At 42.7% G+C, this 57,156-nt stretch overlaps 2 protein-coding genes across 2 annotated transcripts; both read right to left on the bottom strand.

Annotated features, from left to right (window-relative positions):
• Window positions 1-13,443: 13,443 nt before the first annotated feature.
• LOC129832459 (protein FAM124B) lies at window positions 13,444-27,319 on the bottom strand. Its single transcript, XM_055896537.1, is given in 6 exon segments — window positions 13,444-16,459; window positions 18,808-19,601; window positions 19,793-19,824; window positions 26,226-26,307; window positions 26,310-26,329; window positions 26,569-27,319. Coding segments are annotated over 6 exon segments (1,770 nt in total). The 5' UTR covers window positions 26,577-27,319; the 3' UTR covers window positions 13,444-15,625.
• An 89-nt stretch (window positions 27,320-27,408) lies between these two features.
• Window positions 27,409-56,824, bottom strand: LOC129832458 (cullin-3-like). The gene is made up of 16 exons (XM_055896536.1): window positions 56,564-56,824; window positions 51,847-52,044; window positions 39,408-39,521; window positions 38,585-38,745; window positions 37,587-37,701; window positions 37,179-37,407; window positions 36,581-36,726; window positions 36,093-36,269; window positions 35,032-35,202; window positions 32,500-32,607; window positions 31,988-32,112; window positions 31,730-31,826; window positions 29,736-29,870; window positions 29,247-29,433; window positions 28,523-28,668; window positions 27,409-28,389 (listed from the first exon to the last, which is right to left on the bottom strand). The coding sequence occupies exons 1-16, from the start codon at window positions 56,624-56,626 to the stop codon at window positions 28,258-28,260; spliced, it is 2,304 nt and encodes a 767-aa protein (XP_055752511.1). The 5' UTR covers window positions 56,627-56,824; the 3' UTR covers window positions 27,409-28,257.
• Between the last annotated feature and the right edge of the window lie 332 nt (window positions 56,825-57,156).

Below are 57,156 nucleotides of genomic sequence, written 5' to 3' on the forward strand. Positions count from 1 at the left end.
CTGGTTATCAAGGGGCAAAGTATTGACACGTTTTTTGCATTGGGAGACAAGCTTAAAGGTTTTCTTTACTGACCATAATTTTCACTTGTCTGACCGCTTGCATGATGACGAGTTTCTCACACGACTGGCCTATCTGGGTGATGTTTTTTTCTTGCCTGAATGATCTGAATCTTGGATTACAGGGACTCTTAGCAACTATATTCAATGTGCGGGACAAAATTGAGGCCACGATTAAGAAGTTGGAGCTCTTCTCTGTCTGCATTAACAAGGACAACACACAGGTCTTTCCATCACTGTATGATTTTTAGTGTGCAAATTAACTCAAGCTTACGGACCATGTCTAGTGTGATATAGTGAAGCACCTGAGTGCACAATTACGCAAGTACCTTCCTGAAACAGAAGACACAAACAACTGGATTCGTTATCCCTTTCATGCCCTGCCTCCAGTCCACTTACCGATATCTGAACAAGAGAGCCTCATCGAAATTGCAGCAAGCGGTTCTGTGAAAATGTAATTTAAATCAGAAGCCACTGCCAGATTTCTGGATAGGACTGCGCTCAGAGTTGCCTGCCTTGGCAAATCGCGCTGCTAAGACACTGATGCCCTTTGCAACCACGTACCTATGTGAAAATTGATTCTCCGCCCTCACTAGCATGAAAACGAAATACAGACAGACTGTGTGTGGAAAATGATTTAAGACTGAGACTCTCTCCAATACAACCCAACATTGCAGAGTTATGTGAATCCTTTCAAGCACACCCTTCTCATTAACCTGTGGTGAATTATTCACAATTATTGATGAACAAATAAGGTTTTATATGTAAGATGGCTAAATAAAAAGCAAAATGATTGATTATTATTATTTGTGCCCTGGTCCTATAAGAGCTCTTAGTCACTTCCCACGAGCCGGGTTGTGACAAAAACTCAAAACAAATTCTTATGTTTAATAAATGTATCGTATCTGTGTGTGTGGCAGGCTTACAATGATGGCAAAAAACAACATTTGAGAGTGCGCTGATCCTGGTGCTGGAGGTTGAATGTTTGAATGGGTACGGGACTATAACAAGTTTGGGAACCACTGATCTACATGAATACAGCTGTCACTTCATTAAAGCCGTTAGATGCAGTTTACCATAGTGCGCTTTGTTCTATCAGGGGTGGGAGGTTTTGCACCCATCACTGCTTGCTCTATCAGAAAGTAGGATGGCCCTCATGCATGTCAAAACACTGCATTTTATTCATTTTTAAAGCCCTTTTGCAAAAACTCCCACATTACCTGACCCATCACATGGATAGATAACTGGAAATTCCCTGTTGCTACAGAATTAGGAAAAACAGCTTTTAGTTTCTTCAGAGTTCCCTACAAATGGATGTATGGGTGCCTTTTGGGCAGTTCAGAGTGCTGATTGAGGACCTTTTTGCTAAAGAATGTGATTGTTTTTCATGTGTGTTTTCTTTTCTTTTTTTGTAATCTCTTTGTATTTTTTCTTTTCTGGTGTATTTTCTATGTGTAATTTGTTGTTTAATTGTAAGATGCAGGGCTCGCTTGCAGAAGACACCTTGGTCTCAATGGGAAAATTAAACAGCTGAAGAAAGTTCAACTGTATGTCTCCCATGTGAGGATATATGACATCACAAAGGTAGGTTACATTATATTTACCTCATAATAATAATGTCTGACTGTAGTTAAAATCTCATGTAAGATGATCAAAAGTTGCCGAACTAAGCTTGCCGTCTTTATATTTGGATAGAACTCTGGAGTGGTATAGCCTGCATTTGACTAATGATATATTGAGAGGGTGGTGGTACATGGCTGCTCCATGAAGGCCAAGTGATGTCCAAAACAGACATTCAAGGGCAGAGACCAGTGGAGGCTTGACTTCAGTGCAGGACAGGATTTGACTGTGGACAAAAAACAATAACACACTACACAGTTAGACAAAAGAGCTAAAAATGAGTTAGTCCAAGCAAGGAGTAAAATTATTGATGTGTAATAATGTGATTGTGTTTGTGATTGACTCTACATTCAGTAATGAGAGAAAATTGATAGGGGTACTCACAGTGCTTGGAGAGGAAACATTAAATGTAACAGTGGATGAGCGGGAACATGAGACATGGCTTCAGTTCATGTCAGGAGAGAGTTGACAATCATAGTGGAGTGGTCACTTCTTAAATCAGGGAACAGGAGGGGACTTAGATGGAAATACAAATAGCAGATACATTCCATTACAGCTGCGCCATTGTAGGTTTGAACAACAAGTTTGTCCATGAAGTTAAACAAAGACTGCACATCTCGCCCACTTGACACATCAAAGTAGCCCAAGAAATGTTCCTGAATAAAGCCCTGATCATCCATATACCTGACGATAACTGACAACAGCAAGCAGACTGGTGGCAACCAGGGTTGGGGGGCAATTTTTACCCACTGGGGCCTGGAGTTTTTCCTTATCTTAACCAGCAAAACTCTGACCCCTATATGGTCCCTAATCAGGTCACATAGTTTTAAAATTATGAGGGGGAAAACTCCTGGGGGGGGGGGCAGCAATCTTATACTTGTTCATAGTAATTATATTTATTTAGACTAGATTAGGTGGGGGTTTTCCTCTACCCAGACAGAGAGACAACAACTGATAGAGACAATAGAACTCACAGGGCTGCTTGCTTTACTCATCATGCAGGCCTATGCAACTGCAGGCCTTATAAAAATGTACTTACATCTGTCATCACTATTATGATGATTGATTCATTCCAGTTAATAATTTTGGATTGAAAACGTATAGGCAGCCTAGCCAACCCAATTTTGAATATAAACCAAATTTAAATCACATTCACATTTTCTCCTGACAACCAAATGGACTATAAATACATAAAACTTTACCAATTAGTTAGCCTGACCAAATGGACAGCGCACATAGTAGGCTGTATGCATCTGCTCTTATTAGTAGCCTACAGTTGATCAGACTGAAAAATGGTCTCGTTTTCATCCCATACAGCAAGTCAAATGACGAATGTTAATGTGTGGCCTAGGCTGCTGCAACATTTAATTAATTCGAAAAAATGCGCTGCGTCAACCTCTCTTTAATCTAACTTTTATTGGATGATGCGATGGAAGCTATCAAACCATTCTGAATGATCACAGAAAAGACTGAAAGTTCCATATGTTCAGCAAGTAAAGCATCGAAACGTGCAATTACTGCTACAAGCTCCTTGTGGTTGCACTTGTTAGTTAGCGGAACATTCTCTCTCGTTGTGCCCTCCAATTTTTGCATGCCCAAAAACGCAGTGATGTTGATAAACCGCTTGAGAATATCCCTGTTTCTTCTTACTTTCTCGTTGTGTTACGCATTTTGAATACGCAGACCTTCGTCATGATCGATGCGGTTTTTTCCCAGAAGCTTGAATCTTATAACGTTACGCTCCCTGCTTTTGTTTTGCCGTTTAGCTGAACGATCAATGGTCTTCAGGTCACTGTGCCCCTCTTCGACCAAGGCTCAGACTTTTTAAAAAAAACAGGCAATGTCAGCAATACAGGCTCCCTGTTTTAACCAGCTATACTTTTGATACCAATTGGTTTTGAACGCCCTCACCTTTTCATCGTTCTTCATGAAACTGATCTCAGGCAGTCGACCCTCTGTTCTAATTCGCACCTTGTCCGTGTACCCCAGAGAATGAAAGGGGATCAACAAAAAGTAAACATTTGCGGCGAATAAATTGCAGTATCTGGACACAAGCATAAAGTTATAAAAATCAAGAAACAATGTATAACCAACCTCCTCCGTCTTCAGTATTTTGAATAATTAAAGTGATAGTTGACGGATGTGCCTCCACTGAATCCTCAATGATCCCCTAAAGTAGCTCTCGATAACTCTTCTCTCCATAGGGTTTCCAGCGGTTAGCTTCGCCCACGGCTGGCTCCATGTGAACTACAATTCCGACTCTGTGTTTTAAAGTTTAGAACCGTAAATAATCATTGCTTGCGAAAAGGTTTTCGAAACATATAGCCCTTTCATATCAGTGAGAAATTATCTTTTAACATTTTTTATTTATTTAATTTAGCCCTTTTTCTTCACAATTTCGTGGTATCCAATTGGTAGTTGGTCTTGTCCATGCTGCAACACCCGTACGGACTCGGAGAAGGTAGAGAGCCGTGCGTCCTCCGAAACACAACCTAGCCAAGCCGCACTGCTTCTTAACACAATGCCCACTTAACCCGGAAGCCAGCCGCACCAATGTGTCGGAGCAAACACCGCACACCTGGAGACCGTGTCAGCTTGCATTGCGCCCGGCCCGCCCCAGGAGTAGCTAGTGCGCGATGGGACAAGAACACCCCTGCCGGCCAAACCCTCCCCACAAAAATATTAGTTATAAAACCAATAAAACAATGTATAATCAACGTCATCCGTCTCCTGTAATTTGAAGAAACTAATTTGAATAATTGAATAATATCAAAAACTATAAAAATATCAAAAACATGCTAAACTATCACTTTTCAATCTCTATCCAATGAAGCTTCTCAACACATAGAACCCCTCATAATGCTCTGCAGCATTATCATAATGCACTCTGGGGCAAATTCCATCTCAATTCCTGTCTGATTCCATATCTGAACAAGTGACTTATATTGAAATGGAATTGGACCTGACACAATGATTTATTTGAAACATGTATTAACAAAACACACATGACAGATGCTGTGGCTTTATTGCAGACTTTGTGTGTTTGTTAGGGTTTATTTATTTGTGTGTTTAGAGCACATTTCTTTTGAATATATAGTTTAGCTTTAGTGGTGGGCCGTACTATTATTTTTCCATTGAGATTCAAAGACATACAGTTTATTATATTACATTTTTAGTTCAAAACATTTAGCATATTTCATATATTGATACAGATCGTCTCCCCATTATATCAAGTCTCTAAGCATTATCACTGCTAATTGGGGTATTGGGTTCCTCATACAGAACAATGGGATGAAAACATTAGACACTATATATTAGGGTATGCAGTGGCCTGCGGACAGAATACGTGTGTGCTGTTGGGAACCAGATGTCTGTGACCTGAATACCTTCACAGCACCACTATACTGTCTCTGACCTCCTACATATTTCTACCCATTCTGGTCTGGGTGTACGGCCGAGGAAACTGCTTTAGAAACCTTCTTTTTTCTTAGGTTGCATCACAAATGGTACCATATTCCCTATGTGGTGCATTAATTTTGACCAGGGCCCATAGAGACTCGCATAAGGCTCTGGTCAAAAGTAGTGCACTATTCAGGGAGCCATTTGGGACGGAACCTTGATCTTAGTGATAATGTCATGTCACAGTGTGTGAGATTTTCCAGTAGACTTGGCTACACGAGTCTGTAACCTAGCAATTGTTATATGTTTTAAATGATTTGTGTAGAGACTGACCCAAGTAAACAGAATGTTTAGATTAGACACGGTAGGATCGATCTCAGCAAAGAATCTCGGTTATATTCTTCCTGCCAGGTGTCATTTTTTGTCAGCTTTTCCTCTTCTCCTTGGTGATGCTGATACCAAGAACTGCGAAGACAAATGATTGCTCAGCCTGTTGCAAACAGAATGGGTGTGTGATGTCCAGAGCCTTATCATAGGATGCTGCTTTGTGTTTCGTTTTACATCCTTTTGCAGTAGCCACACATGCGTCTTTCTTCATTCCTTTCAAAGAAAATGACATTGTCAACGTTTACCAGTAAAACAACCAGAATTTTGGTATCTTTCAAAGATTTTATGTAATCGATCATAAGGCCACTAGTGGCCCTTTAGGTGTCTAATTATCTCGGGCCCTCTCTGGTCTTATCACATGTAAAATATATGAAACAATTCATTAAGATTATTAAAAAATAAAAAATAGAATGCAAACCTGTTAAACATTATCCTAAATATCAACCATCAACTTAGTGAATACCATTGGTGTTTAATATGAAGGTTTCAGCATGAAATGCTGTATCATTTGAAAAATGTTTTGCACACTTATTTATTTTACTATGTTAATATGTATTTGTTGTCAATGTTTTGGTGTCAAACTAGTGGCAGCTGTGAAAAAAGTCAATAATTGGACAAGTTGCAGAGGTAATTGAAAATAAAACCACTGTTGATTAGATGCTTTTTTTCATTTTCTCTTGAACTATATCGTCTATCTACTAGATACTCATAGACACATAACAAATTAATACTATATATGAATACATTTTTGTTTCGTTATTAATGTATACAGTGCCTTCAGAAAGTATTCAGACCCCTTGACTTTTTCTACATTTTGTTATGTTACAGCCTTACTCTACAATTTATTAAATCGTTTCCCCCCCACATCAATCTACACACAATACCCCATAATGACAAAGCAAAAACATGTTTAGAAATTTTTGCTAATTTATGTTTAAAAAAACTGAAATATCACATTTACATAAATATTCAGACCCTTTATTCAGTACTTTGTTGAAGCCCCTGTGGCAGTGACTACAGCCTCGAGTCTTCTGGGTATGACGCTACAAGCTTGACACACCTGCATTTGGGGAGTTTCTCAGATTCCTCTCTGCAGATCTTATAAAACTCTGTCAGGTTGGATGGGGAGCATTGCAGCACAGCAATTTTCACGTCTCTCCAGAGATGTTAGATCGGGTTCAAGTCCAGGCTCTGGCTGGACCACTCAAGGACATTCAGAGACTTGTGCCGAAGCCACTCCTGCGCTGTCTTGGTTGTGTGCTTAGGGTTGTTGTCCTGTTGGAAGGTGAACATTCGCCCCAGTCTGAGGTACTGAGCGCTCTGGAGCAGATTTTCATCAAGGATCTCTCTGTACAGGGCCTCCTGAGTGGTGCAGTGGTCTAAGGCACTAAATCGCAGTGCTAACTGTGCCACTAGAGATCCTGGTTTGAGTCCAGGCTCTGTTGCAGCCGGCCGCGACCGGGAGACCCATGGGGCAGTGCGCAATTTGCCCAGCGTCGTCCGGATTAGGGAAGGGTTTGGCCGGCAGGGATGTTCTTGTCCCATTGCGCTCTAGCGACTCCTGTGGCGGGCCGGGCGCAATGCACGCTGACACGGTCGCCAGGTGTAAGGTGTTTCCTCCGACACATTGGTGCGGCTGGCTTCCGAGTTAAGTGGGCTGTGTTATGTTTCGGAGGATGCACGGCCCTCGACCTTCACCTCTCAAGTTCGTACGGGAGTTGCAGCGATGAGACAAGACTGTAACTACCAACTGGATACCACAAAAAGGTTATATATATATTTTTTAAAGGATCTCTGTGCTGTGCTCTGTTCATGTTTGCCTCGATCCTGACTAGTCTCCCAGTCCCTGCTGCTAAAGGACATACCCACGGCATGATGCGGCCTCCACCATGCTTCACCGTAGGGATGGTGCCATGTTTCCTCCAGACGTGACGCTTGGCATTCAAGCCAAAGAGTTCAATCTTGGTTTTATCAGACCAGAGAATCTTGTTTCTCATGGTCTGAGAGTCTTTAGGTACCTTTTGGCAAACTCCAAGCGGGCTGTCATGAGACTCTTACTGAGGAGTGGCTTCCGTCTGGCCACTCTACCATAAAGGCCTGATTGGAGGAGTGCTGCAGAGATGGCTGTCCTTCTGGAAGGTTCTCCCATCTCCACAGAGGAACTCTAAAGCTCTGTCAGAGTGACCATCGGGTTCTTAGTCACCTCCCTGACCAAGGCCCTTCTCCCCCAATTGCTCAGTTTGGCCGGGCAGCCAGCTCTAGGAAGAGTCTTGGTGGTTCTGTCTTCTTGGGGACCTTCAATGCTGCAGACATTTTTTGGTACCCTTCCCCAGATCTGTGCTTTGACACAATTCTGCCATGGAGCTCCACGGACAACTCCTTTCAACCTCATGGCTTAGTTTTTGTTCTGACATGCACTGTGGGACCTTTTATAGATAGTTGTGTGCCTTTCCAAGTAATTTCCAATCAATTTAGTTGACCACAGGTGGACACCAATGAAGTTGTAGAAACATCTCAAGGATGATCAATGGAAACAGGATGCAACAGAGCTCAATTTCGAGTCTCGTAGCAAAGTGTCTGAATACTTATGTAAATAAGGTATCTGTTTTTTATTTTTAATACATTTGCAAAAATTTCGAAAAACCTGTTTTCACTTTGTGATTATGGGGTATTGTGTGTAGATTGCTGAGGAAATGTTTTATCTAATCCATTTTAGAGTAAGGCTGTAACGTAACAACATTTGGAAAAAGTCAAGGGGCTTTTCCGAGGGCACTGTACATTACCAAAGTTATGATAGATTTTCTATTAATTAATCAAATTCCTGAAGATTCCAGTAACTTTGCAACCCTTTGTCCAGTACACAGCAACTGGTTTGGATTTCTCATATGTTTTAAGGGAAAACATTACATTGGAGACTTCATCTATCAAGTATCAACCAACATTTGTCCCATAGAAGTAAATTAATCTGTAAGCCAATATTTGGCCTAACATTAATTTATATTCACACGGTAGTTCATTATAATCAGTGGACATTTACCTGATATGAACTCAGCAAAAAAAGAAACGTCCTCTCACGGTCAACTGCGTTTATTTTCAGCAAAATTAACATATGTTCATACAAATATTTACACAACAAGATTCAACAACTAAGACATAAATGGAACAAGTTCCACAGACATGTGACTAACAGAAATTGAATAATGTGTCCCTGAACAAACAAAAGGGGGGGGTCAAAATCAAAAGTAACAGTCAGTATCTGGTGTGGCCACCAGCTGCATATAAGTACTGCAGTGCATCTCCTCGTCATGGACTGCACCAGATTTGCCAGGTCTTGCTGTGAGATGTTACCCCACTCTTCCACCAACACACCTGCAAGTTCCTGGACATTTCTGGGGGGGAATGGCCCTAGCCCTCACCCTCCGATCAAACAGGTCCCAGATGTGCTCAATGGGATTGAGATCCAGGCTCTTCGCTGGCCATGGCAGAACACTGACATTCCTGTCTTGCAGGAAATCACGCACACAACGAGCAGTATGGCTGGTGGCAATGTCATGCTGGAGGGTCATGTCAGGATGAGCCTGCAGGAAGGGTACCACATGAGGGAGGAGGATGTCTTCCCTGTAACGCACAGTGTTGAGATTGCCTGCAATGACAATAAGCTCAGTCCGATGATGCTGTGACACACCGCCCCAGACCATGACGGACCCTCCACCTCCAAATCGATCCCGCTCCAGAGTACAAGCCTCGGTGTAATGCTCATTCCTTCGACGATAAACGCAAATCCGACCATAACCCCTGGTGAGACAAAACCTCGACTCGTCAGTGAAGAACACTTTTTGCCAGTCCTGTCTGGTCCAGCGACGGTGGGTTTGTGCCCATAGGCGACTTTGTTGCCTGTGATGTCTGGTGAGGATCTGCCTTACAACAGGCCTACAAGCCCTCAGTCCAGCCTCTCTTAGCCTATTGCAGACAGTCTGAGCACTGATGGAGGGATTGTGCATTCCTGGTGTACCTCGGGCAGTTGTTGTTGCCATCCTGTACCTGTCCCGCAGGTGTGATGTTCGGATGTACCGATCCTGTGCAGGTGTTGTTACACGTGGTCTGCCACTGCAAGGACGATCAGCTGTCCGCCCAGTCTCCCTGTAGCGCCGTCTTAGGCGTCTCACAGTACGAACATTGCAATTTATTGCCCTGGCCACATCTGCAGTCCTCATTCCTCCTTGCAGCATGCCGAAGGCACGTTCACGCAGATGAGCAGGGACCCTGGGCATCTTTCTTTTGGTGTTTTTCAGTCAGTAGAAAGGCCTCTTTAGTGTCCTAAGTTTTCATAACTGTGACCTTAATTGCCTACCGCCTGTAAACTGTTAGTGTCTTAACGACCGTTCCACAGGTGCATGTTCATTAATTGTTTATGGTTCATTGAACAATCATGGAAAACAGTGTTTAAACCCTTTACAATGAAGATCTGTAAAGTTACTTGGATTTTTACGAATTATCTTTGAAAGACAGGGTCCTGAAAAAGGGACGTTTCTTTTTTTGCTGAGTTTAGATTGTGGAAGTAACACTTGTAATAGTTTAGATGACCAACAAAACATTCTCTTGGAGGATGCAATGGAACGCTCATACATCAACATCATAGTCCCTATCGCTTATTACCTACCATTACCTAAAATGCTCTAACTTGTGTCAGTTTCCGATCTTCTTTCCTATTCCATATGGTCTCATTCTCTTATCCTGACTGATCCCGGATCTGTGTGTGCTTCAGCAAACACTTTTTTTTTTTGGTTGGGGGATAACAGGTACAATATTTAAAGTAATTTCATATCACATTTTCCAGTCATTATGTCACACATATATTATTTTTGTACCCGTGGGCTGCCACTCAGAAGAACAAAATAAAACTTTAAAAAAGGTACATAACTACAAATTATTGGTCATATTACAGAGTTGAAGTAATAAATTCAGTATGTACAGGAAAAAACTAAAAAAGAAGTGGGCCTCAACCACCCATTACCCCAACCAACCAAAATGTCTCCACCCAGCCCCTCCTGTGGTCATTCCAACCCCTCCGTTGGTCAGATTAGTTGTCTACTGACCAGGCTACTGGTGGTCTCCCTCTTTCTGTTCTCCCCAGGAAAGCCTCTGGGGGGGTCTAACTGTGAGGTTACCAGGCCAGGCATTCAGCTCAGCTCTGCAGGAGCTGGCTGAGGTGCCCGAGGGACATCCTGAATTGGCCCAGACCCTCTACTGCCAGGGGGTCTTTGATGCCATCAGTATGGGTAGGGCACAATTGTACTCACAATCATTTGAAATCCCCCCCAAACATGAATAATAAGTTATTCATTTGGATATTATAATCTGGGTGGTTCGAGCCCTGAATTCTGATTAGCTGACACCCGTGGTATATCAGACCGTACCCCATGCATATGACAAAATATTTATTTTTACTGCTCCAATTACATTGGTAACCAGTTAATAATAGCAATAAGGCACCTCAGGGGTTTGTGGTAAATGGCCAATATACCACTGCTAAGGGCTGTGGTATACTGGCCATATACCACACCCCCCTGTGACTTATTGCTTAAATGTAACATTGTCATGTACTCTTACCTAGTCTTTCTTCGTGTGTTCAGACCAGAACCACACAGTGTTGGTGTTCCGGGGCAGTGCGTACTGGATGGTGTCGGCTCAGGCAGCGCTGGCCCCACCTCCCACTGGCGATCGAGGCAGAGGCCTTCTCCCCGCTGGACAGCAAGTGATACTTCTTCAAAGGTAAAGTAATCTCCAACTCACTTTAGTCAGTGAAAGATCTGGGACCAGGCCACTTCACATGATCAATGTGCTTTAGCCAACTCTCCTGACTATGGCTGCATGACAATGAATTAAACACAGCAGAGGACTTTGCTAAAGCACAAACAGGCGAAAGTACCTCAGTGAGTAGGTAGTGTTGTTGATTGTGTGGAATTGTCTCGCTCCCTACACCCCCCCCCTTCGAGGTAAGCTTACGGTGTTACTGGACCCTGGCCCTGGCTTCCCAAAGGGGGAGCAGCCAGGCCGGCTTCCCCCACCACCCAGACTGTGCCTTCTACTATGTCCCCCTGGGACAAATGGTCCTCTTTAAGGGCTCCCGCTACAGCCCTCACATCAAAGTTGATGAGCCAAAAGGCTGAAACATTAGCTTGGGTACAAATCTGTTTCTGCTAATATTCCGGTCCTTGTACTCCATATCATATGCCAAACCGTTTTGAATGACAAGGAGTGGAACGATGGTGGAACAGACTGGTACTCAGGCTACCAAAACATATAAAAAGGCCATAATATCTGTGCAATCTAAATATGGAAGACGTGGCTGGAGCCACCCGGGGTCGTTGGCCAAGAACTCAACGGCATCAGTGCCATTGAACTGGACCATCTGTGGTAAGACTCATGACACAATAAAACCGACACTAGTCGTGAACATTGTTGAGCTCGTTACACCTGGACCGGGCCGGGCACTTTGAAAAGCACTGTCGACAATTCGCATTTTAAAGGCAATGTTCCAACATTCGTGAAGATCGCATTCATGGTAAATGCTGCAGATATTGGCTCAATAGGAAATGATCTTTACGGACAAGCGCTCTACAACGTGCCTCTGATTGAATCTCGGCCCTAGTGACAAATACCTGCAGTGGTAAAACAACAACTCCATGGAAAATGCTTTTGAATATCATATACGGTGCATTCGGAAAGTATTCAGACCCCTTGACTTTTTTTTCACATTTTGCTACGTTTTAGCCTCATCTTAAAATTGATTAAATAGTTCCCTCATCAATCTACACACAATACCCCATAATGACTAAGCAAAAACAGGTAAAGAAATATTAGCAAATTTATAACAACTGAAAATATCACATTTACATAAGTATTCAGACCTTTTATTCATTACTTTCCTGAAGCACCTTTGGCAGCCTCAAATCTTCTTGGTTATGAGGCTACACGCTTGGCACACCTGTATTTGGGGAGTTCCCCCCATTCTTCGACTGCAAATCCTCTAAAGCGCAGTCAGGTTGGATGGACAGCGTCGCTGCACAGCTATTTTCAGGTCTCTCCAGAGATGTTAGATCAGGTTCAAGTTTACATTTACATTTAAGTCATTTAGCAGACGCTCTTATCCAGAGCGACTTACAAATTGGAAAGTTCATACATATTCATCCTGGTCCCCCCGTGGGAATTGAACCCACAACCCTGGCGTTGCAAGCGCCATGCTCTACCAACTGAGCCACACGGGACCGTTCGGGCTATGGCTGGGCCACTCAAGGACATTCAAAGACTTGTCCTGAAGCCACTCCTGCGTTGTCTTGGCTGTGTGCTTAAGGTCATTGTTCTGTTGGAAGGTGAACCCCATGTTTGAGGTCCTGAGCAGATTTTCATCATCAAGGATCCCTCTGTAACTTGCTCCGTTCATCTTTCCCTTGTATCTGACTAGTCTCCCAGTCACTGCCGCTGAAAAACATCCCCATGCTTCACCGTAGGGATGGTGCCCAGTTTTCTCCAGACGTGACGCTTGGCATTCAGGCCAGAGCTCAATCTTGGTTTCATCAGTCCTTTAGGTGCCTTTTGGCAAACTCATGTGCCTTTTACTGAGGAGTGGCTTCCGTCTGCCCTCTCTACCATAAAGGCCTGATTGGTAGAGTGCTGCAGAGATGGTTGTCCTTCTGGAAGGCTTCGTCATTATCGGGGTATTGTGTGTAGATTGAAGAGGGAAAACAATTTAATCCATTGTAGAATAATAACGAAACAAAATGTGGAAAAAGTCCAGGGGTCTGAACACTTTCCAAATTGTTTAAGCTTTGTCTTCTTAAAAGATTTCTTAAGAATGTTTATGCTTTGGTATTGCACATTTAAGATATTCAACAGAACCAACTGAATGTGTAATTCACTTTTATGAGATAAAAAGTAAAAACGTGTGTGATAGCTTCTTTGGAACACTGCCGCCTCCCAGTGGTTAAATTATTTTATTGCAGACTTATAAAATGTAGAGTACTGTACAAGACATTTTGTCTACTGACACTGACCTAATCCAAATATATACTTATCCGTTAGCATTGCTGATACTAAACCAAGAATATTCCTAGTTTAAGTGTCCAATAAATATACCTTTTTTTGAGAAAGGGCATCGGCAAGATTAGAACCTGTGACCTTCTGTGCCAGAGGGCATCATAACACTTAAAAAAAACAAAGTCAGTGAGTTATTTCCTATATCAGTAGATTATAAAGTTGCATTGGGATTTATCAAGAGCGAACAACACTTTCGCAAGTAAAAACTCCTAAGGGGTGGATAAAATCTGTATCGCGGAAGATCAGCGTTAAAATGTAAAGGCAAGTTCCGATTGAGCCGAAAACATGCTGCATTTAACGTGAAAGCAGTCTCCGCGAACGCAGGAATATCGCCTTTAAATTGAGCTATAACCTGGATATTCCGCAATACTTCTGCGATACAGATTGAATCCAGCCCTAAGTCATTACTCCACGTGCTTGACATAGGCCTACATCACTTTGTTCTGAGCCAACTTCCAACATCGGCTTTGAATGGGGCACCTGGCCCATCATCACTGGTCGGACAGCCCGGTTTCAAAACAGATGCAATCACTTTTCACCCACTGCAAACACCGCCCACCCCGACCAGCACTAACATCCTCATTACCAAACTCTGCCCACTGTGCTTTTATCCAACCAATCAATTTGTCCCCGACTACCTCCGAAGGTGGTCAGGAAGATCTGATCACAATCAGTTATTTTAATAGTCTACACCTGTCTAAAAATGTGGGCACAATCAGAATGTGGACAAGATCCGTCCCGATGCTAGCACCAGGTATAAACAGGGCTCAATAGATGACACCCAATGCAAAGGTATTGGAGTTACACTCATCATCATAATGTCTTAAAAACAATCTGAAACAAATGACAGTATATTCCCAAATTAGTCAGAATAGTCAATAATAATTTAGTGATGCATAATGCTGGTTCATAATTGTTTTTAGGAACACGATTAAACAACAACCATTCCTATTTCACAACTCACGTCTTAAAATTCATTAAATTATTAAGGGATTGTTTCCCAGACACAGATTACGCATAGTTCTGACCTAAAAAGCACTCTCATTGGAGATTCTCCATTGAAAGCGCTTTTGAGTCCAAGTTTAGGCTAATCGGTCGAAGAAATCGGCCTCGAGACGATCAGTTTGGTAAACATTATCTAGCCCTAGCTTATAGACAGCCTTGCAAGACCCCGTGGTAATGTCAGCCAACACTTTACACATTATTAACAGAGTATCATCTCAGACAAGCCGTATCTCTTAGCTCTCTAGTCTTTCGTTGTATCCTCGTCTTCAATCCATCTTTGAAAACACAGATGACAAAAATATGTAGCCCAATCCACAGTCCTTGAAACAAACAGCTTTTCGAAAAAGTTTCCCCAGAAAATAAATGAATTATCAGCATTTAATGTCTTATCAAAATGTGTCCTTTCAACACGGTGGTTTGGCAAGGTCTACTCAATACAACCAATGGTTTAGTATAGTTTTAGAAGATACAACAGTCATTGTTGAAATACAATGTGTTAATTCTAGAAAAATAGGATAATGATACTGTACAATACTAACCTCTGACCCAGGAGTCAGACCTAATAGACAGTGCATTCTTGGGGTAAGGTCTACCACACAGATCAGCTTTCACAGACAGCCACATGAACTAACCAACCACACAAATGTATCTACCCACTCGCGGCACATTTTTGTATCCATTTCCATTGGTAATAAAATGCATAGTAGCCGAGTTAGTTATACAATAATTGTGTATCTGAAATCCTTGGGCGTAACATCGTTTCATTTACTATAGGCTTTACCCGTCCTAGCCTAGCTAGTTTGCATCCAAAAGGGCACCCTATTCCCTATTGCGCACTACTTCTGACTAGAGCCCACCAGCACTACATAGGGGATAGGGTGACATTTTGGACACAAACCTAGACTGGCATGACGGTCTGAGCACCAGGAAGTTAGGTCCTTTGTGTCTCCATGGTTTCAATGAGCTTCCCAGTCTCCCTCTGGAGGGAACATCAAGTTACATTATGTTAGATAGTGACAAATGTCCTACAACTGCCTGCCTGCTACACTGCAGAAAGGAGTCAGATGAAGAACTCATCTATTGGGTCTGTGCTGTGTGTGGGTGACAGAGCCTTTGCTGCTGGCTTAGCAGGAGTCTGTGGCCCCACAGGCCCCCTGGAGTGGCTCTGACCCGGCGATGCCCAGTTGATAACACTGCTATCCCAGGCTGGTGACCCTTCCCTGCACCCGGGACTGGCAGCTTTGGCAGAGCTGCTCACAACCCAAGTCCTGTGGTGGGGTGGAGGTGTGTGAGCTTCCGGTAGACAGGCACTCAGCTCCCTTGCCAGGCTCTCCAGGGCAGAGGCTCCCACAGCGGCTGGTCTCTCGGAACGCGGCGTCACCGAGGCGCCTGTGTCCCTCGAGCTGGTTGCCATGGTGAAGTCTGTGTCCGAGCGCGGGGTCGTTGTCACGGGAACGCCCGTGTCCACGTTGGTCTCCGGCTCTTCCTCCTCCTCCAGCAGTAGATGGGAGATGGACAGGGAGGGCCGCGCCGGGGAGGCGGAGCATGAGAGAGGGGTGGATTCGTGGGGGTGGTTAACGGATAGCGTGGCGGGACTGCTGCGCTGAGATGAGTAGCAGGAGCTGCCTGGAGGGGTGCTGTAGCAGCTGTCTGAGCCCATGCTTTCCCCCCCACACCGCAGACCCCCGGGTAAAACAGGCCTATCCAGGCCTGGGTCGGTACGCGGCCTGTTCCCTGGACGGGTCACTGGGGTCATCTGGCCGCAGGGCTGCAGGGCGTGGGCTGCTGGTGGGGGACACACGACGCTCCTCAATAGCCCTCTGGGCGAGACGCTGGGGCAGGTCAGAGGGAAGGCACAGGTCAGGGGTCGCTGAGGCTGCTCTGGGGCTTTTACCTGGGGGACAGAGATTGACAATCTTAACTTTCTCTGGAAGACTTGAGGTGAAAGGAATGGACGGTTCAACAATTATGGAGCCCAAAGAGACAGGAAAAACAAACCTAAGTTCCAATTAAAGATGCACTATGCAGAAATCGCCCCGCCATTTCCTGGTTGATAAAATTCTAATAGTTTGCCTAATTTCAGTTTCTGTGACAAAACAAGCAAGTAGGGTGTAGAGAATCATTGTACTATCTATACCGCTGTGAAATATATTTTCCATAACCAAAAATATTGTATTTTTAGCTGGTGTACAAAACCGAAAGTAAAAAGGCAAAAACGAAACTTAAGCATGGGAAGAATAGAAATAGTGCATATAGAACAGATCTACCGCTTCTTAGATTTGCTTTCAATGGGAATGACAGATTTTTAACTCCCATTTTGGTAGGGTCGGCCAAAAAAGTAAATATTGCAGCTTTAAGATTGACAACCAAAATCTTAGCTTGTATGCAGCCCATTCGGACGATTCATGCCTCTCAAAGTTAATATGCATTTATGCAGTGGTTGCAATGGGGAAAGTATGTTTCAATGTTAACCATTTTATGCTTTGCCTTCCTGAACCCAGCCTTGGCTTGGAGTGTTTCCATTTATTGGCCAACATGTCGTGAAGGAAAGGCAAATGAGAGTGTTTGATACTGTATAAAACCCGAGGACGCCTGGAGGCCATCATTCTGTGTGGGAGTGGGTGCATTTATAGAGTAGGGGAAACCAGTGCAGTGATATACAGGGAGCTCAAAGTATTGGGACTGTGACACGTTTTGTTCTTTAGGCTCTGTACTGCAGAACTTTGGATTTGAAATTATACAATACCCATGAGGTTAAAGTGCAGATTGTCAGCTTTAAATTTGAAGGTATTTACATTCATATCGGGTGAACCGTTTAGAAATTACAGAACACTTTTTGTACATCGTCCCCCCATTTTAGGGGACCAAATGTATTGGGACAAATTCACGTATATGTATTAAAGTAGTCAAACGTTTAGTATTTGGTCCCATATTCATAGCACACAATGACTACATCAAGCTTGTGACTCCACAAACTTGTTGGATGCATTTGCTGTTTGTTTTGATTATTAATATTGATTATTGCCTGAATCAGTTAATTGTGATTTCATGCCTGTATTTGAACCTGCTAATTGACGATTGGTTAATAATGGTATGGTCCATATTGAGGGTAGGGTATTTAAGCCTTGTCATTTATGTCTAGGCCAGGGAGGGGACAGGTGATAGAGAGGCCTGGGTTGTTTGACCACAACCTTTTATTTCGTTTATCCCCAGTTTATGTTCCTCTGGCAACTTGTTACTTCCTTTTGTAAAAGTTTTCTATTGGCCACAAAATAAATCGGAAACCCAAGCAAAACCAAGAGCAAATGCATCCAACAAATTTGTAGTCACAAGCTTGATGTAATCATTGCGTACTCTAAATATGGGACCAAATACTACACTTTTGACTACTTTAATACACATAAAAGTCTCCTAAAAAAAAATAAAAAAAATGGGGGAACCATGTTCAAAAAGTTCTGTAATTTCTAAATGGTTCATCCGAGATGGATAAAAATATCCTGGTCATTGTATCATTTCAAAGTGCTGGAGTACAGAGGCAAAACAACAATAAACTGGTCACTGTCCCAAATACTTTTGGAGCTCGCTGTATCTCTGTGCTGCACACACAGACTGCATTTACATTATTTTGCTACTGGCCCAGTCTTTATCCTGATGGTTTTACAAGACAATCAGCCTGAATGCAGAACAGTAGTCTCACTGTAGCTAAAAGATCATCATAGAGGGACTTCCTCCAGTGTTACATGTTTTCCATAGGAGGCTGGTGGGGGGAAATATAGGAGGAGCTCTATTGTAATGGCTGGAATTTTATCAATGAAACGAAGTCAAACACATTGTTTCCATTTGTTTGATACCACTCCAGCCCGTCCTCATAGCTCCTCCCACCAGCCGCCTCTGGTGTTTTCACAGCCATAGAGGATTGCTTCCGATAGCTCCTCAGGGGGCAGAAACCACAGAGGTTTCACATAGCAGCTAAACATTTACCACAACTCTAAACCCAAACATATATTTCCATCTCAAGAAGCAACTGGGCTTTGCACTTCTCATCGTTTAAATGTAGGGAAAGAAATGCAGCAAGAAGACGCCGTGTGGCGAAGGTAAGACAAAAGGCAAATCATAAAATACACGGTAGCTTATTTCCATCTATATATTACTGGCACTATCTCTGACCACAGATCCACACAGGAGTCTGAATAAAAGTACTGTCGTGCAATGTAGGAAATTGTGTCATGTCAATTAAAATACCTGGAAGAGTATCTTGTTCCCGTCCAGGTCTTCGGTCTGCCAGCGTGTGGCGCTGATGGGCGTGCACGGATTGGGCAGCAGGGGCACGAGCTGACCCATCTCCTCCACCCTGAACTGCAGCACAGCTGAGTTGCAGGCCTCCACCCTGACCCCTGGGGAGAGTTGTTTGAGAGCCAGCTGCAGACACAGCCCTGGTTCCGTGTAGAGCGTAAACCAACAGAACCCAGTCTTCTGCTCCTCCACCTGCCTCTGCAGCACCGTCTCATAAAGCCGCACCGCGTCGTCAAAGTTATCGTAGCTGCTGTAGAGCGTCACCCGCAGCATCTCCCCGCCGCAGTGCACCGGGCGCACCCCCCACACAGGCATCCCCGTGCCCAGGCTGTAGAAGTCTCGGCTGGGCAGGAGGTAGGGCCGGAGCAGGGCATTGGCCGGGGAGGTGGAGGAGGTAATGTGGACGCCCCCGGTCCTCCCACCGCAGCTCTCCGTGTGGTGGTACTGCCAGGGGGGGCGCTGCAGGAAGTCCAGCACCCGGAGGATGCGCTCCTCACCGTAGGCCTCATGGAGGAAGACGGTCACAGCCAGGGAGGGGTACCCGGCCACGGGGCACAAGCGGGAGCGGGCGTAGTCGCGGAGGGGGCAGGCCCGTTCGGAGACGTGGAAGAGGCGCAGGCTGGGGCACACCCAGCGGAGGAGGCGGTCCAGGGTGTGCTGCAGCAGGAGCGAGTCCCCAGGGTTGGCCAGCAGGTGCATGCTCATCATCAGGGGCTCCTGGACCCGACTGGCCAGTAGCTCACCTGACAACACAGCCACAGAGGAACCGGGTTAGGGAGGTAACCAAGACATGAGGATCACAATGAAACTGAAGAAAAACCCTTCCACTGACATTACAGAATAAGACAGTCAGTTTGAACAGAATATTGTCTGTATCAGAAGAGACACCAACAACGTGCATGTGCGAAAGGAATATAAATTGTATAATACTTACTGCTTGCTGATGTCATCTTACTGCAATCAGATCTAGAAAATAAGTGAGTGGCAGACAATTATAAAGACAATTCCAAAAACACAATGGAAAAACAAATCAATAAGCCATTGTTTTAGCACACACTAAAACTATACCTTTGTACCATAATCTGTTCAGTAGTAAATGATCTAGCAGCCAGCTACCCCTCATGCTTGAAATCAAATGTAGGCACCATGGCAGCTAGGAACATACAGAGAAGACTCATAATAGCCAGGAAGTAAAGCCGCACTGGATTTTTTTTTTTTTTGCATTCAAACACGATTTAAAATGTATTTTCGGAAGGGCTCTTCTCACTATATACATCTCTTGGTAGTCAGGAGCCATTTTATATATATTTTTCCATTATCTTCCCCATTTACATTTTATAGTAAACCTGTATTTTTGGCAGCCCTGGTGTGATGGGGAGGAATGGCAGAGCAGACAATCATATAACCCAAAATATTTTGATGTGCAACTTGTAATTACAATTAATATAGCGGGGAAAAAAATCTCGCATCATGCGGTTTGGGAGCAATGTTGTACATACCGTTGTTTCCTTTTCAAAGCCCACTGGTGCACAAGTGGTACATTGTATCGTTTCGCTTGACTGTGAGAAGTGAGAACAATACGTCCTTTCAAGTTTCGCAGTGTATGTTCAGAACGTTTGCATTACAATAACGTGTATAGGCTATTACATGTCACTGGAGTAGCCTATAGGCCTACTATTACATTTTGTCACGGACTCTAAACTGATTGGATCCCCCTCAACTACTGAACAAAGGCGCTATACAGCGCAAAGATCGCCACAATTACAAGCCCAGACCACCCACTCCACTACTGCTTTGATCTCCCATCAGGTCATAGAAATTAGACAATTAAATGGTGCGCACTCCACGCTTTGGGAGGATTTTCATCCCAGGGTCTATCACTATTATGAACAACTCCCCATATGGGCAGGCATGGGATGGTAGGAAAGTTATCGTTCTGACTGTTCCTATTGTTTGTTTCCTGCTGTGTTTCCTGTTTTGTTTAGGCCTATGTGATGTGTGAGAAATGCTAAGATTTCCTCTTGTAGGACAAACATAAATCTGAATAGTTTCCCCTTTTCCATTATACGATCATCATCAAAATCAAATGAATTTTTTTGGCAAGTCGGTTAGGACATCTACTTTGAGCATGACAAGGTATTTTTCCAACAATTGTTTTACATACAGATTATTTCACACTGTATCACAATTCCAGTGGGTCAGAAGTTTACATATACTAAGTTGACTGTGCCTTTAAACAGCTTGGAAAATTCCAGAAAATGATGTCATGGCTTTAGAAGCTTCTGATTGACGTCAATTTGCCTATTGGAGGTGTACCTGTGGATGTATTTCAAGGCCTACCTTCAAACTTAGTGCCTCTTTGCTTGACATCATGGGGAAATCAAAAGAAATCAGCCAAGACCTCAGAAAAACCATTGTAGCCCTCCACAAGTCTGGCTCATCCTTGGGGGCAATTGCCCAACGCCTGAAGGTACCACGTTCATCTGTACAAACAATAGTACGCAAGTATAAACACCATGGGACCACGCAACCGTCATACCGCACAGGAAGGAGATGCGTTCTATCTCCTCGAGATGAACGTACTTTGGTGCGAAAAGGGCAAATCAATCCCAGAACAACAACAAAGGACCTTGTGAAGATGCTGGAGGAAACAGGTAAAAGCATCTATATCCACAGTAAAACGAGTTCTACATCGACATAACCTGAAAGGTCGCTCAGCAATGAAGAAACCACTGCTACAAAACTGCCATAAAAAAGCCAGACTACAGTTTGCAACTGCACATGGGGAGAAAGAGCATACTTTTTGGAGAAATATCCTCTGGTCTGATGAAACAAAAATAGAACTGTTTGGTCATAATGACCATCGTTATGTTTGGAGGAAAAAGGGAAACGCTTGCAAGCCGAAGAACACCATCCCAACCGTGAAGCACGGGGGTGGCAGCATCATGTTGTGGGGGTGCTTTGCTGCAGGAGGGACTGGTGCACTTCTCAAAATAGATGGCATCATGAGGCAGGAAAATTATGTGGATATATTGAAGCAACATCTCAAGACATCAGTCAGTAAGTTAAAGCTTGGTCGCAAATGGCTCTTCCAAATGGACAATGACCCCAAACTCCTGTACGGACTCGGGAGAGGCGAAGGTCGAGAGCTGTGTGTCCCCCGAAACATAACCCAGCCAAGCCGCACTGCTTCTTGACACAACGCCCGCTTAACCCGGAAGCCAGCCGCACCAATGTGTCGGAGGAAACACTGTACACCTGGCGACAGGGTCAGCATGCATTGCGAGTCACTAGAGCGCAATTGGACAAGAACATCCCTGCCGGCCAAACCCTCCCCTAACCCGGACGACGCTGGTCCAATTGTGCACCGCCCCATGGGTCTCCCGGTAGCGGCCGGCTGCGACAGAGCCTGGACTCGAACCAGGATCTCTAGTGGCACAGCTAGCACTGCGAAGAACTGTCAACCCCAAAGGACATCCCCCGATATCCCACAGACAGCTCCAGTTCTGACTGATATCTCATTGACAGCTACAGTTCAGACCGCTCACCAACGTTCCTGGACAGCAACCTCAGCCTAAGTCAAGTTGCCTAGCCAACACTGGAAACTTACCAACTCCAGCAAGCTCAAGGAGTCCCACAAAGCAGCCTGAGGAACGTAGGTATCCTGAAAGCATCTGTAATGTTCCGAAAACACTTGACCTGTAAGTAAAAAAACAAGACTGTTCAGTTCAAAGACTATTGAGTTCAAAGACTGAAAAAACAAATGTAACCTGTTGACATTTATTGATCTCTGTTAAAATGAATGGGGCTTAGTTTACAATTGCGGTAATGCTTAAAATGTATATGTGAGATGTTACGGTGTAAACGAGTGTAATAGATTGATCTATTAACATGGTAATCTGCCTAGATAGGATTATCACTTACTTGATTGGTTAATACTGTGACCTCTTAATTTTGATACGTTGATAAAACGTGCTGCCTCGAACATGCCTCTGTGTTGTACTATCATGGTTTGGATCAGTAAAGTTTCCCAACGAAGCTCTTCTATCCTGTCCAGTTATTAGTTATTCTATAGGTGATAAAACCAAAAACACTACAAATAGAACAGGAGAGAAATGCTGGTTAATGAGGAAGGCTTTATAAAATAATTGCCTCTATGTTTCTACGGATGGATTTTTGCAAGGCTACTTTGAGGCAAGCTAATTTGAAGTAAAGTAAAATATTCAGGTTTCAAACAATTATACTGCCTCAAGCTCACACTGCAATGTGGTGGGTGACGTGCTGATAGTACTTTAATTACGAGTTGAGATTGAGAAATAAAAATAGCTCCTTTTAAATCGTGGCCACAAGTTAACACGTGATTGCATTTAGAATTGTTATTTGTTGCGCAATAACTGGTCTTACAAAAGTAGGTTTCACTCCAGTAGCCTACAGACTTTTTGAGGAGCTACTCTCAGGCTGTCTGACAGGTGGTAGACTATTCCGCTCCCCAAACTAGGCTCTGTATGCTGTGATAAATAATATGCATGATGACTAGTGATGCACGATATATCGGTAAGCATATCGGAATCGGACAATATTAGCTAAAAATGCCAACGTCGGCCCGATGTCTAGTTTAGCGCTGATGTGCAAAACCGATGTCAAAGCTGACGTGCATACCATAGGTAGATGATGTAATGACGCTACGAAAAATACAGCGCTACACAGAACAAAAGCAGAAAAATACCAAGCGCACACTTCCAAGAACTTCCAAGTCGAGCAGTCATTTGAAAGAATAAGAAAATTTCAGCGAGACAACTCAAAAGGTGAAATGGAATTCATTGGCTATCAACCGATCTCTGTCGTGGATGATGTTGGCTTTCGCCGATTGGTCGAGCACCGGTACACACTACTAAGTAGGTGCAATTTTTCAGATGTTGCCCTACCGGAGTTACACAGTATTGTTGAAACGCACATCTATGAGCTACTTGCTATGGGTGTCACTGCTATTAGCTTCACGACTGACATTTGGCCCAGCAATGTCAGCCCCGTGAACATAAGGAGTCTGGCAGCACAGTGGGTCGACGAGGATTTCGTACTGAGGAATGCCGTATTGCATGTTGAAGATGGTGGCTGGTTCTCATACCGCTGCTGCCATTTCAATGGCATTTGAGAACATGTTTGAAACATGAATACTCCTAGCTCCATTCGAACAACTGACTCGAGAAATAAGTCTGCAGCAAAAGTGATACCCTCTGTCATGGCATTGAAACGCCTGCTCAGCAAAATTGCCGACACATACCGTGGGGTTAAAACTTGCAAAAGTACTCTACAAGAGGCTGTGAACAAGCGATTTGGTGGCAGTCTCTCTGAGCCTCTTTACTATGTCGCCACCATGCTCGATGCTAGGTACAAGTACCGTTACGTCGATGCAGACAAGAAATAGGGTTTACGTGAAACGTTAGACACAGCTGGACAAGATGGAAACGGACACAGTGACAGTGCGCACCGAGGAAGAGAGGCCACGGACAGACAGAGCTGAAACTTCACTGCTTGACATGTATGATGAAATCCTGGTTGAGACTGAACAAATGAACAACGAAGCAGCACAGCAAGTAAGTGAAAGAAATGTTTTGATTATGTTTTACTGGTAATGGGGACATACGTAAATGCCAACAAAATAACGTTTTGGTCAGTGTGTGTATTACAACTATTTAACTGTACTAGAATGCTTCAAAGGCCGCAGAAAATTGTAATAGCTGTATAGTTTTTTTGGCAAGGAAAATATCGGATATCGGCCAAAAATGTCATATCGGTGCATCCCTAATGACGACTAACGAAAATACACAAGCACCAATTTAATTCCACAAATTATGCAAATGTCCTATAGACCGATAAGCATGACCGGTCAAATGTATTTTCAGCAGCTAGCCGATTAACGATTAACATATGTACTCTTAATAGACATTGGTGATTTTACCACTAATCAGAATGAAATGAGTCATTGAATTGATTTGCCCAATAACCAAGTTAAATGTGTAGTGTAATGAATTGGGCAGCTAGTAACCTATTTGCTAATAGGCTAATTATAGTCTGGCCGCCGACAAGCACAGGAACAAATTGGCTGGAGGTCAAACCTAGTTTCCAAACCCTGTTGTATATTTAAGCAATAACGAGGAGGTGTGAATTCACATTATAAACTGGGTGGTTCGACCCCTGAATGCTGATTGTCTGACAGCCGTGGTATATCAGGGGTATGACAAAATTTGTATTTTTACTACTCTAATTACATTGGTAACCAGTTTATAATAGCAATAAGGCACCTCGGGGGTTTGTGGTAAATGGCCAATATACCATGGCTAAGGGCTGTTCTAAAGCACGATGCAACGCGGAGTGCTTGTACACCGCCCTTAACCATGATTTAACCTGTGTTTAACTAGGAAATCAGTTAAGAACAAATTATAATTTACAATGATGGCCTACCAAAAGACCTCCTGCGGGGATAGGGGCTGGGATTAAATAACATTAAATAAAAATATAGGACAAAACAGACAAAAGAGAGACGACACGAAATAGAGAGACCTAGGACAACATAGCATGGCAGCAACACTTGACAACATGGTAGCAAACAACACCGCAGCAAAATAAAACATGGTACAAACATTATTGGGCACAGACAGATGTATATATTTAATGTATTACATGACTGGTGACCACAACCCTCCCGAAAATACATTTACATAGTGTATTAATGCGACTTTCTCCACCCTGCTCAATGTATTCAATTTCAAATGTGGCTCCCAGTGTGACTTTACTTCCTGACTATTATGACGCATCTGGCAGCTCCTTCTCTGTGAGTTCCTAGCCCAGCAGTGTCAACTCGCCGTGGAAACATGCATCTTTCGTCACTATGACAACGGCTATGTGGTGAGTTAGAGAAGCCTAGCTAGTAACTAACAATCAAGCCAACAGTACATTTTTTGCTAGCTATTTAAGGTTAGTAAACCACATTAAAGTTATCTTACTTGTAAGTTGACATAATAAGATTAATCATAAGTGTAACTGTAGCTACCTAACTAATTTAGACCAGAAAGAGGATGACCATTTACAATTGCCTGTTTGGGCTGTTGTTGCATGCAAAAACGTTCGGCAAGCTATCTTTAGCTATTGTAACTAGCTAGTGATTCCCACCCACTAAGTTGTATGTGACTCGTTTTAAATTACTAACGTTAGCCAATCACACCGCCTGTAACGTTGATATAAAACACTGAAGTAGATTTAGCTGGGGAACTTATACTGCACAAAGGGAAATGGTAATGATTCACATCTTGCCAGTACTTGGATACCGCAAACAAATGCTAGCTAGCTAACTAGCTTAAGGAACTTACTCGGCAGTCTCAGCTCCCGAATCCACGTTTTCATCAACGGTTCCGTTGAATAGAATCGATCTTCGTAGCATTGTCCGATAATGCCACCGGACTTCAATCGAGTCCTATGGAGAAAAGCACATTTTTGTAGTGGCCCTAACTTCTAGACTGATGACAAGAATTGGCACCGTTCAGTCAGCCCGTTAGCGAAGTCTGTTGTTTTTTCACGAGCATCGTTCTAGCTGGGACACTGACGTCATCTGCTGTACTGGTACCTTTAGACATAGCTATTTTAAACAGGGAGTAGAATGTCATTTAGGAAGGCTGCAAAAAAAGAATAAATAGAAAAGTCGTGTCTACTCACCAGCACATGAATAAAGACGTGCAGTTGACCAGGAGAAATGAAAAATGGGAGAAAGGGCTTAGTCTACTCTAAATTAGGAAAATAATATGCAGAATAGCGCCAGATGGCAGTCGTCTCACCGTCACGTATGAGCAGACAAAGGATAGTCCAGACGGGTTAACTAGACTTTGAGGGGCAAAGGAGGTAATACCACTTCCGTAATGTAAATGAGAATGGAATCCTGAGAAAATGAGGCCATCATCTGTCACATTTCTGTTAAAGAGCATTAACAACCCTGGCACCTATGCCCCATTTTAGCCCTTGTTACATTGCCACATTCTTAATGTGTTCTAGCATGTGATTTGTTTGTAGACATAGCAAATATAATGATTCTAGTTCTGTGGTAGCCATTCTGGAACATTGGAGACTATAATTGGCATCTTCTATTGGCCACAAATGTCTCATTAATAAATTTTTATTTTCTAATATTTAACATTAACTTGTCATAGCAGCTGTCTGTAGTACTTGTGAGATGCACATTTATCCCATGTCATGTGGCCTCAACCAAATTAATTGCACACTGATAAATAACATTTACTTGAGGGGATTCAGTTAGAAACATTGCAGTTTTAAAGCAAGTGCAGACTCAAAGTTGGCTACCACTGTTTGAAAGCAATACACATGGTTATTTTGAATTCCTCTTGGCTGCGTAACAGTTCGACTGTGGTTCCCTCTATGCATTAGGCTTCAATTATGGTCAGAGGAGCAGATATTTCACAGTAAAGACAATTTTAGTGTGGCTTTCTCTGCTCTCAGAGAGGAATACACAAGGCAGAGTTGTGAAACAGGTAGGAGGCAAAATTCCCTTCGTTGTACAATTTATTTTTCTACACTTAATATGATGAAAACTAGGCCCTGTACAGTCCACTTTAGTGAGTACAATTATTTACAATTTATACACATTAAAACATGGTGATAAATTGGTTCCAATTGAAATGCAATAAGAAAAAAAAAGAACTTCCCTTTGTGATCTGCATTGGGAAGAACCTACAATTCCAAGGAGAGAACTATTTTCTGGGCTGACAATCCAATTGTACAATAGGCCCCATTGAAAAAGAAAAAAAGACAAAAAAAACATCCACCTTGTATAGAGCACTCCATAAGATAAAGCATGCTATCAAGCAACTGCTCCTGTTCTCTGCAAACCAGCAACAACATCCATGTCCTCTTCTCTTTGATTAAAGTCCTAGAGGGGGGGTGGGAAAGGCCAATAGTGTCTGACAACCTGTACAACCAGCATGGTGCCACGAAAAAACACAAACACATTTACATCAACATTTAAAACGGGAGAAATTTCAAATATTTTCTTGGTCTTTGTGTAGCCAACCCACATTCGCTTGGTATATGTTTTGTATTATTTTGTTTATGCTAGTTTTCTTTTCCTTTGTTTATTGGGCTTGAATGCAGTACACTTGATGCATTCCCACTCTCCACCCAAATTCTCCCCAAGGCCACATAAGGAACATGAAACTGTAACAAAGCTACATCCAATCCCTCCATTTAGCTAAAATATATTTTAAAAAACCTTGTCTTTTTTTTTCCAATGAAAGAAAGGTAAGCTTCCCAGTATCAGACAAACTTCCAAGGTCATACACAACACAAGACCCCCCCCCCCCCCAAAAAAAGTATTGTTTGATTGAATTCACGCCTTTATGCTACATAAGTGTACACTTTGCGATCCTCCGGTGTCCGTGCCAAATATTCCCGCTCAATGAGTCCTTCAATGCGCTTCTTGATGACTACAGGACTGGGGAGGAATCGCGATCGCAATTGCTGGGTGACCTGGAGAGATGGTACAAACAGACCCAATCAGACCCGGATCTTACATCTAATTACTGACGTAAATGAAATACTGAGAGGTACAGACAGAAGTACCCCGAAACACCTCAATGTTCATACACTGTATTCCACTGACCTCTGCTACCAACACGTTATGCTGCATCTTCTTTCTAGACTTCATGATGCGGACGATGGCCGCCTCGATCTCGTGCTTCCTATCATCGTCCACTTTCTGCCGCGTCTCCTTCCTCTCCGGGTCCGTCTCTCCTTGCTTAGCGGCGACTAGCGACCAACACACGGAAACCAGTTTCAGCCGGGCACCTCATATGACAGCTACATGCACAGGACTATATCACTGGGCTTCCAAGTGGCGCAGCGGTCTAAGGCACTGCATCTCAGTACAAGAGGCATCACTACCGTCCCTGGTTCGTATCCTGGCTGTATCACATCCGGCCGTGATTGGGAGTGCCATAGGACGGCGCACAATTGGCCCAGCATCATCCGGGTTAGGCCGACATTGTAAATAAGACTTAGTTCTTAACCGACTTGCCTAGTGAAATAAAAATAAATTCACGCTACACAGGTAAATCTTTGGTTGGGCTATCCAGACGAGTGGAGATCAGTGGGGTTTCACTACAACTATCAGAGGTAGAATCAGATAAATAGAATCTCATTATAATTCTGTGGTTAGAATGACCCTAGAAGGTTGGTATGCATACAGTTCAACGCCATGCTTCAGAAACCTATGTTGAAACAAAATAAATCCTGGTTGTTTTTGTGCCATTTTGGTTATGCATGCCCTAGCTCTTTAAATCTGTGTTCTACAAGACTGGTCTGTATGGCTAACTGGGTTTGTCTACCTGTCTGGATCTTCACGCGGTGCAGCTTGGAGGTGAACTGGTCGTTGACGGTGAACACATGACCGTTCTCGATCTCCTTGGACTTGGGCTCCTTGGTGAGGACCCGCTGGGTGGGCTTCCCGCAGGCCAGCGACTGCAGCGCTCGCACTAGCTCCCTCTCCGGGATGTCTGTCTCCTGCTGGATCTCCTACACAGCAGAGAGCGAGAGATGGGGACAAAGAGGAGAGATGGAGATGAGGCAGAGGGATCATTTGATCCATGACTGCACTATACTGAAACCAAAGAATACATAGCTTTTTAGAGAAACACAAGGGTCTAACTTTTTCAGTTCAATATAACTTTATTTATTCCCTCAGGGAAAGACATTGCCAGACCACAACTATGAACATCCTGCACATATAATAAAGACATCACTTTGCCCAAATACATCCCTCCTTACAAACTTAACTTTATTCTGTGATGTGCTACGCATTCACTTAGCGGCTGTACCTCAAACATGGACTTCTCCCGGTTGTTGAAGAGCATGAGTATTGTCATCTGGAAGGTGGACACCTGCAGTATGTGCTTCCTGGTGTTGGAGCCTGTTACTTGGGCGCCGCCCACCCCCACCTCCAAGCCGTCCTCCTGGGAGGAGAGGAGAAGAGAGGTCACCACCGGCCGGCCGCCTTCAGGTAACTCAGTCACACAGGAATAATCAATGTAGCCTCTGTTCAATCACTGACTATGTCATGCTTATATAAACACATACAGTTGAAGTCGGAAGTTTACATACACCTTAGCCAAATACATTTAAACTCAGTTTCACAATTCCTGACATTTAACTCTGGTAAAAAATTGCCTGTTTTAGGTCAGTTAGGATCACCACTTTATTTTAAGAATGTGAAACGTCCGAATAATAGTACAGAATTATTTCAGCTTTTATTTCTTTCATCACATTCCCAGTGGGTCAGAAGTTTACATACACTCAATTAGTATTTGGTAGCATTGCCTTTAAATTGTTTAACTTGGGTCAAATGGTTCCGGTAGCCTTCCACAAGCTTCCAGCAATAAGTTAGGAGGAATGGGCCAAAATTCACCCGACAGCTGGTGTAACTGAGTCAGGTTTGTAGGCCTCCTTGCTCGCGCATGCTTTTTCAGGTCTGCCCACAAATTGTCTGTAGGATTGAGGTCTGGGTTGGTGATGGCCACTCCAATACACTGACTTTGTTGTCCTTAAGCCATTTTGCCACAACTTTGGAAGTATGCTTGGGGTCATTGTCCATTTGGAAGACCCATTTGCGACCAAGCTTTAACTTCCTGACTGATGTCTTGAGATGTTGCTTCAATATATCCACATCATTTTCCGTCCTCATGATGTCATCTATTTTGTGAAGTGCACCAGTCCCTCCTGCAGCAAAGCACCCCCACAACATGATGCTGCCATCCCCCGTGCTTTACGGTTGGGAAGATGTTCTTCAGCTTGCAAGCATCCCCCTTTTTCCTCCAAACATAACGATGGTCATTATGGCTAAACAGTTCTATTTTTGTTTCATCAGACCAGAGGATATTTCTCCAAAAAGTACGATCTTTGTCCCCATGTGCAGTTGCAAACCTTAGTCTGGCTTTTTTATGGCGGTTTTGGAGCAGTGCTGAGCGGCCTTTCAGGTTATGTCGATTTAGGACTCGTTTTACTGTGGATATAGATACTTTTGTACCCGTTTCCTCCAGCATCTTGACAAGGTCCTTTGTTGTTCTGGGATTGATTTGCACTTTTCGCACCAAAGTAAGTTCATCTCTAGGAGACAGAACGCATCTCCTTCATGAGCAGTATGACGGCTGCGTGGCCCATGGTGTTTATACTTGCATGGTATTGTTTGTAGAGATGAACGTGGTACTTTCAGGCGTTTGGAAATTGCTCTCAAGGATGAACCAGACTTGTGGAGGTCTACATTTTTTTCTGAGGTCTTGGCTGACTTCATTTGATTTTCCCATGATGTCAAGCAAAGAGGCACTGAGTTTGAAGGTGGGCCTTGAAATACATCCACAGGTACACCTCCAATTGACTCAAATGTTGTCAATTAGCCTATCAGAAGCTTCTAAAACCATGACAATTTTCTGGAATTTTCCAAGCTGTTTAAAAGGCACAGTCAACTTAGTGCATGTAAACTTCTGACCCACTGGAATTGTGATACAGTGAGTTATAAATTAAATAATCTGTCTGTAAACAATTGTTGGAAAAATGACTTGTGTCATGCACAAAGTAGATGTCCTAACCAACTTGCCAAAACTATAGTTTGTTAACAAGAAATTTGTGGAGTGGTTGAAAAAATTGTTTTAATGACTCCAACCTAAGTGTATGTAGACTTATGACTTTAACTGTAGCCCCCCCACACATCAATGTTCATCCCATATTCAAAGGCAAGTACAGCCTTAATAGTAGTAGTGGTGCGTGCGTGCATCAGTCTGTCTACCTGCCAGCCAGTCAAAGGCTGTCCCCTGCATACCTTTTTGATTGGGCCGTAGAAGGTGGCATTGAGGTCTGCAGAGCCCATGTGATGCTGCAACGTGAGCTGCCTGCCGCTGTGTTTTGCCAGATAAAATCTATGGCCACAAAATCAGAGGACAGTCACACACTACACCGTTAAAGATAAACACAGACAATGGACAGCGCCCCGCTTCCACAAGCTCCAGCAGAGAATTACATGGCCTCGCTATGCAAAGTAAATGAGATACAGTGAAGGACAAAGAGGAGATAGACAAACCTTCTAAAGACTTCAAATGCATGTCGAGGAGAAGGGGGGATATTACATTTGGGTGTGGCGGACTGCGTTGGCCAGTAACCTGTCGTCAAAACCCTCACTGTGAGATCGACTCCACCCAACGACACCTGGGGATGGAAGTTAGATCTACGTCTTTCACTGAGGTTCCCAATGGTCAGAATGACCATCAAAAGCTCCATAAGATGTGCTCTTCGCTTTGAGAGAGCTAATGCAAGGTTAAATAGAGAGCAATAGTAATGGTGTCGTCTTTGGACAAAGCCTATGGGAAAATGAATGGTGATTTTGATAAATGCTGAAAATAAGGTCTGTGGTAAACACAGGCTTAGGTGATCTTATATGTTTTGTCCCAAAACCCTATTCTTTCCCCCATAGGAATGGCTGAACAAACCAGATGTAACTAATTTATATTTTTTTAGGACTACAAGCTGGCGAGCTCTATGTTCCCCAGAACCAACACGGGACTGGTTCTGTGAGTAGGTGTCTCTGTGTCTCACCGCCGTTGACTGTAGATGTTGGCGGAACTCGTCCATGGTTGTGTTTGAGATGCTCATGTCTCGGAACATGCCTTCCAGTTTGGAGGTGAACTGGCAACCACACTCCGTCTGGCCAGGTGAACCAGAGAAAGAGCGAGAGGAAGAGAAAGAGAGATATACGGGATGATACAGATCTATTAAACACTTCACTCGCGCTATCATTTCTGTCACACTGACTCTTCACTCAGCTGAGCTGTAGTTCAACATACAGTTTGTACAGTTCAAAAGGTGTAAAAGTCGTTTTTTTAAGTATCTGTACTTTAATATTTTTATTTTTTGATAACTTTTAATTTTACTTCACTTACATTCATAAAAAAAAGTATGTACTTTTTACTCCATACATTTTCCCTGAACCCCAAAAGTACTTGCTTAGCAGCATCGAAAAATGGTACAATTCACACACTTATCAAGAGGCTATCCCTGGTCATCCCTACTGCCTCTGACCTGGCGGACTCACAAAACACAAATGCTTTGTTTATGAATGATGTCCGAGTGTGCCCCTGGCTAGCCATAAATTTAAAAAACAAGAAAATGGTAACGTCTGGTTTGCTTAATCTAAGGAATTCGAAATGATTTGTACTTTTACTTTTGATATTTAAGTATATTTAAAGCCAAATACTTTTAGACTTTTACTCAAGTAGTATTATACCTTTTTAATAGAAAATAGTATCTTTGCTTTACTCAAGTATAACAATTGGGTACTTTTCCACCACTGGTGCAGTTCAAGTTAAAAATGTATTACATTTTGTAATGTACCAGAACTGGGATCAAAATACAATTTAAAATAATTAAAAATATTTTAGCTTTGCAATTGAACCAAATCGAAAATAACCAAAAGTGCAAACCCCGCCCACATGGCACCACAAGCAGGCTAACGCAAATGCTCAAAGTATTTGAAATAGTATTTGCACACAGGTCTGGTATATACTTATATTGCAAATCTTAAGGTTGTACTTATTAGGTATTGAAGGTGCTACAATACAATGCATTCTGAAAGTATTCAGACCCCTTGACTTTTTCCACATTTTGTTATGTTAAAGCCTTATTCTAACATTTATTTTCTCATCAATCTACACACAACACCTCATAATGACAAAGTGAAAACAGGTTTTCAGAAATTGTTGCAAATGTATTAAATCTAAAAAAAAAAACATATACCTTATTTCCATAAGTATTCAGACCCTTTGCAATGAGACTCGAAATTGAGCTCAGGTGCATCCTGTTTCCATTGATCATCCTTGAGATGTTTCTACAACTTGATTGGAGACCACCTGTGGTAAATTCAATTGATTGGACATGATTTTGAACGACACCCACCTGTCTATATAAGGTCTCACAGTTGACAGTGCATGTCAGAGCAAAAAACAAGCCACGAGGTCGAAGGAATTGTCCGTAGAGCTACGAGACAGGATTGTGTCGAGGCACAGATCTGGGGAAGTTTACCAAAAAAATGTATGTAGCATTGAAGGTTCCCAAGAACACAGTGGCCTCCATCATTCTTAAAATGGAAGAAGTTTGGAACCACCAAGACTCTTCCGAGAGCTGGCTGCCAGGCAATCTGGGGAGAAGGGCCTTGGTCAGGGAGGTGACCAAGAACCCATTGGTCACTGACAACCATCTCTGTAGTACTCTAGCAATCAGGCCTTTATGGTAGAGTGGCCAGACAGAATCCACTCCTTAGTAAAAGGCATATGACAGCCCGCTTGGAGTTGCCAAAAGGCATCTAAAGTACTCAGACCGTGAGAAACAAGATTCTCTTGTCTGATGAAACCAAGATCGAACTCTTTGGCCTGAATGCCAAGCGTCATGTCTGGATGAAACCTGGCACCATTCCTACGGTGAAGCATGGTGGAGTCAGGATCATGCTGTGGGGATTTCTTTCAGCGGCAAGGACTGGGAGACTAGTCAGGATTGAGGGAAAGATAAACAGAGCAAAATACAGAGATATCCTTGATGAAAACCTTCACCAACCTCAGACTGGGGCGAAGGTTCACCTCTAACAGGACAACGACCCTAAGCACACAGCCAAGACAACGCAGGAGTGGCTTCGGGACAAGTCCTTGAGTGGCCCAGCCAGAGACAACATCTCTGGAGAGACCTGAAAATAGCTATGCAGCGACGCTCCCCATCCAACCTGACAGAGCTTGAGAGGATCTGCAGAGAAGAATGGGAGAAACTCCCCAAATACAGGTGTGCCAAGCTTGTTGCATCATACCCAATAAGACTCGAGGATGTAATCGCTGCCAAAGGTGCTTCAACAAAGTACTGAGTAAAGGGTCTGGATGCTTATGTATGTGATATTTCATTTTTTTTTTTTTTTTTACTTACATTCATTTTAGAATAAGACTAAGGTCACAACATGTGGAAAAAGTCAAGGGGTCTGAATACTTTCCGAATGCACTGTGTATCTGAAACAAACAGTTGATGAATCTGTTAATGGATGGAAGATCTTAAGATACGATGCTACTGCTCTTCCTCCTCCTGTTTCCTCACCTTGAGCTTAGAGATCATGTTCTTCTCCGAGTCGTCCGAGACGCTCTTGTTGGTGAGCAGCCTCCTGGCCAGGTGCTGTTTGTAGTACCTCTCAAACACATCCTTCTCCTGCATGAACCTGAAGAGCACCATGGCCTTGTCCAGGATCGACTCCACCTCCTGCTCCGTCAACTACACACACAGAACGAGAGGACAGCGAGCGTTACACGAGCACACATACACACTTTAAATGATTACATTTGAAACACTGATTTAATCAAATATATTGAACTCCTTATACAGTGAGCTCCAAAAGTATTTGGGACAGTGACCAGTTTATTGTTGTTTTGCCTCTGTACTCCAGCACTTTGAAATGATACAATGACTGAGGTTAAAGTGGAGTCCGTCAGCTTTCATTTTAGGGCATTTTCATCCATATCAGGTGAACCGTTCAGAAATTACATCACTTTTTGTACATTTTAGGGGACCAAAAGTATTGGGACAAATTTACTTATGTGTATTAAAGTAGTAAAAAGTGTAGTAATCGGTCCCATATTCATTGCATGCAATGACTACATCAAGCGTGTGACTCTACAAATGTGTTGGATGCATTTTCTGTTATTTTTGGTTGTTTCAGATTATTTTGTGCCCAATAGAAATGAATGGGAAATAATGTATTGTCATATTTGTGAGTATAACTTTCTCACTCATCGTTATTCACGATTCATTCAGGATTATCTGTAATCATGGTAGCATCCAAATTAATGTAGAAGTGTTTAGAAATATATTATATTTTTATTTACAATAAAAGTGACTCCAAAATTACACAATACCTTATTTACCATTAATTTCTACTGGCACAAAATAATCCGAAACACAACCAAATACGTGTCACAATCAAATGGCACCTATTCCTTATATTGGGCCCTGATCAAAAGTAGGGCACTATGTAGTGAATATGATGCCATTGGGCTCTGGTTAAAAGTAGAGCACTATATAGAGAATATCGTGTCATTAGGGACGCAGCCTGTGTGCCCTGAGGAGAGGAACATTCCTCCCCATTACATCAGAAAACGACTCACTCCTTTTACGCCTTTCTTCAGCTTGTCGTCGATGAACAAGGAGAGGTACTCGGGGGAGCGCGAGTTGAGGTTGAGGAAGTATTCAAAGTCCCCTGCGATGGTCTGCTTGAAGAGCCGGTCGCTGTTGAACGACTCTAGAAGGAAGCGGTCGAAACGCGACTTCAGATCCAACAGACCCTGCAGAGAACAAAAACCAGAGGAAGGAAGAACACGTGACATTATTGGAAAGCAATGGCACTTACTACATGCTCTTGTGTATCTGCCATCTAGTGGCAATATGGAGTATAACAACAGATATTGCATCCCTGCAGTGGATTTAAAAGCATTGAATTCGTATAAGCATTCACTGGAGTTTCCCCTATTGTTAAATCCATGACCAGGGAGTGTGGAAATGCACGCTTTGGGAGAATGGGAAGGAATGGGAATGTAGCCAGAGATAATTTTTTTGTGGGCCCCGTGCCAATGATGTCACTTCCGGTGTAAATTACCTGGATGTAATCCACAGGGTTTTTGCCCTCGCCCTCCTCTGACACCAGCGCCTTGCCCTGCTCGCGGAGGTAGGAGCTCATGCACTCACACATGGTCTTCAGTCCGTTTGGCACTCTGCTAAAGAGCTTATACATACACGCCAGGTCTGTGTTCACACATGCACGCACGCACGCACACGGGCCCACACATCAGTACAAACACATTAGTATCCAAAGACCACCCACTAATATCTTTCACAATAAATATTGAATTGCTGACATCGATATCAAAACAATGGCAAGGGGTGGTGCCAAGTATGCACACGACAACAATACACATTCACACAATGTGCATTACTAAATTATTCTGCTCTGCAAAAGACCTCTTAAGAGGTATGCAAATGTCTGACAAACTTTAACATCGGGGGAAAATATCCCTTTCACGAAAAAGAAACAAAGGTTGGTGTCCCAAATGGCACCCTATGCCCTATATAGTGCACTACTTTTGACCAGAGCCCTATCGGCCTTGTCAAAGGTATTTCACTGCATAGGGATTAAGGTGCCATTTGGGACGCAAAGTATAGCTGGGACTGGAGTAGTAGTAGTGTGGCAAACTGACCCTCTGTCTTTCCGTTCTTGAGCATGTGGACGAGGCCCGAGTTCTCCATTTCCACGATGGTCTTCATGTGCTTGGAGATGAGCTCCCGCTCCACCACCTTCACAATGGGCTCTTCTGTCGTCTTGTCCAGGCAGTGCAGCACGCGCTCGATCTCCTCGTTTATCCGCGCCTCCACTTTCTTTATGTACACGCTTGCACTGTTCTCCGCCAAAAACTTTTGACTTTCCATCTGGAGGTCAAACAAACACGGGGTTAGGAGCGCCTTGGGTGACAGAGGGCATACACATGATGTACATATTATGATAATAGTAGGCAAACAACAAATATCAATGCAAGTCAACGTGCATGACACATAGCATTGATGCGAATGAAATGTATGAATAGATGTGGGGGGGGATTTTTACAAACCTGGAAGAACTCTGCAGACATTTCTAAAAACGGGGCCTCAAAGTCCTCTTCGTAAACCGACCTCCCTTCGAGGCCTAAGATCATTAACATCTGGCAGGCATTTCTGATCGCCCCCCTGAGAGAGAGAGGGAGAGAGAGAAAGTGAGAGTGAGACAAACAGGGTCAGGTTAAAAGACACCTCTACAGATTCATTCTAATTCAGTCCATGTGTCAAGTACAGTTGAGTCCCAAATTGCATTCTATTATGTGCCTGTCCATGACAGACTGACCAGGTGAATCCAGGTGAAAGCCATGATCCCTTATTGATGTCACTTGTTAAATCCACTTCAAAATCAATGAAGATGAAGGGGAGGAGACAGGTTAAAGAATAATTTAAGTCGAGACATTTGAGTGTGTCAAGAACTGCAACGCTGCTGGATTTTTCACACTCAACTTTCCTGTGTGTATCAAGAATGGTCCACCACCCAAAGGACATCCAGGCAACTTGACAACTGTGGGAAGCATTGGGGTCAACATGGGCCAGCATCCCTGTGGAACGCTTTCAACACCTTGAAGAGTCCATACCCCGACGAATTGAGGCTGTTCTGAGAGAAAAGGGGGGTGCAACTCCTAATGTTTTGTACGCTCAGTGTATAGGATACCATTTAGGTCTGGGTCAGCTCAAAGACTGTATCAGATACTTTTTAAATTCAACAAAGAGCACAATGAAATAATCATGGATTACGGTTGTGTTTTTTTTCATCGGGAAAAACACTGCTTCCTTCAGCTCAGAAACTCTGCCTCTGTTTGAATTACTTCCTTACCTCCTCCCTTCAAACAGTCGATGCTTAGACATGACTGGACAGACGAACACAAGCGTTCCGCCGCATGGCTTCCAGTCATTTCCAGTGATTACACTTGTCAAGTCATTTCAGTGATTCCTTCAACGAAGCTAGGAGTTTGTACACGTTTAAAGAAGTCGAGCAGGCCCTGTGTATAGACGGGTCATATTATTATACCTGTCCACCACTTCGCCCTTCCTCTCTCGTGCGATCATGTCCAGGAGGGTCTGTCGGAGGTGGTCTCGGATGCAGCCGTAGCGCACCACCTGGTCTCTGAAGATGATCAGGCCCAGGTTGTAGACGTTCTCCACATTGTTCTGCTGTACGTACACCCGGTCCTGGGAAACAAGAGGAAGAGAGGGTGAAGCTTTGTCATTCAAGGCTGATCTTGGGCAAGTTTTGCATTTCCCCCACTAATGGTTATGTTTAGGATTGGTGGATGGGAAGCTGATCTCAGATCTGTACCTCACCCCGGAGCGCGTTTGAGACCTGCAGCCAGGAAGCAATGCATTACCAGTCCAAGGGAGGGTTACGAGATGACACTGTATTGAGAAATACAGTCAAATCCTAATAACTAAGAAGTGTGCACGTCTGATAAGCACAAATTGTGCATGTCAGCAGTTACGTTTTCTAAAAGTGTGATGATGCAAAACACAATGATGCAAAACGTAGCATCACTTTTAGATTTGTGCTGTATCTTGAAAACGTATCTGCTAACTGGAGCAACATGAATGAACAAAATACTAAAAACATGTTGTTTTTTTGTAAAACATCCCTGGTTTATGACTGCACCTTGTAGCTGTCAGAGCCATGTATTTAGAGAGTTTAGACATTGAGGTTTCTGCATAATGATGCATTTACATGACCCTACAATACTATGGCAGCCATGTTAGCACCCCATAAACTTTACATGGGGAATATTAAAATAATGCTATGTATATCTAGAATTAAAACATAACTCTCTAAATACATGGCTCTGGTAACTGGTGGTGCCACTCACCATGTACATGAGGATGTCTCTGATCATGACCATGGCTGTCTGGTGGTCGTTCCAGGCTTGGTTTAGTGTTTGGAGGAAGTTGTTGTTTAGTGAGTTGAGGACATCTTCCCGTACCTGTGGGGAAGCAGCAGCACAGTCAGTCAGAGAGGCATTCGTTTGATACTACAACACCACACTGATGACTTGGCACACTGAGCCCATCTCGCTTTCTCTGCATGACACACTCTTTCTGTCCGTGAGTCTCTCCCTCCACAAGCTCCTCTCTCTGAGTGTCCTCTCTCTGTATGGGACGCTAAAGAACACTGTGCTCATCAACATCAGGCAGAGAAACATCATCCATTTAGTGAAACAGTGCCCAGCACACTGACACACTGTCTCAATGGAAAGTGAACCCCTCTCAGCTCACTATAAATCACCTACTGATGAATCTGTTGTACTTACAGTGCATTCGGAAAGTATTCAGACCCCTTGACATTTTGTTACGTTACAGCCTTATTCTAAAATGGATTAAATACAAAACATTCCTCAGCAATCTACACACAATAACCAATAGTGACAAAGCAATAACAGGTTTAAATATTTTTTGCAATTGTATTACAAATAAAAAACTATTTATTCACGCAAGTATTCAGACACTTTGCTTAGAGTCTCGAAATTGAGCTCAGGTGAATGAAGGTGCTACAATACAATGCATTCAGAAAGTATTCAGACCCCTTGACTTTTTCCACATTTTGTTATGTTAAAGCCTTATTCTAACATTTATTTTCTCATCAATCTACACACAACACCTCATAATGACAAAGTGAAAACAGGTTTTCAGAAATTGTTGCAAATGTATTAAATCACAAAAAAAAAAACATATACCTTATTTCCATAAGTATTCAGACCCTTTGCAATGAGACTCAAAATTGAGCTCAGGTGCATCCTGTTTCCATTGATCATCCTTGAGATGTTTCTACAACTTGATTGGAGTCCACGTGTGGTAAATTCAATTGATTGGACATGATTTGGAAAGGCACACACCTGTCTAGATAAGGTACCACAGTTGACAGTGCATGTCAGAGCAAAAACCAAGCCACGAGGTCGAAGGAATTGTTCGTAGAGCTACGAGACAGGATTGTGTCGAGACATATCTGGGGAAGGGTACGAAAAAAATGGACGTGGCATTGAAGGTCCCCAAGAACACAGTCGCCTCCATCATTCTTAAAATGGAAGAAGTTTGGAACCACCAAGACTCTTCCTAGAGCTGGCCGCCCGGCCAAACTGAACAGCAGAAGGGCCTTGGTCAGGGAGGTGACCAAGAACCCGATGGTCACTATGACAGAGCGCCAGAGTTCCTCTTTGGAGATGGGAGAACCTTCCAGAAGGACAACCATCTCTGTAGCACTCCAGCAATCAGGCCTTTATAGTAGAGTGGCCAGACGGAAGCCACTCCTTAGTAAAAGGCACATTTTATTTGTTATTATTTAACCTTGATTGAACTAGGCAAGTCAGTTAAGAACAAATTCTTATTTACAAAGACGGCCTAGGAACAGTGGGTCCACTGCCTTGTTCAGGGGCAGAACAACAGATTTTTACCTTGTCAGCTCAGGGATTCGATCTAGCAACCTTCCGGTTACTCTAACCACTAGGCTACCTGCCGCCCCAATAAAAGGCACATGACAGCCCGCTTGGTGTTTGCCAAAAGGCACCTAAAGACTCTCAAACCATGATAAACTGATTCTCTGGTCTGATGAAACCAAGATTGAACTCTTTAGCCTGAATGCCAAGCGTCACGTCTGGAGGAAACATGGCACCATCCTTACAGGGAAGAATGGTGGTGGCAGCATCATTATGATGTGGTGATGTTTTTCAGCGGCAGGGACTGGGAGACTAGTCAGGATCGAGGGAAAGATGTACGGAGCAAAGTAGAGTGATCCTTGATGAAAATCTGCTCCAGAGCGCTCAGGACCTCAGACTGGGGCGAAGGTTCACCTTTCAACAGCACACATCCAAGACAAGCACACATCCAAGACAACACAGGAGTGGCTTTGGGACAATTCTCTGAATGTCCGTGAGTGACCCTGCCAGAGATCCGGACTTGAACCCGATCAAACATCTCTGGAATATCTGTGCAACAACGCTGACCGAGCTGGAGAGATATGCAGAGAAGAATGGGATAAACTCACGAAATACAGGTGTACCAAGCTTGTAGCGTCATACCCAAGAAGACTTGAGTCTGTAATCTCTGCCAAAGGTGCTTCAATAAAGTACTGTCATGACATTGGCTTATGACAGTCATAAATACCTCTTTCTCCCTTTTTCCCTCTCCCTACTATAACTGATGTGACATAAGAAAACCCCTTAGTTAACATAGAGATTCTGGGAACATCAGAAGTTGGGGGGAAATGAACTATATTCTGGTAATCCGACCAACTGAACATATGCGGTGGTACTTAAGGTATATTATGTCAGTTCGGTTGCCCTCTGACACATTCTCATCAATGATAGAATGACATAAACTCTACTGTGGAAAGTCTAAACGTCAGAGGTATCGGATTCACATGGAATTGTTGTTTAATTCAAATGTTTGAACATGAAATTATTTGTGAAGAGATGAAATGTATGTGAATGTGGTCCCGTGTGGCTCAGTTGGTAGAGCATGGCGCTTGCAACGCCAGGGTTGTGGGTTCAATTCCCACGGGGGGACCAGGATGAATATGTATGAACTTTCCAATTTGTAAGTCGCTCTGGATAAGAGCGTCTGCTAAATTACTTAAATGTAATGTAATTTTATGATGAGAGATTTGGGTTTTCATAAGTTTGGGCTTCTGCTCAACCAGGGGCCCGCCCCTGTGAAGAGACATGGGTTATAAACTTTTCAGACACACCCCTCTCCCTCCACTATATAAGCCATTGACAAAAATATAACTTCCTGTTCCGGGAACATTAGGATGACGATCCGATGTCAGAATGGTTCAGATAATAACTACAGAACTAAGCCAACATCAGCATGGACTTTGGTTGTGAATGGTATGAACTTTGAACTCGTATTCACTACAGAAGTGATACCTCCTAGCCGTTGAGTTAGCAACAGCTGCTACAAACGCAGGTTAGGAAGGACAGTCAGAGTATCCCGTCTACTCCACAACGACGTTACCACATATCCAGTGAACACCAGAGACATTCTTCAAAGGACAGAGGACTCGGGTTGGCGATACGGTCTTCCATCTACCACCAACCTACTGAAGCGCAGCTCAGAGTAAATATTTATTGCATTTTCCTTTTCTAAATGGGCGGTAATTTAGAATGCATAAGATACTGTACCTACGATAGTACAGCTTCGCCTCTGTCCCAGTCTCCCGCGCTTTCACTAAAACTCAGCCCCTTCCCTTTGTGTAACAAGCTGTAATATCTATTCCGCCCGCTAGGGACATTTTCCTTCATGACGGCAATTCGTAATCAAGTTATGATTTAATTGTGTATGTGTGATTCTGTGTGATTAGTTAGGTATTTAGTAAATAAATAATTAAACCCAATTTTGTATTGGCTGATTCAACTTGTTAGCCAGGATTCTTGCAGATAACCAAGGATTTACAACTTTCAGATGAGACTGAATAAAATGACGATTAATGTGACTGCTATGGATGTAAAATATTACTAAATCTTTAAGAGTTTATTCGGAAAATAACAGCTCTATAAATATTATTTCGTGGTGTCCCTCTCTAGTTAATTACATTTACATGATTAGTTCAATCAGGTAATATTAATTACGGAGAAATTATTTTATAGAATAGCATGTCATAGCAATTAATCTGGCATAGCCAAAGACACGACAGTATTGAGTAAAGGGTCTAAATACTTACGTAAAGGTGATATTTCAGTTTCTTTTTTTATGTGCACAAATTTCTAAAAACTGTTTTTACTTTGTCATTATGGGGTATTCTGTGCACATTGATGAGGGGGTGAAACGACTTAATCCACTTTAGAATAAGTCTAACGTAACAAAATGTGGAAAAGGTCTAGGGGTCTGAATACTTTACGAATGCACTGTATGTGTAGTAACCTAAAAGACCATCAACCAAATGGAACACTTGAGAGAAAAAATTGCCAGCGCTTTAGACATCTATATGGGTCCGTTAAATCAAGGCCTAGTAAAGGCTCAGTGCATTACTTGTGATTTTTTTTTGATAATACTTGTGGAATATATGTCTCCAATTTCGTGGTATCCAATTGGTAGTTACAGTCTTGACCCATCGCAGCAACTCCCTTACGGACTCGGGAGAGTTGAAGGTCGAGAGCCATGCGTCCTCCGAAACATGACCCTGCCAAGCCGCATTGCTTGTTGACACACTGCTCGCTTAACCCGGAAGCCAGCCGCACCAATGTGTTGGAGGGAACACTGTACAACTGGCGACCGTGTCAGAGTGCATGCCACCGGCCTGCCACAGGAGTCACTAGAGCGCAATGGGATAAGGTCATCCCAGCCGGCCAAACCCTGCCTTAACCCGGATGATGCTGGGCCAATTGTGCTCTGCAGTGCCTTAGACTGCTGCACCACTCAGAAGGCCCAATGCAACTTACTTATATCTGAAAACTTAAAATGGCCATTTCTTCCTATTACATTTTAGTAGATGCTCTTATCCAGAGCAACTTACAGTAGTGAGTGCATACATTTTCATACTGATTCCCTGTGGGAATTGAACCCACAACCCTAGCATTGCATGTGCCATGCTCTACCAACTGAGCCACATCGTCACAAACCACTTGATGTCTCAATTAGTTGTCGTACAATTTCATAATTGGTTATCGGCTTTTTTGGACACCGATTACATAGCAATCCACGAGGAAACTGCGTGGCAGGCTGACCACCTGTTACGCGAGTCCAGCGTCAAAAGGACCTTGTGGCTGCAAGGAGCCAAGGTAAGTTGCTTGCTAGCATTAAACTTAGCTTATAAAAAACAATCAATCTTCACATAATCACTAGTTAACTACACATGGTTGGTGATATTACTAGGTTAACTAGCTTGTCCTGCGTTGCATATAATCAATGGGGTGCCTGATAATTTATCATCGAATCACAGCCTACTTCGCCAAACGGGTGATGATTTAATAAATGCGCATTCACGAAAAAAACACAATTGTTACACGAATGTACCTAACCATAAACATCAATGCCTTTCTTAAAATCAATACACAGAAGTATATATTTTTTAAACCTGCATATTTAGTTAAAAGAAATTCATGTTAGCGGGCAATATTAACTAGGGAAATTGTGTCACTTATCTTGCGTTCAGTGCACGCAGAGTCAGGGTATATTCAACAGTTTGGGCCGCCTGGCTCGTTGCGAACTAATTTGCCATAATTTTACATAATGTGCAATGTAACAGCAATATTTAGACTTAGGGTTGCCACCCGTTCGATAAAATATGAAACGGTTCCGTATTTCACTGAAAGAATAAACGTTTTTTTTTCTCGAAATGATAGTTTCCGGATTTGACCATATTAATGACCAAACGCTCGTATTTCTATGTTTATTGTATTATAATTAAGTCTATGATTTGATATTTGATAGAGCAGTCTGACTGAGCGGTGGTAGGCAGCAGCAGGCTCGTAAGCATTCATTCAAACAGCACTTTACTGCGTGTGCCAGCAGCTCTTAGCAATGCTTGAAGCACAGCACTGTTTATGACTTCAAGCCTATCAACTCCCGAGATTAGGCTGGCAATACTAAACTGCCTATAAGAACATCCAATAGTCAAAGGTATATGAAATACAAATGGTATAGAGAGAAATAGTCGATGTCACAATTCCTATAATAACTACAACCTAAAACGTCTTAACTGGGAATATTTAACCACCAGCTTGCATATGTTCTCATGTTCTGAGCAAGGAACTTCAACGTTAGCTTAGCTTTTTGGACCTGAATGCCAAAACATTCAAGGAGGGGACGGTATTGAAAATCATACCGTCTGTATTTCAAAATACCACCGGTAAATGGTATATCGCCCAAGACCAATGGTGTAAATTGCAGTGGTCTGAAATAATTAATAGAATGGACCTATCCTATTTCGATGATTGAAATGACACCCACCCTTTATTTAAGAGCACGTTGTGTCTCAACACAACAACAAAAAACTCAGATGATATGAAATAGGGTCTAAGCTACAACTTATGCAAATATGAGTTCATGGACTTTTTGATAATTGATAATAAAAGGCAATAAAAGTTTAAAAAAAGGAACATTTAAATATAACCTTTTTCCCTCAATAAATAATCACATAGTTTGACAACACTGTAAGCTTTTAAATGATATCAAATTCAACAGTTTATATTTTCCAGTGATAAAGACATGGATGTCTCATTGTATGGCAAAATGGGTCAACTTTGATTTTTGTTTAACATTTATTCAATTTTTGTTTAACATTTATTTAACTAGGAAAGCCAGTTAAGAACAAATTCTTATTTACAATGACAGCCTATGTAAAGGCCTCCTGCAGGGATGGGTGCTCGGATTAAAAATAAAAATACAGGACAAAACACACATCATGACAAGAGACAACAACACTACATAAAGAGAGACCTAAGACGACAACATATCAAGATAGCAACACATGACAACACAGCATGGTAGCAACAACATGACAACATGGTAGCAGCACAACATGGTAGTTGCACAAAACAGGGTACAAACATTGTTGGGCACAGACAACAGCACCAAGGGCAAGAAGGTTTGACAACAATACATCACGCAAAGCAGCCACAACTGTCAGTAAGAGTGTCCATGATTGAGACTTTGAATGAAGAGATTGAGATAAAACTGGTGTTGTATGTGGAGGATGAGGGCTGCAGTAGATATCATAGATAAACATCTTATGGGGGAGTGAGGGCCTTTCTAAATAAGAAACAACCAGTGGGTCTTGCGACGTGTATACAGAGATGACCAGTTTACAGAAGAGTATAGAGTGCAGTGATGTGTCCTATAACGAGCATTGGTGGCAAATCTGATGGCCGAATGGTAAAGAACATCTAGCCGCTCGAGAGCACCCTTACCTGCCGAACACAAAATCCGGGGAGGGGCCAGTTGGGTATAAGACTATCTGAATATATATGGATGAGAGAGCTTCCTACTGCCTGAGCTATGTTGTTGATGCAAATTGAGAAGAGTGTGGGGCCTAGGATCGACCCTTGGGATACACCCTTGGTGACAGGCAGTGGCTGAGACAGCAGATGTTCTGACTTTATACACTGCACTCTTGAGAGAGGTAGTTAGAAAACCAGGCCAAAGACCCCTCAGAGACACCAATGCTCCTTAGCCGGCCCACAAGAATGGAATGGTCTACTGTATCAAAAGCTTTGGCCAAGTTAATAAAAAATAGCAGCACAACATTGCTTAGAGTCAAGGGCAATGGTGACATCATTGAGGACCTTTAAGGTTGCAGTGACACATCCATAACCTGAGCGGAAACCAGATTGCATACCAGAGAGAATACTATAGACATCAAGAAAGCCAGTCAGTAGATTATTGACAAGTTTTTCCAATACTTTTGATAAACAGGTCAAAATAGAAATTGGCCTATAACAGTTACGATCAGCTTGATCTCCCCCTTTAAATAAAGGACTAACCGTGGCTGCCTTCCAAGCAATGGGAACCTCCCCTGAGAGGAGAGACTGGTTAAAAAGGTCAGAGATAGGTGTGGCGATTATATGGGCAGCAACCTTAAAGAAGAAAAGGTCTAAACCATCTGACCCAGATGTTTTTTGGGTGTCAAATTTAAGGAGCTCCTTTAGCACCTCGGACTCAGTGACCGCCTGCAGGGAGAAACTTTGTAGCGGGGCAGGGGAAAAAGAAGGAGGAGCATCGGGGCTAGTCACATTAGAAGGAGTGGGAGATTAGGAAATGTTGGACGGGCAAGGAGGCATGGCTGAGTCAAATAGGAATCCTGTCTTAATGAAGTGGCGATTAAAGAGCTCAGCCATGTGCTCCTTGTTAGTAAAAACCACATCAACAACATTAAGGGACATGGGCAGCTGTGTGGAGGAGGGTTTATTCTCCAGGTCTTTAACCATTTTCCAGAACTTCTTGGGGTTAAACCCTGAGAGAGAGAAGAGAGAAGAGAAAGAGAAAGAGAAAGAGAAAGAGAAAGAGAAAGAGAAAGAGAGAGAGAGAGAGAGAGAGAGAGAGAGAGAGAGAGAGAGAGAGAGAGAGAGAGAGAGAGAGAGAGAGAGAGAGAGAGAGAGAGAGAGAGAGAGAGAGAGAGAGAGAGAGACTGCTGCTCCTTAAGTTCTGCTCCTTAAGTTCTTAGGGATAAGAAGTAACTAACTTTGGCCTTCCGGATAGCCTGAGTGCACTTATTTCTCATTTGCCTGAACAAGAGCCAGTCAGCCTGATTATGCGTGTGCCGAACCTTTTGCCAAATGCAATTCTTGAGGTGGAGTAACTCTGCAAGATCACGGTCTGAACCGGTTTTAATTAAAATGTTCTTTATGGGGGCGTGTTTGTTAACAATGTCACTGAAGATATCACAAAACAAGGTCCAAGCTTCTTCGACAGAGGGGATCAATTTGATTCTATACCAATTTACAGAGGCCAGGTCACGAAGGAAGGCTTGCTTATTAAAGTTTTTTAGCAAGCGTCTATGACAAATCAGGACAGGACGTTTCACTGAGCAGCCATTGTGAACACAGGCTGTAAAACAGTGATCACTAAGGTCATTACAGAAAACACCAGACTGGTACCTATCAGGATTATTTGTGAGGATAACATTGAGGAGAGTAGCCTTTTCTGGGTGTTTGGAGTCATACCTTGTGGGATTGGGAATAATCTGAGAAAAATGTAGGGAGTCCCATTGCTTTAGAACTTGGTTAGATGGTTTAAGCATGTCCCAGTTTAGGTCACCTAGCAGGACAAATTCAGACTTAGTGTAAGGGGCCAGGACAGAGCTTAGGGCAGCTAGGGTTCAGGCCGGTGCTGAAGGAGGACGATATAAACGCCCTGCAACAGTCAACGAAGAGCTATTTGAAAGTTTAACGCTTAAAACCAGCAAATCAAATTGTTTGGGGACAGACTTGGTGGAGACAACCGAGCACTGAAGGTGATCCTTGGTAAAGATTGCCACTCCCCCACCTTTGGAAAATCTGTCTTGCCGAAAAAGGTTATATTCAGAAAGGTTAACACCAGTATTCAAAATGCTCTTTCTTAACCACGTTTCAGTTTATCTCCTGAATGCCAAAACATACGAGTCTCCAGCTTCAGTGATTTTTGCCACTTTATGACCACTTCTTCCATAGCAAAACATGTTTGGAAAGTTTTGTTTAAATCAAAATGGATGCTGTCAAAAAGGGATTGATGGATTTACCCTATTACTCTGATTGCAAATGTGGGGGACAAGAACAGAATGTCAATGGGAGAGAATTTGTTTTAAATCTGAGATGCCAATTGGGTGGTGTTTTTTTTAAGGCCAGTGCTGAAATATTGACATCCAGAGCGATAATTGGTCATCTGAAAAGGTAGGCATGCCACCCTACATAGGGCTATGGTGACCGTAGTACAGCCACACTGGCATTCAGGAGTCATGACCACAGTCATCTGATGCCTCTGATTGTCATTAGTAGCCTACCAAACTTGCTAATGGCCGGTACTCAGCACTCTATTGTCCCTGTAATCACTCTGACATCAATACAAATTAAATCTAAAAGTAAATACTTCATGAGAGCCCTGGCATTCAGAGTTTGAGCAGAACAGGATCCCCTTTTGCGCAGGGAGAGACAGCTTCTCATAGCGGGTTGATGCATGGAATGAAAGTGTTCCTGTTGCGTTTCTATAGGCTATGCAATCTGTTAAAAAGAGGAGAATCACATCAGCTTTCTATAGGCTAGGACTACTATATGTACGTCTCAGCTTTCCAAATCTTAAGCAAATTGCTTCGCTTTACAACCGGAGTTGCCTAACTGGCTTGCATGAAAATGAACCACGGGAAAAGCGTACTACATTTGCTATTCAAGTGCATATGGAAAACGTTTTTTTTTTTTTTACCCTGCCCCTATTCCGACAGGTGCATGATAGTCGCCCATTCCGAATCAAAGCTAATTTCACACATTATTTAGTATATGTAAAGACAATATTAAATTGAGAATAGTCTGAATGATGAAAATATTATCACTTGTTAATGATTCACAGTGCAAGCATTTTTTTGCAACTTTTTTCAAAAAATAGTTGCATGCATTATGTAAGCTAGTCCATAGGCCTATATGCTTTGCTAAGGTTTGTATCACAACTGAAGTGGCCAAATATATCCAAAATGTAGCCTATAAGCTCAAGACCCCTGGCACATGGTTGGAGAGCCCATAGCCTACACAGCCTGGTGAAACGTGTTCCGACTGAGTTTTGACTGGCCACTATTTAATAAAAGTGTATCCCACCTTTCTCGTGCTGCTATATTTAAATTAAGCACATTAATCTGCTTTACAAACAGTGTAGCCTACCTGGCATATTAAAAAAGTAACTGTACATAACCTCCATTCGCTATTCGAGTGCAGGCTATGGATGATTTTCATTTTTTTGTGGGCCATTCTAAATAAAAAATAATTCCACATATATGTAAAGACCAGATTAAATGGAGAATACTGCGTGAGGATATTATCAAGTGCATGTCAAATTCTGAACGTGAGACTGATGACGTGTGTGTAGCCTGAGCAAGAAAAAGAGCAGAGCACGTCCCTTTCATGCAACTTTGCTTCATGTAGCCTTAATGTATTAGAAATCAAAACATACAACCTAACGTTTCTATCACAACTAAAGTTGAATAAATAACTGTAAATTAAGCATATAGGAGGACCTGTTTCTTTGTTAACCGCTCAACACCGAATAGCCGCATGTGCGCACTCCCTCGAAAATCGTTTGGGAGAAAAAAAATACCTTATTTTATTCAGTTATGTTCAATTGTATTGTTCTTACTATAAAATAATGCCACCGGAATTATAAGCAATTATTGCCTGATAAATGAACAAGTGTACCCAACTGCCATATGGCACAGCCAGATCAGGGCCTACCATAAGGAATATGCTATTCTGTTCTTCTGGAATAGGCTACATTTTCTTCATAGACCTGCCTAAAAAAAATGATTTATTGTGATGTGCTGGCTATATTAAATTGATTTATTAGATGTTTTAAAATGTAGATGTTCCAAATGTCCGCATCAGTAGCTTGTAGGCTATAAGTGGAAACCGGAGATGCAAAGCATGTTTATGTTAATTAAATGGTCAATTACCGTGAGACCGGCAGTTACTTAAATGATGATCAACCAGCTGAAAAAAAATGTAATGACCGCCAAAGCCCTAGCCCTGCATAGATAATTAATTGGCCCAGTAATGTCATTGTTTCCAAATAGTTTGCAGACGCCACAGAAACCTGTCACGGCTTCAAGATAATCTGATGCTGCTTCCTGCTGCTACTCATTCAGTGGAATATGTTGGCCTACATGGTGTGTGGTTTAAACATGAACGTTATAGGGATCATGTGATAGAAATCTGTCTGAGGATAGTTTGTGGAACTAAGGTCAAAGGCTATCACAATCACTGATTAAAGCACCAAAAGGCAAATTGATCTGCTTCCTAGTACCTACATAATTCGACAAAACACAGAGCAAAACCAAAACCACAAATCCTGCTTCACTTTCCGAAACAGGATACTTTTTCAATCAGCTGAGCTTGTCATAGATCAGGACTGTGTGTGATTACTGAAAGAGAGCTTTCAAATCTCCAGTCAGATGCCTTTGGGCCCAAGTGTAGCTGGGCCTTCTGATAGCCCCATTCCTCAAATTTAACTTGTTTAAATTCCAACCACTAAATATAAGGCTTCTGAATGAATGGAAGCAACTCATGTTTTCCAGATAGTTTGCTTTCTTTTGCAAGTCTGCCGCATCCAGCCATAGTCAGACAGATTCTCTGAGCTTTCCACAGTAATTAGTTTAACATGAGCACTCCACTTCATCACGCTGTCAGCATACCAAACAGTAATTTAATATCGCCTGGATTCGATTGACAGACGTTCACAAGGTTGCTTTTCAACAATGAAAATGTTATTATGGTCAAGGTGAGTAACATCTTGTGGTCAAGCTCAGTGACTATTCTACCACTTTAGATATAGTGTACTGACGGAAAATACGCTGCCAGTGATTTTACAAGGGTGATTACTGCCATACCCACACAAATCCAGCAAAGGGACGTTAATCCAGACCCGGGTACTGTTCATGAAAAACCAAACTAAAGAAAACTGGCTGAAACAGGGAGGGACTACCTGGACTGGTCCAATAAGAAACACTCGTTTTCATTGTCTGTTGTAAAATGTTTTAACATTATTCAATCACATGCCCTCATGAACAGCAATCAGTACTGAATCAACTACCCGACTTGCGCTGGGATGAGCATGAGTCTACCACCCTGCATTCATTGGCCTTACTTTGTTGATGAGGTGCTCGGTGACCACTTCCCGGAGGCCCGTGTAGAGTTTCTCGCCGTGTTTGTGCAGCACCATGGTGTAGGCGTTCCTGTAGAGCTCCTCGAAGCTCAGCCCGCTGTTGTTCTTCCTCTGGATCTCCTGGATGGCATTCTTCAGTAGGTCCCAGATGTTGTTGACATACTTCTCGTCCATCGTCATCTGCAGTGGACAAAGGAAGTAAGAGTGAGAGGAGAGCAGACAAATAGACTGACAGGCCAAAGTTTCGGGGATCTTTGGCTCCCTCGTTTGAGGGAGAACTGGAGCAAAGCAAGCTTGATAGACCCCGTGTGCATAGCCTCCATTTTTATCACAGTCTCCTGCTAGGCTAGCCTACTTCTTTAGGTCAGCAACCTGCGAGAGAGATGAGACAAGTCACTTGCTACACTTCTGCAACCCAAAAACCCCTACTTATTTAAAGAGTAGCCAATATTATATTGCAATATCTTACAGTTTGAGTGTAACATTGATAAAAGAATGCTCCTCCTGAAAATTTATGATTTATATTCCTACTTTTGATCCTATATGTAAAAGTATATTAAAACAAATCACTAAAAAGAAACGGAGGGTGTCCCTATTTGTGTTCCTTGTGATGAACTAAGACTGCAGGACTGCAATATCATGACAATATTCCCAATAAGGTTCCATCCAGTCCACAGCATGAATGAAAGCGTTTTATATTTTCCATATCATATTGCTCAAGGCCACCTCTAACTGTACCTAGTAACATTTGTCTTTACCCCAAATTCTCCTTTTAACTGGACAGACAGTAATTTCACTGTAGCCAACCATCACACTCAGATAAACATGGCCATATTCACAGCTTGACATAAATCCCTTGTCCCCTTTGGCTGTCACACTCAACCGTGGCCTGTTAAACCTGGAGGCTCTCCAAAGTGAGGCTGGCCGAAAGCTGCATACAAGGTGTCTGGATATGGCACCATCCAAACACAAGCATATTTCACAGGAAGTATCGTGTGATTGGACAGGGTTCACAGGGATCCGGGAGGTAACATAGCAGGACAATCCATGACCCTACTCAACCCGAGAACAATTATGCAAGGTTGGCATTTGGATTTCTTATTGGAGTGAGGGACGGGGATCCCGATGTAGTGAAACCCTCTGCATCTAATAGGCCTTTTACTCACAACTCATTTTTTTTTAGACCTAGTAACTTACCACAATAAATGAACTGTCATATATCCCACTAATAATCCAGGTACAGGGCTTGAACCTTATTCGGCCCATGATTGCACCGTTTTGTTTCGCTCTGGTCAACATTAGTAGAGGAAGTGCACTAACACCCTGGACCAGAACTACACAAAACAGTCCTATTTTCTGTGGTACTCAACATCATTTTAGTCTGTGGCCAGGCTAATTGCTGATTCTGAGGACATCTCTGAATGTCTGAAATGGACTCTAGGAAGTCTCAGCCAAGACATAAAACAAGACTTTCAAAGATCTATTCTACACCATCTATTCTCTGCATATCAAAAGTGTGTTCCAAAGTGGCTTCAGCCACTTCACATGGGTTAGTGTGACACTCAGTAGATGGAAAACTAACATATCCTTCCCACCCCTTTCATGATAATGATTTAAAGTTTCTGAACAGCCAAGGAGGTAACATTATCTGATGACAGTGAACTTTCAACTAAACACTGGGCTTAGCACATGATCCTTTCATTTAAGGCCTACGGTAATTTAACGTTTATGAGTCACTGCCTTGGTGAAGATTAAACTAACAAAACTGGCAAAACTAGCTACCTGATGTCACAATAATTAATTTAGCCCATTCATAGACGCTAACTACCTTTAGCCCGATGCTTGCTCAAAACGTTAACGCGAAAGTGGTACGGTTTTGGAAACAAGTAATGTATCTCTCATATTCTCATTTCTTTTCTAAAAACAAAATGTTAAATTACTGCAAACATTACAGTGCTTGTTTGCAGAAGACAGACAGACAAGAGGAGACCAACTGTGCCAATTAGCTATCTAGCCTTCAAAAAGAAAGGAGGACCAAGGCACTCTTCATATAATTAATTAAAATGCCTTTATTAGTATGGCATGTTCAATAGAAACAAAGTTTTTATATATATATATATATATATATATATATTTTAATCCGACGCGTTTTGGCTGCATGCCCTTCGTCAGGAAAAAAAAAAAAAAAAAAAAGGAGGAGTACAATGTCCTCTTTTTAACAGCTTTTCCAATTAGCCCTAATTGGAAGAGGGAGTGGTTACAAAATTGATTGGACACGTCAAGCATTTCATTAACTGTAAAACCACTCATGTCATCTATAGATTGGAATGTCCACAGTGCAAGGTGGTCTACATTGGACAGACGAAGAGACGTCTTCAAGACCGCTTAGCGGAACACAAGTACGCCATATGGTTAGGCAATGAAGACTACCCCATGGCAACCCTGCCTCCCTATAAGCTATGGGTATTGATCATATTCCGGCCTCTATTAGAAAAGGGGACCGTCTTAAACAGTTAAATCAAAGGGAAAGTTTTTGGATTTACAAACTACAGGCCACTAAATACCCTGGTTTAAATGAAGATATGGATTTCTCACCCTTCCTGTAGGGTTGTGATAGGTCCATTTACTGTCATCTAGTGGACATTTTGCTCAATTGCCCTCAGCTATGTTTAGACTGTTGTTGTTCATGTTTTGCTGTGTTCTAGTGTACTATGGAATATATTGCTTTCTTATTCTTGACACTTCTCCCAGTCATATAAGGTTAGAACTACCTTTTAGTGTTCTGATACTTCTAGCTTGGAGTTGTATTTTTGTGATAACATAGCTACAATATTTCACCTTTTAATGTGTATAGTATTGCTTACTAGGTGTGTCCAATCAATTTTGTAACCACTCCCTCTTCCAATTAGGGCTAATTGGAAAAGCTGTTAAAAAGAGGACAAAGTATAAAAAAAAAATAATTGTACTCCCTGACGAAGGCCATGCAGCCAAAACGCGTCGGATTAAAAAATATATATATAAAAAAACGTTTCTATTGAACATGCCATACTAACAAAGGCATTTTAATTAATTATATGAAGAGTGCCTTGGTCCTCTCTTTTTGATGACCAATTTACCCCTTTTACCAAAGCGCACCTTCTATCTGCCAAAATGTACTATTGTGTACCTTAGTAGCGCTTCCCTTCCTCCTCTTTCTACTAGATATCTAGCCTGTTCCGAGCACCTGTGTAAGCATAACTGGGAGGAAGTGTAGTTCATCAACTGGAGGCACACACACACAGTATATGGATCTGTGCAAATCTGCTACAGTAAGTGTATAATTGTTTTTATTTAAAATATATTTTCTCAGGCCTGGGTGTTGCATCAGAATGCTAGTTGTGCCACTAGAGATCCTGGTTCAAGTCCAAGCTCTGTTGCAGCCGGGCGTGACCTGGAGACCCATGAGGCAGCGCACAATTGGCCGGCAGGGATGTTCTTGTCCCATCGCCCACTAGCGACTCCTGGGCCAGGCGCAATGCAAGCTGACACTGTTGCCAGGTGTACGGTGTTTCCTCCAACACATTGGTGCGGCTGGCTTCCGGGTTAAGCGGGCACTGTGTCAAGAAGCAGTGCGGCTTGGCTGGGATGTGTTTCGGAGGACGCACCGCTCTCGACCTTCGCCTTTCCCGAGTCCGTACGGGATTTGCAGCGATGGTACATGACCAACTACCAATTGGATACCACGAAATTGTGAAGGGGGGGAAACGATAAATATATATATTTAAAAAATAGATTATTTGACTGATATGAAAGGGACATTTTGTTTCGAAAACCTTTTCGCAAGCAATGATTATTTACTTTTATAAACTTTAATACACGGAGTCGGAATTGTAGTTCACAGAGCAAGCAGTGGGCGAAGCTCACAGCTGGAAACCCTATGGAGAGAAGAGTTATCGAGAGCTACTTTAGGGGACCATTGAGGATGCAGTGGAGGTACATCCGTCATAACTGAATACTGATCTTCTGAATACTGATGTCAGCCAATAGCTTACTCCCATTTAGCTTTCGTCCATTAGTTTTAGCTTTTAGCAAACTGTTTCCAAATTAAACTTAGGCTAACGTTAGCTACTTCAATCTTGAAAGACAAAGTATCTAACGTTACATTAACTAGGTGTAACAGTCGATGCAAAATGTTAGCTATCTATCCAACAGTTAAAGTTAGTCGGGGTATCGCAAGGTGTTATTGGCATGTAACTAAAGAACGTGTTTTTATTTTTTATTAACTAAAATAACGTGATTCAGCAAACCATGTCATGCAGAATAACGTCACCCAACAACAATTATCTCCAGTCCAACCCACCAGTTTCTGAATTGCCCTAACGTTAAATACAAGTCATTCAGCCACAAACAAAGCTACGACGCCAAATATTTAGTTAACGTTAACTAGCTAGAAACCATGTTTTTCTCCGGGTAAAATGACAGTTGGTCGTTCGCTAGCTAATGTTAATAATTGTCTGACAACAGTAACGTTACTAGCTACTGTATCTAACAGTAGGTAACAAGCAAGCAGCTAGTAGGGGGTAACTAGCTATCTACTTGTTTTTACTGAAAGACCGGCCTTGCAAACTGCACTCCCCTGCTAGCTTGTTACTCGAACCTCGGTGGTCCAGTCACCGCCTGCTGCTGGCAGGGACAGGTCCTATATGCGTTTTGTACTTACAGGAAAAGCTCGAATTCTCATCTTGGTATCCTTTTTTGTGCCGCCTTTGCTGAGATTGGACATGGTTACCTCGTCTGTGTGTTCTGTATTTACATGAAAATATTATCTGGTTAGGTACAGGGAAGTATACTTGTGGAGCTTCCACTCGACCCTCGCTAGTCCGTAGTTGGTTGTTGACAACCAAACGGCAATGTTTCTCTAACGTAGATCTCCACTCTCAGCAATGGCGGACTACCTAGCTGCAGTTCTCACTGTGCAGAGCGCACACGATGCAACTCACGCGAGACTAAGGGCACAGGGCTGGGAAGGGGTAATTTTCTCATGAATAAAATGTTTTGATCAATAAATTCCATTGGGCTTTGCCAAACACTTAAATAATAATATATGACAATTAGCAGACGCTTTTATCCAAATGACACATGACAAATCCAAATGCTTAAATGTTTTTATAACATACCACCCACTCCATCCTAGTTTACTAGGAATTATTTGGGCTCTGTCTCTGCCAGTGGAGGCTCCTCAGAGGAGGAAGGAGAGGACCATCCTCAGTGAAATTTCATAAAAATAGTGAAACAAAAAAAGGTGTTTTTTAG

Source organism: Salvelinus fontinalis, chromosome 33 (genome assembly GCF_029448725.1).
Source record: "Salvelinus fontinalis isolate EN_2023a chromosome 33, ASM2944872v1, whole genome shotgun sequence".
Classification (NCBI taxonomy): Eukaryota; Metazoa; Chordata; class Actinopteri; order Salmoniformes; family Salmonidae; genus Salvelinus; species Salvelinus fontinalis.

Excerpts from the sequence above, each read along its gene's own strand:
- LOC129832458 (XM_055896536.1), bottom strand. The coding sequence starts at position 56,626 with ATGTCCAATCTCAGCAAAGGCGGCACAAAAAAGGATACCAAGATGAGA. Across the intron at positions 36,727-37,178 it reads CAAGAACGGAAAGACAGAGG|ACCTGGCGTGTATGTATAAG; the intron begins GTCAGTTTGCCA and ends GTGTGAACACAG. Across the intron at positions 32,608-35,031 it reads ACATGATCTCTAAGCTCAAG|ACGGAGTGTGGTTGCCAGTT; the intron begins GTGAGGAAACAG and ends TCACCTGGCCAG.